This window comes from Adiantum capillus-veneris, chromosome 19 (assembly GCF_014529385.1).
Source record: "Adiantum capillus-veneris isolate H3 chromosome 19, ASM1452938v2, whole genome shotgun sequence".
Lineage (NCBI taxonomy): Eukaryota > Viridiplantae > Streptophyta > Polypodiopsida > Polypodiales > Pteridaceae > Adiantum > Adiantum capillus-veneris.
Window position 1 is genome coordinate 25,761,803 of NC_140949.1, and position 72,089 is coordinate 25,833,891.

Sequence of the window (72,089 nt, forward strand, 5' to 3'; positions counted from 1 at the left end):
TTTAATGTGGGGAAGTGCCAAGGGAGAAAAAGCTAGAATATTGGTTAAGTTAGCAGACCGGCCACAGTAGGGATCCAAAGGAGGGAAAATAGGGATCCAAAGGGGGGGCCATCTGCAAAAGAGCCATGTGAAACAACGGGCTAAAAAGACCCTAAGGTTCAGCCCATTAAGACTTCCAAAATGCTAAGGTTCCAAAATTCAAAGGTTGTGTCCAAAGGTCAAGCTTAGGGAAAATTGGATGCTTAGTGTGTGCCCAAAAAGTCTTTCTACATCCCTACATGGGAGGGGGCGAGCCCCAAAGCTAGGGGATGAGAGAGAAAGCCACACACACACACACAGGCTCCCTTTACACAAAGGGAATGAGGGACACATGTCAGCTCCCTAGGCCAGATGCCCACAAGGTATGCCCAATTCCTATTGGAAGACCCTTGAAGTGGACCAATGAGAATTAGGCTAGAGTAAATCTAGTTTAATTAATTTAAAAACATTTAATAAAAGAAACCAATAAGAATTAAGTGTCCTAGAAGACTATTGGACAGTCTCCCAAGGGGTCCAATGAGCATTCAGGAGCCCCATGGCTTGCCTGATTCCTATTGGCCAGGAGGCAAAGGGGTCCAATGAGAGTTTAGTTTAATTATTTAATTATCTAAAGCTCTCACAAAAGGGGAAAGGGGGACACATGTCAGAAGGCTATCACTTATGCTGCTTAATCCCTATTGGCTTGACCTGGGGAGGTCCAATGAGGCAAAAGCCAGACTAACTTAGCAGCTAGGGCTCGCCCAAGAGAGAGAGGGGGCTGATTTTTGCTTGGCAATTGACACACACACTCTCACACTTGACCATGTGTGAAGGGAAAATACTCTATCTCCTCCCAAGCTTTAATGGAGAGCTCATCACCTACTCCAAGCTTGTGAGATAGAAGCCTACATCAACACTCTCTTGGCATGTGGATGCAAATCCAACCAAGAGCCAAGCTTCAATGCATGCTCATCTTCTCTACCAAGATAATTACTAAGCTAAGCTATGCTAATATGAGTGATTATGTGAGGAGATGTACTTATTTCTCGTAAGATACTTCTTTTTCCTCTCAATCTACTCTCATACCCTGCTAGCTCTCACCATCTTCGAAGGTGTGTGAGGTCTTGGGTCTGAGAACGGGGATAATTCAAGTTGTGTTTGATTAAGTGTTTTGCTTGGTGTATGAAGCTTCCATCTTCATTGCACTAGCTCGTCTTGAAGGAACACAAAGAATTGTATTGTACAATGTCTCTCTTGATGGGAGAAACCATAATACAAAGCCTTTTGGAGGGGGGACCGGCTCCATGCAAATCCGGTCCTCAACTGTTGTCAATAGCTTAATTGCTCTCTCTTTTGAAAGTATTGTCGATGCTATCTAACTAGGTGTTATGCTTTTTGTTGCTTTCTCCACCCAAGCACTCTTGTAATTCTCATTAGGAATCAACTCTAATGAAATGCTCACTATGTTCATGCTAATTTCCGCTACACATAAGATTTTAGGCCATTAAATGTTACAACACACATACGATATGTGCCGTCTTTCTTTTGCACTAATAGCACATGTGAGCAAAATGGAGATGAGCTAGGCCTAACCATGCCCTTCTCAACTAACTCATGCACTTGCCGCATAATATCCTCTTGTTGAGCTTGAGAAACTCTATAAGGAGGTTTATTAGGCGGTGAACTTCCTGGAAGAAGTTCAATTGCATGGTCATCATTGCCTCGTTTAGGAAGAAGTTCACAAGGGATGTCGTCAATAAAGACATCTTGAAACCCCTTGAGAAAATTGGATAGCTCTAATTCCTTGTGATTGTTTATATTTTCTTTTGCTAAAGCATTAGGTTCATTTTGAGAATCTTTAACAAAAATCATGTACACGGAAATAGAGCTCTTTATTGACTTATTGAAAGCTTGCGTATGTACAATGGGCATGGTGTTACCCATTTGCTTAGCATCTATGTACATATCCTTTTCCCTGAACCTAAAGTAGATTTTCCGTTCAGGGAATTTAACATTGGCAGCCATACGATCAAATCATGGTGCCCCTAGGATTACATCCTCATGCTTGAGAGGAGAGATAAAGAAGTCCTCTTTGTCCACATAGTTTTGGACATGGAGCCTCAATTTCTTGATTTAGGGAGTGACTGAAGCTTCTTGCCCCTTGAAAGCACCATCTGCGGGTAGCACATCTCCCATCTCATAAGCTTGGATGCCTAGTTTGGTGGCCAACTCTGTGGATATAAAATTGTGAGTAGAACCAGGGTCAAATAGAATAAAAGAATCATGTTCTCTTACCTTTCCCCAAGCATGGCATAGAGGAGATCCTTTGTGGTGAGCTTCCTCTTCTTGGATTTTGACCAAGGTAGCTCTAGGAGGCTCATGGCGGGTGTTCTTTTGGGGACAAGCGGTACGCATGCCCTTGCTCGCCGCACTTGAAACAACGGTTATCCTTGAGATAACGCTCAAGCTCTTCAGGAGAGAGTTTGTTTTTGCCTTTGTAAACTCCCTTCTCCTTAGATTTATTGGAATTGCCCTTAGGAGAATTTTGGACATTGTCCTTCCCCTTAGGCTCATTGGAACCCTTGTTTTCCGTGGGGTTAGAATTCTCTTAGCCCCTGTTTGGAAATTGATTTGAGAAGTCACCATAGTACTGTGTATAACCGCTGATATGGTGCAAGGCCTTTGGGAGTTGACATACTCCACCATTTCTTCAGTTAAGCCAGCATAAAATGGTTGTTTCTGCTCTCCAATATTCATCTTTTTGAAGACAGTGGCTTTGAGATGTAAATCCCAAAACTTGTCTACATATTTGTGAATGGATTTGTAGGGAGAGAGCTTCAAGCTTCACCATTTGGTGAGTACTTTGTCTTTGGTATTGGTGGCCAATAATGGAAGCTCTTAAAGCTTTCCATGTTCATGGAGCTTCACCGTTGGCCCGTAGGCTAGACCACCATTGCCTGGTGGACTTTTGAAAGTGCATAGCTACATGGTGTAGCTTAGAGGACTCCGTGACGCCCTCATCTCCAAACGCCGCATCGAATTGTTGGATAAAGGCCAAGAGTTTGTCCATAGCACCAAAGGCCATTGTAGGTAAGGAAAGATATGCTCTTTCCTCCCTCTTTGAACTTCTTGAGCTTGGACGACATCTTCCATGCGGCATAGGATTTCCTATGGCCTCTTCTTTTTGATGGTTCAAAAGTTGCGCCATCACTTTCTTCAGAAGATGGAGAAGAGGGTGACCTCTTTCTCGCCTTTTTATTGCCTTGATCTTCTTTGTCTGCACCATCACTTTTATAAGAGGAAGAGGATGAAGAAGATGATGAAGAGGGTGTCCTCTTTCTCTCCTTTTTCTTCTCTTGCTTTTTGTCATTCCTCTTTGAATTATGGTGTGGAAAAGTGTGCGATGGTCTTCTCCGTTTAGGAGGTGATTGAGCGTTTAGCCCGCCGTCTTCGTGGAGCCATCTTCGGTGCGGTGGTAGGAGACTCACTTCTTTCTCGTTCCTTCCGTGGGGTCTCTTGAGTTCTCCTTTGGGAAGGAGATGCGTCATCAAGAAGCAAATTTTTGAGCCCTTTGTATGGATCCTCTTCTTCTTCCTGAATCGGAGAGAGGCCTCTTTTGGGAGTCTCACAAAGAGGCTTCCTAGGTACTCTCTCATCATGGTGGGGAGCTTGGAGAATCCCATGAGCACGAAGCTGCCATTGCACTTCACTTTGGAGGGATGGATTGACCATGGCTTGTTGAAGCCTAGAAACAAGGTAGTTAACAAGGATAGGGGCATCATTAGTAGCTTGCTCATTAGCAAAATCAAAGCTATCAACATTAATTTCACTCTCTTTACTATTGTCAGCCATTCTAACAAGTTTTAGGTGTACTTTGGCACTTCAAGCCCTAGTTGCTACTCCTCTTTACCCATTTAAAAAAGCACTCAAGCTACTGTACCCATGGCTCAAATAACATTAATTGCAAGGAATAGAAGAGAGGGTTGTTATACACCAAAACAGCAACGGCTCCTGTCAAGCTTCTTATAGCTTAATAGTGATTAAGCTGTAGGCAAGCCTCGTAGGACTCCACTATTAAGACCATAGCTCTCGATGATGATGCCCCATTATCTGCACGAAGGCAGGCACACTGCAAGGCTGAAAAATCCCTATTCTACTTACTCAATTGCAATTAATAGTACCAGCCATTTATAGCTAGCTTGAGGACCTCCCTTCTTAAGCAAGAAAAGAGAAACCTTGTGCTCTGATGCCAATGTAACATTTAATGGCCTAGGAACTTGTGTGTAGCGGAAATTAGCATGAACATAGTGAACATTTCATTAGAATAGATTCCTAATGAGCATAACAAGAGTGCTTGGGTGGAGAGAGCAACAAAAAGCATAACACCTAGTTAGATAGCATGAACAATAATTCAAAAGAGAGAGAAATTAAGCTATTGACAATAGTTGAGGACCGGATTTACATGGAGCCGACGGACCCCCCTCCAAAAGGCTTTGTATTATGGTTTCTCCCATCAAGAGAGACATTTTACAATACAATTCTTTGTGTTCCTTCTATATTAGCTAGTGCAATGAAGATGGAAACTTCAAGCACTAATAAAAAAAATTATAAAACACAACATCAATTCCCTCACAATCTCAGACCCAAGACCTCACACACCTTCGAAGATGGTGAGAGCTAGCGGGGTATGAAAGTAGATTGAGAGGAAGAAGGAGTAGTCTTACGAGAAAGATGTACATCTCCTCACATAATCACTTATTAGCATAGCATAGCTTAGTAATTAGCATGGTAGAGGAGATAAGCATGCATTGAAGCTCGGCTCTTGGTTGGATTTGCATCACAAAGCCAAGAGTTGCTGATGTAGGCCTCCCTTCTCACAAGCTTGGAGTAGGTGATAAGATTTCCATTAAAGCTTGAGAAGGAGAGAGAGAGAGAGTCTTCTTGCTTCACACATGAGTTAGTGTGAGTGTGTATGCAATAATGCCTTTGAAAATTCAGCCCCGTCTCTCTCTCTTGGTCGACCCCTCTTGCTATTTGCTCATGCTACCACCCCATTGGACCTCTTCAGGCTTAGCCAATAGGATTTAAGGAGTATAAGTGATAGCCTTTTGACATGTGTCCCCCTTTCCCCTTTTGTGAGAGCTTTAGGTAATTAATTAATGCAACTAAACTCTCATTGGACCCCTTTGTCTCCTGGCCAATAGGAATCAGGCAAGCCATTGGGCTGTTGAATGCTCTTTGGAGCCCTTGGGAGACTGTCGAACAGTCTTGTAGAGAGCTTAATTCTTATTAATTATTTTATTAAGTGTTTTTAAATTAGTTAAACTAGATTTTCTCTACCCTAATTCTCATTGGTCCACCTCCATGGCCGTCCAATAGGATTTGAGTGCACCTTGTGGGCATCTGGGCTAGGGAGCTGACATGTGTCCCTCATTCCCTTTGTGTAAAGAAGACATGTGAGTGTGTGTGTGTGCGTGTTTCTCTCTCATCCCCCTCCTTTGTAGGATCCATGAAGACTTTTGTACACACACACACACAAAGCATCCAATTTCCCTAAGCTTAACCATTGGACACAACCTTTGATTTTTGGAACCTTAGCATTTTGGAAGTCTTAATGGGATGAACCTTAGGGTCTTTAAAGCCCATTGTTGCACCTTGGTCTTTTGCAGATGCCTCCCCCTTTGGATCCCTACTGTGGCCGGTCTGCCAGCTTAACCAATATTCTAGCTTTTTTTCCACTGGCACTTCCCCATATTAAATGATCAGCTTAACATGAGAAAATCATTTAGGAGAATTAGATATTGGTTATTATGAAAGATGTATTTACTTAAAATGGTTTAGCTTAGCTACTGTTTGACTTCAAAGATCCCTGTTGATTTCAACGTGGATGACCTCGACAACTCTATTACTTTTGTATAGAATCATTGGAATGATGCCTCATTCTTATTATATTGTACAAAACGAGTTTAATACTTAGTAATTTTTGTACAAATCATAGTCTAATTATCTAAAGACAGTTGTCTTTTGAATGTTATTTTCTTTTGTCTATATGATACAACAACACACACACACACACACACACACACACACACACACACACACACACACACTCTTTTAAGTGGAATATTTTGCTACCTTGCTTTTTATTTATTTTTACATTCAAGACTCCTTGCTAGACCTTACATTACAAGAATTCTTGGCATGCTGTTTCTTTTACTCAAGATATTCTTTTTCACCTTTGATCAAATGTCCCTATATGAACATCACTTTAGAAAATTTGGTGGGAAATTAGCCTAGGGGTATGTCAGATTGGAAATACATGAAACTAGATATTGGGACCTTGTGTCCTCATGATCAATGGTATAAGTGAGCCAAGAATCTCCTTTCACCATGCCAAAAGAACAATAGCTTACATACCTTCTTCCCATATATCTAAAAGGGAAAAGCTGCTAGTAGATCAATCTCTTCATTTTGTAGATCTTGCATTAGTTACTAAAATATGCACATAGATTTTATCTCCCAAATGGTCAATCGCTCATTGTTCATCCATACATCAACTTCCTCTATGGGTTCTTTTAGCATATCCATTTAAGTTTTGATCTAGAGGGACCAATTGAACACCCACATGATGCCATTGATTGCTAAAAAATCATCAGGAAGGGAATGGGGTCTAAGGGGGCCACTTTATTTTCGATGGGATTAAAAAGGAGATTATGGAAGGGGAAAATGGGTGGATGCCATGTGGACTGAAATGGTGGGTATGGCAGGGCCTAAAAGTAAGAGGTCAAACTTGTACTCTTCTAAAACTTTTTCTCTAAGTGGTTGGGTAAAAACCAATCCTTTCTCTCTCTAGTGACTGATAGTTTCTCCCCCCTTTCTCCTAAAAGGGGGTCCCTCCAAAAACATGTTGATCATTCCCTCCCTCTCTCTCTACTGTTCTATCTCTCACTTCTCTTCACTTCACCTTGCAAGTTGCTTCTCTTTCCTTCCTTTCACTTTTCCCTCCCAAAAGCTATGCAACAGAAGTTTGAACCTCCTTGCCCTCCTGAAGCTTACTGCATTCTCCTCAAGATTGTTGCATTATCCTCAAGTTGAAGTTATCCATTTCTCCATGAGCCTCACTAAACACCTCTACCTAAAGTTGAAGATCTGCAGCATATCTTTTGCTAAATCATCCCTCTTTATTTCCTCAATAGGTTTCTTGCTCCTTTTCCATTAAGCTCTCTAGAGAGGATCTACTTCCCTCTCAAGATTTGCAACATTATCTCCCCCATTAAGCCAACAAGCAGGTGGAGCAGTATGTTAGTAATTGTCTTTGTGTATCATCAAGAATCTTTCTCTTTATACAACTGAGAACATGGATGTGCAATGTCTAACCATAAGTGTTTGTTTCCAGGTTGTGCCACTATTCCCCATGGCATCATCAGGTACTCGATGACCTAGAAGTGTCATTGACTCCATTTCACGCAATAATGTACAAGACAACAATGGATGTTGGGTGACGATGGAGTTCAAACGAATGATGTGGGTGATAATGCAGCCCAACTCAAGAGGTGCACACAAGGTCTCAAGGAGACACATGGCTTCTCGAGCACACCATTGGAAGGGAAGAATCATGGAGTTCAAGAAAACACAAGGTATCAAGAGGCTTGCGAAGGTGCATCATTTGTATGTTGCTTCACAACTAAAGCTAGAGAAAGCAGTGGCTCCATTGAGGTTTCTTGCAAACTATAATTTTACTCCTCTGTCAAGTTTTTAGATTGTCTATTTAGTACTTTTGCTGTGTACGTTGTTTTTGATACTGGAAATTTTCCATTGCTTGTTCATGTTTGCTTATGTTTTTCCATCCAAGTTTGTAGAGTAGGTGTCAATAGAGTCCTTCACAAGAGCTTTTAAGGCCATCCACTGACCTTGGCGAGTTGCTCTATCCTCGATATCCATCCTCTGAGATTGCCTCACGAATGTTTTTTTTAATAATCATACGCCTAGGCCAAATGGGTATGGTAATCTTTATCAGGTTCATTCACCAACCTTGGAGAGTTTAGAATGGCCTAAGCAAGGCAGTGCCTTGATTGTAGCAACCAAAAGGAGAATTGAGGCAGATGTGCAAGCAACAATGAAGTACACCTATGGTTCCCACAAAGCCACGGTAACATGATTTATGTCTCTTAATGTGTGTGTTTACCTTTCGACTTCAGACTGTTCACAAGACACCAAAAATGTGGACTTGCAAAGAAAGAAGTGCAATCAGCGGATTCCTTGCAGTAGCTGGACGGGAGACTAAGGTGGTCAACCACCAGGGAGATAATATCAAGTGCTCTATAGTTCTTGAGAATGTGGTGTTTGGATACCTTATTGCAAAGCAAATCTTCTCAATGATCTTTTCCTACAAAAAAAGGAAGCTAACGATGGGAGTATGGGAGGCACTAGACTCTGATGTTGCTGCTAGAGAATTAGTTGACTTGCAAATATGCCTCCACGATGATAAAGTGCATGCCATTGCAATTAATAAGACTGGCACCTCAGTCACCTTTGTGAGTATCTTAATCTCAAATATACCTTTCCCAAGCAATATCTCTTTGTAATCAATGAAAAGGTTTTTTACTCCAAAAAAGAGAAGATCTTTCTATGTGAGAACATTCCGTTTCTGCGATGTATTTTTGTAAAAGCTTATAACTGACTCAAATTTCACTCCCAATCAATACATACAGTGTTTTGAATCTCGTCGCTGTGCACCCAATGAAAACGAACAGAAGTTGGTGCAAACGATGGCAAGTACACTTGTGGAAATCAAATCATGTGCCTCGTTTTATGAAAGCGTTTCAAAAAGCGCTTTCCATCGATAGAAACCACTAAACGCTATGGGTGGAGATGATCTCTCTAGCATCGATCTTACAAAGAAAAATCTTGAAGAGATGGATGAAGAAACTGAGGTAAACATTTCTTAACCCGGTCCATTGTCTATTGTTCCTTACAACAAGTTTTAAAGTCGTTTAAAATGCTTTGTAGATGGCATACCATGTTGATAAGTTTGCAATGCGTACTGGAGGTTCACACAACGTGCCCATGGGTAGGGATAGCTTGCTTTGGCAAAACCCAAGCTACCCGGGGCCATCGATTCTTTGAGTTTCTTACACGGAGTTCTGCAAGAATTCTTCTGCGGAGCTACTTAAGTGCAAAGCATTAAGTGCCATACTACTCACTGAAGATTCCCTCACCCTAAATGCTCACAAATGTATATTGGTGGATCAAGAGTGGCATTGTATGCCTTTATAGGCAAGCACACTGGATCATTCCTCTCCCATCGCGCCTTAAGCCTAGGTCAAGGGGTAACAAACTTAGAGGAAATTGTAAAATCCCTTGGCATCAAGTCAGCCATTCACCCATACCCACAAATGTAATTCGTAGAAAAACTAATCGACCATGATGTAATATCCAAATCAATACTGATTAAATTGTTTTTTTAATCGATTTTTGTCAACATTCTGTACTGGCTTTTTCAATGATTCATATTGTCCCAATAAATTTTATTTTCGCAACACGTGCACAAAACCTCGATCATGCAAGCACCCATCGCCCGGGGGGCACAATAAATTTCGTTTTCGCAACACGTGCACAAAACCTCGATCATGCAAGCACCCATCGGTCGGGCGGCATCTCTCGGTGATTCTTTTACAAAAGCGAATGATTGGGGGGGGGTACGGAGGCAACGGAACCATCACGGCACACAATGATGCTTGACGGGATCGGACAGTGCAAACAAAGGCCCTGTGTGCCACGACGCGCAGGGGGCAGTTCTGACAGGGCCTTTGTTGCATCGTATGACCTTGCTTGGCACCATTGTGCACCGTGGTCATTCCGCTACCTCTGTATGGCCCCCTTGTTGTGTCATTTCATAACAAAATAACTAAGAGGTGCCCCCCGATTGATGGGTGCTTGCATGGTCGATATGAGTTTAAATTTAACAACGTAAATAATTCAAATACTTAGAAAACACAATGTACAACAATTGCACGGAATGGTAGAAATTTGACTCTTTGATATTATATAAAAAGATTACAAATCTCATCAAGAGAGAGTACATGGGATAAACTAATTCTTATGAAGGCACCCTTCATTTTGCAAATTGATTGCAAGAGCTAAATCCGTATTTTTCAAGGTTACGCGCTTAGCATGCATTATACAGGAAACACCATCTTGAAACAACTGCACCAAAATGTCTTTGACGACATCCTATAGAGCCAGTAAAGCTGCGCGTTGTATGCGTGTAACAAAATCAGTGTATTCAATTATCATCTCTCTCACCACCCGAGAGAAGGCCACTTTGGGTATGATTGGCTCAGTGCTCTTTTGATACTTCTGGATCTCCCACAAATCAATTGTGCCTGGCTTCCATGTTTGTTTTTTATGTGCTATTGATGATGGCGGAGGAACCGCTTGCCTGGCCCATTGAGGAGGTCATTTTTATACTTTTTCCTCCTCTTCAACTGGGCTTGTTTTTCTTTGGGCGTCACCTTGTCTTTCTTCCTCTTTGCACATTGCTTGGCTCTTTGAGGAATTTTTGAAGGGCTTGAGCTCCCAGCGTTTGCTTGTTGGCGGCCTGAGCTTTATCCTCTGCCTCCTTCCTCTCTACCTCTACTCGTGCTTGTAAGTTTGCCAAATGAGCTCTCTTGACCTCAGTTCTCTACCAATCCTCTTGTTCCCTCTGTCTTCTTTGTTCTTCTTGCATTCTTTGTGCTTCCTTGTCAGATGACTATTTCTTTTCGATCTCTTTTATTTTCTTCCTTCTCTTGGCCTCTCGCACTTTAGAATTTGGGTTGCATGGTATTACTTTGATTACCCTTTGTTTGTATCATAGTCCAAATCTTCGCGGAGTGGTTTTAGTGGTTGCCTGAGCACTAGGTGCTGTGACAGCGGATGAGGGCTCCAGGTTTTGTAGCGGACCCCGGTATTCCTCTTTGGTTGCTCTTGTTTCTTATGTGGCCCTGTGTAGAGATGAAATTGGTGGGGGATATGGCAGAGGTGTGTGATTGGGATGATTTGGTGGTGCGAGATCACCAAAAATATGTCGCATGGTGGTTTGATAATCTAGATTCGATGGTTGGGAGGTTGTTGGGCATGTGGAGCGGGTTGTAGCTTTGGATTATCAACTTGTGGTTGAGGATGTGGATTTGAAATCGTAGATTTTGCATAGGGTGCTGACTGCATATTTTTAGTGGTGTGAGTGGTTGTGGTGGTATCAATGTGCGTAGTGGTATGCTCGTGTGAATCGTCTATGTGGTACAAGATATGAGTGCGTGCTCGTTTGTGCTCGAGAGGATATTCTAGAATGTGCAAACAAGAAATGAACTTCAAGTTGTGAGTTTTGACTTATATAGTACTTAAACTTTCCAAAAAAAACTTAAAAACTCAGTAATATCAACAAAAAAAAAAACTCCAAAATAAACGAAATTTGACCCACGGGACCACTGATTGAGGCGTCAACAAATCACTTGGCATTACAATGCATGTTTACAATAGAAGTGGTTAGTGTAAAAAATTATTAGTTTTCCACCCAACGCCTGGCATTCCGTTGCCTTGTCTCCAACCATTGTTGGAATCGATCTTTTGGGCTCGAAGCATGATATGATTGTGATCGCCTCATGCTAATCACTTTCTATATTTTGCATTTCAAACTTCTTTGCACTCTAATCTTCTTCTTCTCTCTCCCCGTTAAAACTCTGTAGAATCAATTGAACATCTCGTGTAGGGCATTGCTCTTTTTCCTCCACCTCCATGCCGTGTATTTTTAAAATACACTGTTTTTGCTTGATAGTGTGAGCGCTCCATTCCTTGGCTACTCCTTATGCCTAGTGAACCGTATGTGTCGAAAAAAAATGAGCTATGTACAAAAAGAATGTGCTTAAAAGACAATTAAACTTTAGCTCAAACACTGATGTTTTTTGGCTACAAAGGCAAAGTGTTCCAACCCACCATGTAATATGTTATGTGTGTCTTCCCCTAGGCACCCACCATTTGCACTGTGAAACTATTGACTAAAATTTTTAAGGTGGATAGCTCAACACAAGTTAGGTTTTCTTTTTCAAGAAGATGAAAATATCATCTATAGACTGCCACATATGAGCACGCTTAATTCCTAGTGCTGCTTTGTTACCTCTGTAGGTGGTAATGTCACACACCTTTTTCCACAATTGAAACTCATTGGGACTTTGGGAGTCAAAATAGTTTAAAAGAAAATGCCTAACTTTACTACCACCCATACATATTTTAATAAGACGATCCTATGTACTTCTAGATGCCTTCTTGTCCTTTGATAACTCAATTGCACCCCCATGTAGATCAACACTTGATAAAATAGATTCGATTTCTCTTATACACTCTTCTCTTCTTTCTGCAGGCTCCATATTTCAAGCATAATTAATATGGAGCATAAGCAACTTGTCAAGAATTTATAGACATGCATGAAGGATTCACACATGCCCATTTATCAGTGGAATCAGTAGAATAGGATCCCAATTTGGATCGTCCATGTCTTGATTAGGGGGTACACTCTAGTTAAAACTGCGGATATCTTGAAACCATTTTTGTAGTGCTTTACCTACCGTTTGTGTAGTGGGAACACCTTTCGCTGAGTTGACTACAACTTTGCCACCCTTATCCTTACCGCCCTTTGACTTGCTGGCCTTTGTACCCTTGCCCTCCGTTCCCAATGAGACTTTACTGTGGCAACAATAAATGCATGGAAAGAGGGTCATTGCACCTTGCTTGCACCCTAATATACACTTGAGATTTTTCAAGTCTCCTACCAAGTTTCACTCCACTAAGAACGTACCCAGACCTGAAACTGCAATCATTGTCCTTCTTGTTGTTTCCGAACGACATCAACAATTGGGGTGTGATTGAGATACCATTTCAGGAACTCATCTGTCTTGTGTGGGAAATATTCTTCTCTGACTGAACACCCAAATAGGCGGTTCCCTTCTCGTTGGCATTTAGCTCAACATCAACGCCCACAAAGGCTCTGTTCATAAATGTCAGTGTAACGCTTATCCTTTTGAGTTGTTGACCTTTGAAAATCTAGCACTTATCAAGCTTTATTACAAATATAACTTTGCCATCACACTCTTCTCGTGTCAATCTATAAAATCTAGTCATTGGCTCCTGGAGCTTCAACAAGTCAACATAGACATTGTTGAACTCGTTGTAACACAAGGATTTGCTATCTTCTAATGGCATGGTATCCTTCACATATTGAAATCCACCCAACAAGCTTGCAACATCATTATGGGCGCACCTCTTCACAACACTGACACTGTAAGGTGTTAGCATCAACCTAAACAAACCTTTTTCCCTATGACCTAGTGTGACAATTCTATGCAAAGCTTCATAGGCCTTGAAACTTATTCTTGCACTGTCACACTCCTCCATCATCTCCTGAGAAACATAATTCTCTTTAGCTCACTGAAATAATTTTGGTGCAAAACATTAGTAATGCTAACATTTGATGGATCATCCAATAGCTCCACCAACTCCTTTGGCTTGATGATATGCTGCAACAGAGTATGTCCAGTCGTTTGAGCATCAGAATTGATTCCCATCATCATCCGATCCAAGTTCTTGCATATTGAAATAATATTACAGAAACTTGCAAAAAATGTAAGAAATTTGAAGCTTGCATTTGTATATTTACCGAGTTTGACGGATACGTTTCTTTTGAGGTCCACCGCTTGAAGATAGCATAGACATCGCATGTCTCTTACGCTTATACAAATGTGGTAGCCCAATGGAATGGGTGTGAGATGATCAATCACCGACGTATATTACGTGCAATGTGTTGTAGTTGAACATAATTGTCTAGCCGACACTCTTGCTCCATTTTTTGATGCTCTACTTTTTAATTAAGATTTACCATCTCATCGTTTAGTTGCTTCGTCGTCTTGTTGGCTTCCTCTCTAACTTGCTGAATGTCTTTCATGTTCTTCTCTTGCAATGACAAATAGGCAGCAAAGAGATGTTTTCTTGCTTCCCTTTCATTGATAAAATTTGAATACAATCTCCAGTAGTAGCCAAACAATCCGTCTCTCCCATCTTCAATAAAATAAAGTAGCTCAGTGATGTTACGAAAGGGCGGTGATGCATTGGTCATTGGATTGCTAGGGTAAATATGGACATCTACCCATAAGTTGATTGAATTGCACCCAATGTTCCGTAGTAGCTGATTTGTAGCATTGGGATTAGATATGCCAAGTCGCACAATAGGATACTCATGCTCCAAATCAGCATTTAATCAATATCACTTTGTCTTGTTAGTATTGTCTTGAAGTGGTAGGGGATTGAATGAAATTTGTGTTAGCTAATGAAGCAAATTAGAGAGAGATGTGTAATGGTGATTGCTACAAGCAGGTGAAGCTCGCTATGAAGGGAAGAAGTAGAGAGTACCCAAAGATAGGAGAAAAGGATTATGTTGTGGAGGAAAGAAAGAGAGGAAAGTAGCTCAATCTCCTTTGAATTCAATTTGTTGATCATGAGTGTAGAGAGAGAAATGTTGCTGCACACAAAGGTAATGGAGTTTTCCATTGCTCCCACCTGGAGTTGGAGTGGAAGAATTATGAGAGAGAGAGAGAGAGAGAGAGAGAGAGAGAGAGAGAGAGAGAGAGAGAGAGAGAGAGAGAGAGAACAAAGGAAGAGAGTATGAGAGAGTATGAGAGAGAGAAGATTTGCAACCTTGGAGGATCTGCACTTTCTGTCAGAAGTAGGCAACAAAGAATGTCCCCTTAAGGACTGTAACAAGAGAGAGAGAGAGAGAGAGAGAGAGAGAGAGTTGGCTCGTGTTTTAGAGAGAGAATGTAATGAGAGAATGTGGAAATTTTCCTTTTCTAGAAGGGGGCAGAAAAGTGCCTCCGTTAATGAGATCTAAGTGAGAGAGAGTGTTTTCTATGTTAGATAGAAAAGAGAGGGGTGAAAAAAAGGCATTTTAAAATTCATTATCCACCTATCTTTTCAGTTACTAAATAGACTATTATCAATACAAGATATGAAAAGGGCTTTTTACAACAGCTCAGCATAGGCCTTTTGGCCTTCTCTTTTAGGCTTGGTCAAACATGGCTTAAGATTTACAAATTCCCTTAAACTGCCAAATAAAGAGGCCCTCCTATACCCCATTCACTTCCTAATGATAAGATAAATTTTTGGTTATGGATCATATACTTACACATAATGGGAGCCAAGTTGCACTTTGCAAATGACTCCATTCACACCGTTCTCTCACCCCAATCGTCAAGGTCGTGGAGAGGGGGGGCAACTAATATGCATGGTCAATCTGATGTCCATTCTCTTGTGCAAAATCTCACCCGCCAGCCGTGGATGGTAGCCAAGTCAACACTCAAAATGTGTAGGCTTGCAGACCGATACGCGCATCCCAGATTAGCATGCAAAATTGCACCTGTTGTGGACATCTCAGCAAGTGGAATGTAGGAGCCTGGATTCACGTAGGGGCTACCACATCACCACACAAAAATCAAAATCTGATGTCAGCTTTGTGACTATCACTATTTGCAGGTAGGTGTGCTAGCCCCCCTCCCCACGACCATTGACATCTGGGAATGGTTGTGCACAGACCATTCCCATAATCAGGGCTCCCAACCTCCACCACTCATTCATGATTAACATGAATGGTTAGTGCACGACCATTCCCTACACCTTCGTCCACAAATTCTAGAACACCTTCTTTATCTAAACACTGTATTGTCATCATAGTTCTAGAGACTTTAACATCTACCTTGGCAAAAAAATCCACAAAGACAGTGATTGGCAGAAAAATACTTGCTTGGATTCAAATACTTTTGGATTTCATAAACATCTTACATCTATAGCGTCCACTTTTTGCTCAAGCTTGGGAATGGCCACTCTCCACTTCTAACATCAGGCAGTGTAAGTTTGGAGACACTTCCCTATTCCTTGAAGGAGGTTGGTGGAATAAATAAGTGATCATAAGAAAGTATCCCATTCTTTGTAAGAGGCCCATGCACCCTCCCTTTGTAGAGCTCCTCCTCAATGGAACCATGCCAAAAACATCTAAAATATCAACAATACACTCTATCGTCTGCCATTCCTTTATGCTTTAGGGATACAAATCGGTTATTAGCATAGTATTACAACCACAATACAAGAGCCTAACACACACAAGATATAAGTTGAAAGAACAACCAATAAATTATTGCAAATAAATGAAACACTTTATGATTTTCTTTGATGAGGAAGATCGAAGCACTCGGGATAGAGGTGAAGCTCTTTGTACTTATAGACATGTTGCGCCAAGACTTCCTTGACTATTTTTCTACCTCAAAAAAGCTTGAAATCCTTGACTCTTCCTTCCCAACATGACGAAAAGTATCTTTTTTAAAGAATCTCTCCCTCTCCTACTCTGCTACATGATTATCCAGTTGCCCTTAGTGATTGATATTAGGACCCACCTATTGTGTTTGTCTAGTGTGCCATGTGTGGTGGTGATGGATCAAGTAGATGTACTAGGCCATTTTAATTGGGTGGATTCTATGGTTTGAAGAAGATGACACACAAAAGGAAGAGAAAGGAGGGAAGCAGAAAGAGGAGGGAATAGGTGGGAAGAGGAGGGAAAAGAGGGAAGTGAGAAGATTCAAAATTCCCTTTTTTTTTGGTGAAGGGACTTGGTTAAGTAAAAGCATCACATAATTGAGACGTACCTAAAATAAAAAAATAGTTTAGGAATACAAACAAAAATTTGAGATGAAGTTTTTGTAAAAAAATCCCTTCCCTCATTGACGTAGAGTACACCATCTAGATGCTAAATGGCAAAACAATATTGGAAACTAGATATCAACCTAAATGTAAACACCACAACCCCTCAAATTGCTTAGTAATACTTTAGCATAACAATTTTTCGATTTGTAGGTGTGCCTGGGCTTACTAATCTCCTGCAATAACAAGATGAAGCCTCACTTAGGCAACATAAAACAATAAAATAAAATTTAAATCTAGATATGGTTCTGCAATTGGAGAGACCCACTCACTAACTTAAAGAATGCTCCATTGGATCCATTTTTTGCATTCACAAAAATCATGTTCAAACACTGTGAATGGAGGAAACATTTTTTTCCATCTTCTACATAGCATTTTGAGACTTAATGGAAATGGGTTTTAGATGGTGGACCCTCTTACTGGCTATGTTGTGGAACACTTTGGAAGGTGAATAACTGCCCTAGGTGAGTGCTTTGAAACTCTCAGTATTTTTGGCTTGTTTTCTATCAATTTTGTATGCATTTGGAGACACCTTGACATTAGTTATGTTTTATCTACCCCCAAGCCTTGTGGAAATTTAAAACACTCAAAGAAAAACATTGGAAATTTCAAGAGGGGGATCTTGTGATGGAATCTACCACCTTGGATTTTGTGGAAAATGTGAAAGGCAAAAGAAGGGTGGCCTACAACGACCATGAAGATCTAGGATCAACACAACTATGAAAGGGCATTGACAGCGGTACTCAATCAATGGCCTTGGTACTTGCAAATTTTCTTTAGGATCTTGCGATGGTGGCTATGGCCTTACACGTCTAAATCACAAAGGAAAAGATGGGTTTTGATGTTCCCTAGTTTAATAGTGGTTTTTACAACAAGCTACAACAAGAGAGAGGCAAACGAGTGGTGTAGGGGGGCAATTGGATCTCCCAAAGCTTGATTTGGGCCCATGTGTTGGGAGTTCAAGTATTAGTGTTTCAACCCGTGTCTTAAGGTTCAAGGCATATTGCATCAAGGAAGGAACCAACATGATGTACACAAAACACTATAAATGTGCACACAAAACATTGTTGTTGGCATGATTATGGATAGTTTATGTTTCAAAGTTCATTATCTTCTAAAATCATAGATTTGATGTTTTCACATTTTACAAACATAGATTATTGGACATTGTGGTCTACATTTAACTTTCTACAAGGCAAATGGTGCTCAAGGGGGCATTTTGTTTGATGACAAGTTGGTGGTTTCAGATCTGACGTGTATCTAGTTTGAGGCCTCTGTTGGGGTGTCCATGCTAGTTTCTTCATCGTCTTAGTCCTCCTACATATGTCCACTATGAGTTGGAGAGAGGATGTTAAAGTTTATGCATCTCAGCTCAATGCCCAATGCAATCCCGTTGTTTATTTTGTCTTTTAGGTATTTATTTTACTTATTTGACATAGTAGTGTGTAGGGAAATTTATTGAACGGCATCATCAACTTTGACAAAAATGCCTTTCAGACAAATGATGGAGCATGGGCATTTTCTAAATGAGGCATAGATTGTGTGGGATCTCTACAACCTCTCACATATAGACACTAGAATCAATATATCAATGTAGCCACATATTATCCAAGAAAATAGACTAAAGCAAAAGCCACACAAAATAATGATGCTTGGACAATGGCTTTGTTCTTGTACGATGATGTATTCATGAAGCATGGCCTACCAATGAAATAGTTAGTGAGAGGTGAACACATTTTCCAAATGAAGTGATTAAATACTTATTAATAACAAAATTGCACCTTATCACCCACAAGAAAACAACCAAATCTACACAAACCTACTTTAAGCAAAAGTTTCAAATCTACACAAACCTAGTGGTCCAAATTAGCCCTAGATCTCACAAAGGGTGTATCTTAACATGATGAACCAAGTTGTAACATCAAAACTATATGTTGTGAAGAAAGTTAGTGATACCAAATTTTAACTTTGACTCATGATAATGATGGGGGGTATATAACCTCACAAAGTTGTTTATCATCTTGTATAAAGTGTGAATACAAATTTTGACATCATTTGGACTTCAAAACTACAAGATACCATCAAGGTAGCCAATGTTTGAGACTGTGGACCTATTTTTAATATATTAATCAATTTTACAAACTCAAATCAAGTGGTATCATATCTAGGGGCACATGAGGGCATGTGTAAACAAGATATAAAGTCATAAGTATGTATCATGAAGGAATTTTTATAATCAAGATATTAATTCATAAGTATGTATCATGAAGGAATGTTTATAATCAAGGTTAAATATTTGGCTTGCAATTTTATGTTTCTAGGCATTGTCATAGATATCTGGACAAATTTTGTACAAAAAATGTTAAGTCCAAAATATTTAAGACTATCCAAAAAGAGTATCCAAAAAGAGTAAACTTCATCAGCAAGGAATTGGTGGACACAGGTAAAAACAGGCCTCATGCAAGCTGTTGTTGCTTTATCATTGTAGAAATCATGTTGTGGGCAGCAAAAATGACACTCTTCAGAAGAAGAATTGGAAAGAGAGAACGGCTGGGTTGAAGCCTTACCAACTTGAAGATGAAACCATTTAACAAGCCTCAACTTTTTGGATTGTTACAGAGCAATTGCGAGTAGATTCAACCACCATATTCCAAGGATACTTCAAGGATGCTCTAGACACAAGTGTGGAACTGCCAAATATGCTAGAAATGATTGATTTAGTGTTCCAAAGGATGGGTTTGCATACCTACTTCAAATATCCACCATGTGTACTTAACTTGACAAGGGCTCACGAGTTACTTTCCACCATAATGGAGGAAGGAACAATGCAACCAATAGTTAAAAAATCTAAGAAGGTTGAAATCCAAATTATTGAAGATGTCATAATCAATGCATTGAAGCTACCAGCTATTGGAGAATCCAAGAGGACAACATAAAAATATAGCACTTGTATATGCTTTCACTAAATCGAGAGTGGTTGCAACCTTTAGTGACTTGAAGAGGCTAGAGTTCGAGCTTCCACTATGGCTCTATCACCAACATCTTCACTTTGCCGAGAAAAATCAATTGAAGAGGCTAGAGTTAGACCTTCCACTTTGGCTCTATCACCAACATCTTCACTTTGGATGTGTTTTTGTGTGTTACGTGTTTTTTAGTTAATCAATGGGTTAAACTATGACAAAAAAGCATTCCCAAAATCATATTAATACAATGTACTGGTTCTACCGAGGATGTATGTGTCTATGAAAATTCCTTAATGCAAAGTTTAACGGTTACTTGAGTCTTAAAATTGAAATGTCGATTATTAAAGATAGTCATGACTCTGTGGGGGGATGAAGAGAATTTAGAAAGAGAGAGATGATGTGCTAATTGTGAAAAAGTAAAATCATGACTACTGTCATCAATTAAGAGAATTATGATATCTTCATCCTTGACTATGCCCTTCACTTTAAGTAAAGTGTATGCTAATATAGAAATATCTGAAGAAGGGTTTTCCATTGGCATCATATTTGGGATCATAGCCCTCACCATAATTTGCATCAAAATCATTATCGTTGGGGAAATCATCTTCAATGAGGTTAACTAGCGGCACCATCGGGGAGTTGTTGTTGAAGAGTCTTTGGTTGGGGTTATGTGTTGTTCTAAGAGATATTGTTTGGGTACTTATCTGCATAGTGACCAAACTAAAAACATTTAAATTATTTCTCCTTTTTATTACCATTGGGAAGTTGAGCATGCCATTGATTTGTTGGATGATTTTGGTTGCCCTGTTTTACTGCATGTTGTTGTTGTTGTTTCCATGGGGCTGAGAAGGTATGAAATAATTGTCAAGACTACATCTCTTGAAGAAAGTTTGGCTTTGATTCCTATTCATGTCAAAGTTAGGAGAGAAGGGAACTTTCTTCTTATGGATAATGTTAATAGTCTACTCATTGTGGGATTAATAGCTTTAGACAATGATTCTAGATTGAGTCTAGATCAAACATATCTACCTCAACACCAATCTGAATTGCTAACCCTAATATGTACTTATGACTTAGTTTTATGTGGCTAACATTTTCAATGGATTGCAATTGAATGAGATAATTCTAGACACGATTAGTATAGACCTCTAGATCTTTATTTCTACCTTGAAAAATTAAATCCCATTGATGGTATGCTTTAGCTTTGTATTGTGTGGGTACAACTTGGGGTAGAAATAGCTTTTTTAATGCATGTCAAGTACATGGTCATCTACCATGCTATTCTGGGTGGCATTCCACCATAGTACAACGCTATTGGTGAGATGATTCGATGCACATTTAACCATTTCATATTCTAACTTACTAAATCAAAATAGTGCTAGCATCTTTAGAGCCGTCAAAATCTTTGATTAGTAAAGAAATCGGAAAAATAAAGAGGCACTTTCTTAAAATTTTGTAGAGTTTGTCAATGAATTCTATTGTATAATTTTTCGATGAATTTTGGGAGTTTAAGGTTTTAATTGATGTAGAAGCTGTATATAAGTTTTATCATTGAATTGCAAAGGTTTTGGAGATAACTCCTCACAGTGAAAACTCCTCATGGTCGACTGACTCGGCACAAAATACTTGTAACCCCAAGGTTGAGGGTTTGAGGCTCATGGGATGCTAGATGAGTTTTCATGAGGAAGACCTCAAGTGAAAGGGTTTTAAACTTGGTGGGAAAACCCAAAAGAGGTTAGATTGGGAGGTCAAAAGAGTTTGGGAATGGACAGCCAAGTAAATTTTGAAACTGGGTGGCCACAAGTTGTTGAGATTGGGCGGTCAAAAATTAAATAAAACCTTAACGAGCTCAGGTGTGAATGGAAAGGCTAAAAGATGTGTAGCAACATGAGCAAGTCGAGAAATAGACAATGCATTAGATGATGGCAACCTGCAAAGTTGTTATCTACTCGTTCAATAGTGTTCAATAGTGTTCTGAACTGCTTGCAAGGCCTAGGTGTTCCTTTTGAGGCCACTAGAGAGATATTTCTAGGTTGGTGAAAAGTTGAGCTTCGGATATGTAAATGGTGCTTTCCACAATGCTATCGAGCTCCAAGCTAGAGGATTATCTCATCTCCTTTGCATGGAGGGTGGCTACTATCAAAAATTCCTCTAGTGCTTGTTCCAGAGATCGAATCCTAGGATTGACTTTGAAATAAAGAACACCTAAATAAGTAGTTTAAGCATCACAAATTTGAAGTCAACTTGCAAAGTGACTCTTTAAAGTCTTGAATAGTAAAAAAGTCCCCCTTGCTCTCTGAAAACCTTGTGGCACACTTCCAAGAGTTTGCTGGTTGCTTTTTCACACCAAACCTGAATATTTTTTCCTTTCTTTTTTCTACCAAAGACAATATCGTCTCTTCCGAAGCTTGTTTAAACTTCCTTTATTTCAAACTTGATCATTGATTAATCAAGTGTCTTCAAAATCTTTTTTCTCTCATTTCCTCTAGCGTTCGCCTTCTTCATAGATCCACAAAAATAAACAATGTTTGTGAATTCAATACTCACCATACCTTTTTATGGATATTGATAAGTGCAATTTGATGGAAAATCTGTTGATTATATGCCGCTTAAACTTGAATTTTCAAATCCAACATTGCTAACTAGATATTTATCTTCAACAAATAAAATATGTTGTTGTTGATTACCACAAACCATAAGCTTTGATACCATTGTTGTGAGATTTAGAAAACGGATGTGCTAGATATCTTCAAATTTTCCTCTCGCTCTCTCTCTCTCTCTCTCTCTCTCTCTCTCTCTCGTGCGTGTGCACACACACACACACACATTAAACCTCTCACTATCTCTCTCTTAACTAAGTACATACACAAGTAGACAAGGAAACACCACACACACACACACACACACACACACACACATTAAACCTCTCACTATCTCTCCCTTAACTAAGTACAGACACAAGTAGACAAGGAAACACCACACACAAACACACACACACACACACACAAGAATATATTTGATGGTGATAGCCTATAAGAGAGAAATATGTTGATACAATTACTACACACAACATAGAATAAGAGAAGAGAGAAGGAATCTTGCAAGAGAACGGCCTAAAGTGGTAGCCCCCAAATTGCACGACAACACCTCTTTTAGAGTTGGAAATTTAACTTCTTTATTGACTAAGTTGGTGTCAAAAACTAGAGGCCTCTCTTTACACTTGAGTTCATGGGTGGAATTCATCACTTATTACATGACCCTTCACAGGGTTGGTTCTCACTAACTTTGTACAACAGAGCCATAGGGATTTTTAGAAAAATAACTATAACACTTGTGAAAAAATAAATGACCAAGAAGTATTTTTGGTTTTATTGCGATGCCTTCTAAGGACTCAAATCCCATAGTTTCAATATACACACCACCAACTCACGATCAGTGAAAAATAAAGACATCACAATAATTGACCATTATATGACAAGTATCCTCATTGTATCATAACAAAAACCGAAGAGGAGATTGAAAAGCTCAATGAACGAGTCCATCTATGAGATTGAACACACATATTGGTTATCCTTGATTGTGGTAGTACCTAAGAAAAATGGAAAACGAAAGGTATGCATCAACCTCAAAAAAGTGAATGCATTAGCCACAACTATCCTCTTTCTATCACCGATTATCTTCTAAAAAGAGTGGCTGGAAAAGAAGCATATAACTTCTTAGATGGATTCTTAGGCTATAACCAACTAGCCATTGATTCAAAAGATCAACATAAAATAGATTTTGCTACGGAGTGGGGCATAGTTGCATATAGAATCATGGATTTTGGGCTACGTTCCAAAGACTTATGCCTTCAAGTAATTCCTAGAAGTTTACATGGATGATCTGTGAGTGCACTCATCCAAATGAGTGGACACTTTGAGCACCTCAAGAAAGTTTTTGAAAAATGTTGCCTATATAGGATTTGTTTAAATCTCAGAAAATGTGTATTCATGGGTAGTAGAAGACAAGAGAGGTACAAAAAGAATTGAGAGACTAAACCACTGAGAAACAAATTTGTGTCAAAAATCAACTAAAAGCCACAATTTTTAATGATGGTTAATTTGAATGATTGTATCAAAAGGACAAGATGACACATAGATACCCCATCTCCAAAAAAGAAATAAAATTGAGACAACAGACTAGAAAGAAATGAAAAGCTCAAAAGACTACCAAACTAGAGAAAAAAGAACCTACATGAGAAATACAAAGAGGAGAGCTTTATATCAAGAATTGAAATAGACCTTGAAAGAGATATGGACCACTAAAATGGAGCCTAAAAGCGACCAAGGTAGTGGGGCTAGGAGTGTTCCACCACACTATAAAAGGTATACACTACAAGACATAAGAATCATCATGGAACAACACATGTTATAGCCCAGGGAACATGGAAAATCTTATGAAGGACCAGAGCATGCCAAAAAGTTTGACCTAGTAGAGTGTGGGGAGGAACCAAAGCCTACATATATTGCTCAAGAAGAAGAATAAATTCTAATGAGAACCTTAATGAAATATAGAGATGTCTTTGTATGGTCGTACAAAGATCTCAAGGGGGTTGATCTTGACAGTTTTCAACATACAATATCCATAAGAGATTATGTTGATCCAAGCAAACAAAGACCCTATACATTAGCTAAAAAGATCAAGGAGGAGATTGAAAATCTCAAGGAAGCACAATTTATCTATGAAATTGAGCACACAGATTGGGTATCCTCAATTATAGTGGTACCAAAGTAAAAAAGGCAAAGTGTGAGGGATCCACCTCAAGTCACCAAATCCAAGTTCAAAAGGGCTAAAGTTTACGTGCTATACCTAGTGAGCATGTTTGTAACTTGAAAAGTGGGTTTTTGCAAATATTTTCAAGCCTAGATAATAATCACGATTATTATCTATTTGCCCAAAAAGGTTGCATTTTGCCAAAATTCTACCACATCTTACTTATACATGTTGAATATACCCCATATGCTAAGAAAAAGTGCTAGGACCGTCGGGGCATTTTTTCCCTCTCTAGGAGGTTTCCCCCCCCCGTGCATTATATATACATTCATCATTCTAGGGCTAACTTATCTTTCCATCTGTGCACTAAGCAATACACTCTCTATTGTTTGCCTTGAGATTCTTCATCTTCTCCAAGTTGTGTGTGTTTCTTTGCAACCTTAATTTCCAACAATTGGTATCAGAGCAAGTTGTGTCCTCCCGGGCATAGTCATCAACATCACCAATACCACCTACTTACTTTCTCCAATTTCGGTGAACTTTGGTCAGTGTTAATAGGTCAACAAATTTGGTTCATGTTGGCCTCCGTTTCCACTATAGGTAGTACTGTGTAGGCAATTTTGTCGTTTAGTGCAGAAATTTTTTTAATGCAATTTTCTATAGAACAGGTCGCTTAAAGTCTTATTTGGGTTAGGCTACATAGCACTTGTTGTTCCTACTTCATTTTTCCTCTTTCTAAGCAGTTTTCACATCAGGTGCAGTCACTCGCCATGGCTGACAACAACATAGACATTTTCAAAATGCTTGCTGAGGCTGCTGAGGATAAATTGGATGGGCCTAACAATCCAATGCAGGCTTACATGATGACACATGTTCTTGTGTCAAATGGATACATGCTCTGTTGAGGATGATGCAGCTTCTAACAGGTTTGTTGTTGCTAGAGTTGTTTTGCCTATTGCTGAGTAGTTTCATTGGGATGTTAGAGATGCGCAAGCACATGCATTGATTGCATCATATATGAAGCACGCTATTACTCCTCACATTCACTCAGAAAAATCAACAAAATAGGCTTGGGATATTCTTGTTGGTCTTTATGCAAGTCACAATGAGGCTAAAATTGCATTGTTACGTAAAGAGCTAGAGTCAAAGATTATGCAAGAGGAAAATGACATTGGCACTTTTCTTACTTGTATCAAGGATATAATGAGAAACTCATTTCTGCAGCCAAAATCATTTTTGACAGTTCACTTGTGCACAATGGTCTTGATGCGTTGCCAGGTTCTTACAAGACCTTTTCTAGTACTTGGAGACTTATGACCCAAGGAAACCCTCAAGCTATCAAATTTGATGCATTATGCACATTGTTGTTGCAAGAGTCACAAGTTCAAGAAAGAATAGGGCTAAACAACATGTAGTTGAATAGGCTTTTGTTGTTGCTCAAAGAAAAGTTGGTAATAATAACAATGTAGGCACTTCTCATGGTTCTTTGGTGATGAGTAGAAAATCTCATGTTTCTAATGCTTCTACCAGTAGCACCTGGCATGGGAATTTTGGTGAAAAGGGAAAAAAGAAGATACGTTGCCATTATTGCAAGGCTAATGATCACTTGATAAATCAGTGTCCTAAATTAAAGGCAAAAGAGGCGAAGAAGAAGAGGTTGGATCCACTACAAGTGTAGCCGTTGTAGAATCTTCTAGGAAAGGAGATTGTGATACTAATGTAGATATAGAGTAGGCATTTAGTACAGAGTGTACTTATGATCCTTCTATCCATGATGCATGTATGTCAATTGATGTAGATTCACATGTGTGGTACTTTGAAAGTGGTGATACAAAACACATTACCTCACATCATGATTTGTTTTTCTCCCTTGAGTCTGTCCCTCATGGGAATATGGTTACTTGTGCCAACAATGTCTCTTATTTGGTAAAGGGAGTTGGAAAGATTGTGCTAACTACTCCAAATGGTAGTTCTTTCACACTTATTGTTGTAATTTATATACCAAGGATAAAAAAGAACCTTTTGTCTGTATCTACAAGTCTTGGTCTTGTTGTCAAATTTGTGGATGACAAATGTACAGTTCATGATCTCAATTTTGGTGATGAAATAGTTGCATACGACATTTTGTGTTGTGGGCAGAAGTTTGCAAATGCAGTTGTGGATTTGAAGGCTGTTTCACATGAAACACTTTGGGATGTGCATTTTGGGCATCTGAATTTTTCCAGTTTGTTGCGTTTGAAAAAATTTGATATGGTTTCTTCTTTTTCGCCTCTTAAAGCACCTTCTAAGCATGTTTGTGAGGCTGTATTTTGGGTAAGATGCAACATTTGAAGTTTTCAAAGGATGGTTCAGTAAGGGCTACATACAGGTTGCAACTTGTGCATAATGATATTTGTGGTCCTATGCAAACTCCATCCTTAGGCAATTACCTATACTTTGTGACTTTCATTGATGATTACTATAGGAATGCATGGGTGTATCCGCTTAAAGCCAAGTACAAGTGTTCATGTGCTTCAAGAAATTTCTTGCTATGGATGAAAATGTCTCTAAAGGTACTATGGGCACCCTCTGTTCAGATCAAAGGGGGAGTATACATCTCATGAGTTTATTGCATTTCTTCTAATCACGGGATAAAAAATAAATGTTTAGTACCATATACACCTAGCAAAATGGTGTTTCTAAAAGAAAAAATAGGTCACTTCCGGAGATCGCATGATGTATGATCAAGAGTCAAGCTTTGTGACATTCGTTTTGGCTCAAGTATATCATGTGTGCTACTTATGTACTTAACAGGTATCCTACCAAAGCCTTGTAGTCTATGACTCCTTATGAAGAATGGCATGATAAAAATCCATCTATTGATCATATTTTTGGATGTTTAACTTATGCTTTGGTGCCACAAACATAGCAACAAATCAGATGATAAGACTATTAAATGTATTTTTGTTGGTTACAATTTGAAAGCAAAGGTACAAGGTATACCATCTGCAAACAAACGGTATCTTGGTTTCACGAGGTGTTGTGTTCGTGGAAGATTCAATTAAACCTTTGTTAACATGTATTAGAGACAATAATGTATGCTCACATGACATTTATGACGCTTTGTTGCCTCTTTTTAATGGTGGAAACTTGAATGTAAATTCCAATGAGGCAAATGTATACTCTATGGGGGTTTTTGAAAATGTTACGGATTAGTCTATTACTGATGTAGATTACATGATGTACTTGATGTGGAAAGGGTTAGAATGACGAGGCTAGAGGTATGCCAAAATGGATGGTGCATACTTTGCATGACAGTAAATTGGATGCACCTATGTCTAATTGTACTCGTTCAGGTTCTCGCCATGCATCTTATGCATCATATTGTTATGCTTTGGCTGTTTCTAGTTTATGTGATGAGGAGGAACCTCTTTCTTTCGCTGAAGCACATAATTCAAAAATTTGGACAACTGCTGTGCAATTAGAATATGATGCACTTATAGAAAATGACACATTGAATTTATGTGAATTTTCCTCTTGGCAAAAAGGCCATTGGTACAAAGTGAATTTACAAGTTCAAACGTAAGACAAATGGTGAGATTGATTGCTATAAGTCTTGACTTGTTGCAAAAGATTGGAAAGCTATTGTTCATTTTCTATGTACATTGGTAGCTCAATTTGGATGGATGTACATCAATTAGAAAATGTTAATGCTTTCTTGGATGGTGATATATTTGAGGAAGTTTATGTAACGCCGTCTCGGTTTTGTCAAGAAAGGACAAGAAGATAAAGTGTGCAAGTAAGAAATCTTTGTATGGGTTGAAGCAATCTCCTCGTGCTTGGTATGAGAAAGGTCACACTCATTTGATTAAACAAGGATTTTGTAAAGTCCAGTAGAAAGCACTCTGTATACCAAGTGTGAGGGTGATGTATTTCTTGTCATCGTTCTTTATGTTAACAATTTGTTGATTCCTGGACCGAATGAGACAACATTGTTGAATTCAAGGCTCTTTTGAATGGTACTTTCAAGATGAAAGACTTGGGGATTTTGCATCATTACTTGGGCATACAATTTAAGCAGTGTGATGGAGGTATTTCCTTGTATCAAACAAGCTACATAGAGACATTACTATGTGATCCTGTCGATGTCACTCTTTATGGATGCGTTATTTATATATGCAATATGAGGTAGGATATTCAATTTGTCGTCTCACAGGTTAGTAGATTTATGCATAGCCCAGGGTCTAAGAATTGGAAGGCTATTAAGAGGATCTTTTGTACTTGAGTGGCACTTTGATTCTTGGGTTGTTTTATCCCAAGGGGGGTCATTCTCACCATATTTACATGCTTTTTCGAGCTCAAATTGGGCTAGTTGTTATGATGCACAAGTGTCCACAAGTGATTCTTGTTTCATGCTCGATACTTCATGCATATCATGGTACCTATGTGGTCACTTCCAGTTGTGAGGTTGAGTACAGGGCAGTTGTCACACAGCTATGGTTGAGTGTGTATAAGGTGTTGGACAAGACACTTCCAACATCATCTACACTGACAATCAAAGCGCATTGATAGTTGTAAGGAACCCAATTTTTCATGCTCGCACAAAGCACATTGAGGTGCATTATCACTATGTCAAAGAGAGACTCTCAGTAGGAGAGATCAGCTTGGCTTATGTATCTAAACATGACAAGCTTGCATATCTATTCACAAAGGCATGCCTATGAGAAGTTTGAAGCTTTTCACAAAGCTTTGGGCTTGCTTCCCTTTGTGGATTGATCATGTCCTCAGGTCATGGCACTTCCCTATACACTATGTGCCAGCTCTTGTTCACCGCATCACTCCTAGGGGGGATTTGTTACCATGTATGTGGTAGTGATGTGTGTGAACATACTTAGGACCGCTGCGGCATTTTCCCCTCGCTTGGAGGTTTTTTCCCTCGTGCATTGTATATACGTCCATCATTCTTGGGCTAACTTATCTTTCCATTTGTGCACTAAGCAATACACTCTCTATTACGTGCCTTGAGCTTCTTCATCTTCTCCAAGCTATGTATAAAAATCCATTTTTACATCGTAGAAAACCTGAAGAATGAAGTGTACTCTCATCAAGGAGAGATTCATGAAATCGAGAGTACGCACCACTATTTGACCATCCATTTGGAATTTGCGCTTTCTTAGAAGAGTACAATGGACTATACCACCAATCCCAAAAAAAATAAATAGTTTTCTAGAGGCAAACCGCAAGTAGCTAGAGGGAATGACCGATATGTCAATGATCATGGAACAAATTTACACCGCAAGTGAAGAACAAGAAAAGAAGATCAAAGAGATAAACACTTCTATGTTGGACACAAGTGCTCATGCCCAGTGGTTACATATGCAATTAGATGTGGAAAATATTCAAATAGCACAATCCAGGTTGAGGCTTAAAGATCAAAATGAGCTTCTAGATAAGCTAAGGACCAACCCACCATCCTCACACTTTGAGGGTCTGACTTGACTTATCAAGCTCTAGAAAAGAGAAATAAAGACCCAGAGATGGAGCGAAAACTTGAATAGATGAAAAGAAGAGAGCTATCCTTGAGCTTCATGCACAAGGAAGAGGACTACCAAAAGAAAATAACACAGGTTCAATTTACCCCAGACTGTCTCCACCATTAGGGAAGCCCATTGAAGAGTATGCCATAAAGATTCTGACAGAAGCCATTGGAATATTCAAGAGGATCCCTGATTTGGCTTGCAACATGTTTATAAGGATTTCGAAAATGATTCTAACATGTTTGAAAACATTCCACCAAGGTGAACAAATAGATGCTCGTTGGATATTCTTCCTCGATGACAATCAAGGGCTCTGCTATGATCTGTCGGACCAGCCTACAGACGAAGTCCTTTATGGCTTATATGGTAGGTTGATGTTTCTACCCTCCTACTGTATGAAAATCTTTGAAGAAGCCTTCTATATGGGGTTTTTCACGTTCAAATTCAAAAATTTTGATCGTATGATAGCCGATTGTGCACATGTTTTGTGGGATATTCTACAATGGAACTAAAGAAAAAAAAAGATCTTCAACACTTCATTGATGGATAGAAGAAGATGCAGATAAGGTATCGAGAAGCTTTGGAAGCTCTACAAAAGTAGCACAACACGCGGAAGCGTGTCCACTACCTCGCCATTAAATAGATGTGTCACAGATGACCTAGCTAAGAGGGGGGAATGCTAGCACCAAGCTAGTAGAGCAACCAGTTTTTGAGCCCAAGGATCGTAGTTCTACTTTATTATACTCAATGCAAACCCCATTGAGTCAAAATCTTGTACCTTCTTTTATTCTTACAAAAATGTACAAGATTCTGGGGCTATGAGCTTCTAGATTGTATTACCCAAATGTGATATCATTAGTCCCATTCTACCCCAAGTTTGAGTCAGATTATCATTTCTAAACCTTGGTTAAGGTATAAAAGCCAATTTTTGTAAAAACCTTTTAAGTTTTAGGATAATGAAATTTACATCATTGTCTTTGAGCACTGTGTACTCTCCCTCTCTCTTCTAATGCTCATATCTCCTTCGCGGATTATCTGTTTGAAGTAACATTTGCTTTTATATGTTCGCAGGTGAAAGATCCATGTAACTATGTAAGTCTCTTGCAATGGTTCTGTGAATTTGTTGTCGCTAATCCTCTTGCCAATCATCTTCTCATAACTCAAGATTTAAGCATAAAAATTGTTACCATATACATGTGGTAGTGATGTGTGTGAACACACTAGGACGGACGGGGCATTTTTTCCCTCTTTAGGAGGTTTTTTCCCCCGTGCATTGTATATACACCCATCACTCTAGGGCTATCTATCTTTCCATTGCACACTAAGTAACACACTCTCTATTGTGTGCCTTGAGCTTCCTTCGTCTTCTCCAAGCTGTGTGTGTTTCTTTGCAACCCTAATTCCAACAATTGGTATCAGAGCAGGTCACGTCCTCCTGGGCTTAGTCGCTAGCTGCTCCAGCACACACCTGCTCACTTTCTCCGATTTCAGTGAGCTTTGGCAAGCATTCATCAGTCGACAAATATTTTGGGTAAGCTCGTAGAGCTTGGTCTGCTCAGAATTTTGATTTGGGCTCATTTCGGCCTCCATTTCCACTACAGGCAGTACTGCACAGGCTATTTCGTCATTTTGTGCAGAATTTTTGTCAGTGCCGTTTTCTGCATAACAGGTGCCTTACAGCCTTCTACGGTTTGTGCTATATAGCACAGGTTGTTCCCGCTCTGTTTCTCCTATTTTCGAGCAGTTTTCACATCAGGTGCAGCATTTACCATGGCTGACAACGACAACACAGATGTGTTCAAGATGTTTGCTGCTGAGGATAGGTTGGATGGGGACAACTACCCTATGTGGGCTTATATGATGCAACATGTTCTTGTGTCAAAGGGTGTCTGGAACATTGTGCGGGGCATTGATGTACGTCCTGGTTATGAGGATGTAGGGGATGTTGCAGGTCTTGCTGCAAGGATTGCAGCTGTTAGAGTTGTTTTGCCTACGACAGAACAAGCTCGTTGGGATGTTAAGGATGCGCAGGCTCATGCATTGATTGCGTTGTCTGTGAAGCGCACCATTGTTCCTCACATCCGTTCAGCAAAATCTGCAAAACAGGCTTGGGATATTCTAGCAGGTCTTTATGCAAGCCGCAATGAGGCTAAAATTGCTTTGCTGCTTAAAGATCTGGAGTCGAAGATTATGCATGAGGAAGATGATATGGACACTTTCCTTGCTAGTGTGAAGGATATCAATGAGCAACTTATTTCTGCAGGTGAAGTTATTTCAGACAGTTCCCTTGTGCAGACTGTTCTTGATGCCTTACCAGATTCTTACTAGACTTTTGCTAGTACTTGGAGACTTATGACCCAAGGAAATCCAGAAGTTGTCAAGTTTGATGCATTATGCACATTGCTGTTGCAAGAGTCACTTTCGAGAAAAAACAGGACTAGACAGCCTGCAATTGAATAGGCTTTTATTGCTTCTTAAAGAAAGGGTGGTAACAACAATGCAGCCACTTCCTATGGTTCTACTGCGAGTGGCAAAAATTCTGTTCCTAATACTCTGCTGGCATCAATTCGTTTAGAAATTTTGGTGATAAGGGCAAAAAGAAGATACGTTGCCATTATTGTAAAGCCCATGATCACTTGATCAAGTCGTGTCCTAAGTTGAAGGCCAAAGAGGCTAAGAAGAAAGAGGGTGGTTCCACTGCAAATGCTGGTTCCACTACAAATACAGCCATTGTTGAGTCTTCTGTGAAAGGAGACTGTGTTGCTGATGTTGATGCAGAATGGGCTTTTAGCGCAGAGTGTACTTACAATCCTGATGTCCATGATGCATGCTTGTCAGTTGCTCTGCAGATTCACATGTGTGGTATTTCGATAGTGGTGCTACAAAGCACATTACCTCACATCGTGAATTGTTTACCTCTCTCGAGTCTGTCCCTCATGGGAATTCAGTCACTTGTGCCAAAAACGCCTCTTATCCAGTTCAAGGAGTTGGAAAGATTGTGCTCACTGCTGCTAATGGCAGTTCCTTCACACTTGTTGATGCACTTTATGTAGGTGGGATCAAGAAGAATCTCTTGTCTGTATCCGCACTTGCTAGACTTGGACTTGTAGTCAAATTTGTGGATGACAGATGTATAGTTCATGATCTCAGTTTTGGTGATGAAATTGTTGCATCTGGGATTTTGTGTCATGGGATGTATAGGCTCACTTTGTATGACAAGTGTGGAAAATAATTTACAAATGCTGTTGCAAATTCAAGGGCTATTAAGATGCAAAAATTTGGCATGCACGTTTTGGTCATCTGAATTTTGCCAGTTTGCTGCGTTTACAGAAATCTGATATGGTTGCTTCTTTGCCACCTCTTGAAGCACCTGTCAAACATGTTTGTGAAGGCTGTATTTTGGGTAAGATGCAGCGTTCTAATTTTCCAAAGGATGGTTCAGTCCGGGCCACATGCAAGTTGCAGCTTGTGCATAGTGATGTTTGTGGGCCCATGCAAACTCCGTCCTTGGACAATTACCTGTACTTCGTGACTTTCATTGATGATTACTCCAGGCATGCATGGGTATTTCTGCTTAAAGCGAAGTCCGAAGTCTTTATGTGCTTCAAACAATTTCTGGCTATGGCTGAAAATGTCTCAAAATGTACTATGGGAACCCTCCATTCAGATCGAGGGGGGGAGTATATGTCTCATGAATTTAATGCATTTCTGGCTAGTCGTGGGATAAAACACCAATGTACAGTGCCTTATACACCTCAGCAAAATGGTGTTGCTGAGAGGAAAAACAAGTCATTGACGGAAATGGCACGATGTATGGTCAAAAGTCAAGCTTTGCCGCATTCTTTTTAGCTTGAGGCCATCATGTGTGCCACTTATGTACTTAAGAGGTGTCCTACGAAAGCTTTGCAGTCTATTACTCCATATGAAGCATGGCATGATAGAAAGCCTTCTATTGAGCACATGCGGGTTTTTGGCTGTTTGGCATATGCTTTGGTGCCACAAGTGCAGCGCAGAAAATTGGATGAGAAGGTTGTCAAATGTATTTTTTTTTGTTATAGTGGTGAAAGCAAAGGTTACATGTTGTATCATCCGCAAACAAAACGTATTCTGGTTTCTCGGGATGTAGTGTTTGTGGAAGATTATGTTCAGCCCTTGCTGTCATGTACTAGAGACAGTAATGTAAGCTCACATGACATTTATGACACTTTGTTGCCTCTTTTCAGTGGTGGAAATAGGAATGTAAGTTCCAATGAGGCAAATGTACAGCCTATGGGGGTTTTGAAAAATGTTATAGATCAGCCTATTACTGATGCAGATGTACATGATGTACTTGATGAAGAAAGGGCTGAAAATGAGCAAGCTAGAGGTATGCCAAAATGGCTGGTGCACACTTTGCGTGATAGTAAATTGGATGCACCTTTGTCTAGTCGTACTCGTTCAGGCTCTCGCCATGCATCTTATGCATCAGATTGTTATGCTTTGGCTGTGTCTAGCTTACATGATGTTGAGGAGCCTCTGTCTTTCGATGAAGCACAGAATTCAGAAAATTGGATGGCTGCCATGCAATCAGAATATGATGCACTCATAGAAAATGACACATGGACTTTATGTGATTTGCCTCCTGGCAAAAAGGCCATTGGTACAAAGTGGGTTTACAAGTTGAAACGCAAGCCGGATGGTGAGATTGATCGCCATAAGGCTCGACTTGTTGCAAAGGGTTATGCACAACAAAAAGGCATAGATTATGAAGAGACTTTTGCTCCCACTTGTCGTATGACTACTGTACGTTTTCTATGTGCATTGGCAGCTCATTTTGGTTGGGATGTACATCAATCCGACATTGTTACTGCTTTCTTGAATGGTGACATATTTGAGGAAGTTTATGTAACGCAGCCTCGCGGTTTTGTCATAAAAGGACAAGAGGACAAAGTGTGTAGATGTAAGAAGGCTTTGTATGGGTTGAAGCAATCTCCTCGTGCTTGGTATGAGAAAGATGACACTCATTTAATTAAACGAGGCTTTCGTAACAGTCCAACAGAAAGCACATTGTATGTAAAGCGTGAGGATGATGTATTTCTCATTGTGATTCTTTATGTTGATGATTTGCTGATCACTGAACCAAATGAGAGACATATTGATGAATTTAAGGCTGATTTGAATGCTACTTTCAAGATGAAAGATTTGGAGCTGTTGCATCATTATTTGGGCATACAGTTTAAGCAGTGTGATGGTGGTATTGCCTTGTGTCAGAAAAGTTACATAGAGACATTGCTATGTAAGTTTGGACTTGAGGATTGCAAACCTATTGCCACTCCCATGGAAACAGGTTTGAAGTTGAGTCTACATGATGCTGGCGATCCTGCTGATGTCACTCTTTACCAAACTGCTGTTGGCTGCCTCATTTATGTATGCAACACGAGGCCAGATATTCAGTTTGCAGTCTCACAGGTTAGCAGATTTATGCATAGCCCAGGGTCTAAGCATTGGCAAGCTATCAAGAGGATTTTCTGCTACCTTAGTGGCACTTTACATCTTGGCTTTTTTTATCCCAAGGGGGGATCATTGCCGCCAGATTACATGCTTTTTCGGACTCAGATTGGGCTGGTTGTTTTGACACGCGAGTGTCCACAAGTGGTTTTTGTTTCATGCTTGGCAGTTCATGTATATCATGGTTGAGCAAGAAGCAACCTACTGTGGCCACTTCGAGTTGTGAGGCTGAGTATAGGGTAGTCTTCACAGCTACGGTTGAGTGTGTATGGCTCAGACGCCTTATGGCTGATTTGGGTGTTGGACAGGACACTGCCAACACTATCTACACTGACAGTCAGAGCGCATTGGCAGTTGCGAGAAACCCAGTTTTTCATGCTCGCACAAAGAACATTGAGGTGCATGACCACTATGTCAGGGAGAGGCTCTCAGCAGGAGAGACCAGCTTGGCTTATGTGCCAACACAGGACAACCTTGCAGAAATTTTCACAAAGGCATTGTCTCGTGAGAAGCTTGAAGCTTTCCGCAAAGCTTTGGGCTTACTCCCCTTTGTGGACTGATCCTGTCCTCAGGGCATAACACTTCCCTTTACTCATTTGCCAGCTCTCGTTCACCGCATCACTCGAGGAGGGATTTGTTACCATATACATGTGGTAGTGATGTGTGTGAACACACTAGGACCGCCGGGGCATTTTTTCCCTCTTTAGGAGGTTTTTCCCCCCATGCATTGTATATACGCCCATCACTCTATGGCTATCTATCTTTCCATTGCACACTAAGTAACACACTCTCTATTGTGTGCCTTGAGCTTCCTTCGTCTTCTCCAAGCTGTTTGTGTTTCTCTGCAACCCTAATTCCAACAAAAAGGTTCATTTTAGCTACAGGAGGGTTAAATCATTTTTTTCCATTGTACCTAAAATAGCTATTCCTGCTAGTATGTTATGTGTTTTTTTCTACAATTTTTACGATCTAACATGGTAATAACTCTTCCTTTTCGTAGCATCGCTTTTACGATCCCAGGAGCACTGGCCGCTATGGATTAAAAAGAAGTAAAAATACTTTTAGCTTATAGTTCTATTGGGCACGTAGGTTATCTTCTAATTGTTTTTTCATGTGGAACCGGTATTGGGGCATCAAATCCAAGCTTCTAGGTGCATTTTCGATCGAAACCGACTAGGTCAAATCTATCTTGTTGATAATATTCATTATTTTTGCAAGTGGTTAGAGAGTGGATTCAAAAATTTAGTCATGCCTGTCTAGGTTATGTCTATTATAAGCTTTGTACAATCTAGAGTTTGGTAGTTAAGTGAACTGTCCTGATTTTCTTGCTAATGTGACGACTAGCTTTTGTTGTCTGACATACAATTGAGTGTTGCATTCGAGTAGTTTGGCATTGAGTGTGTTTTCCAAGAGATTTAAAACCTCTTGTAGCCTCCATAGTCGTTCAACTATGTCTCACATATTGACAATTATGTACTTGGTTCTTTCTATGTCTACAATAAGAAAGAGTGAGGTTTGGCAACCCACCCATATAATAATGAAGAAGCAGAAGATGAAGAAGCCAAAACGGATAAATCCCCAGCTACCCGCTCTATGTTGGAACTTTTGGAGGACAAAGAAAAAGGTGAAGAAGATGAAGAGAACTCTGAAATGAAGACTTAGAAGAAATCCTCCAGGGATAAAGCTCCCACAACAACCACTAAAGGTACACGATAGAGGAAGAAAAGAAGATAGCTACTAGAGGAAAATAGAAAGTGGGTGAACGAAGCAACAAGCACGCAAAGGTGCCATCATCTATCAAAGTTGAGGGGCCATCATAGCGAGATGCCCGGCTAGAAAGAGAAGAGGAAGCATTTGAGAGGGGAAGAGGGCTTTGAGAAGACTTTGAGGAGTTCTGGCAACCCTTTTTTAGGAAGCTTAGAACAAAAAACCCAATGTTTTGACAAGAACCTGATTCATTAGCAAGGTTTGAGTTCCTTTTTGTTCTAGAATAGAGAGAGGACGAATAGAGAGAGGACCCATGAAGCAAAGAAAAAACTAAAAGAATCACAATCTAATCCACATCTAGAGAATACCATTCCAAGCATACAACCGCAAGAGTTAGGTGTAACCACTACCACTACTGAGCTTGTAACGTAGCATAGGGTCCTATTACCCATTCTTGAAGTTCCTCTGGAGGAGTTTTTTCCAAAAAGTACACCTCCACACCAATCAATTGGATAGGAGGAAGTTAAAGAAAATAGGAACAAAGAGGACCAAAGCATAGAAGATCAAAATGTAGACAAGGAAAATGAGGATAAAGGAGAAGACAAGGGAGACCAAAAAGGTGAAAATTCAAAAAGATAGGAAGAAGCAAGCACCTCTCTAATAGCACCGATAAGTGACATTGAGAATTATGCTAGTTTTGCTCACCACATCATTGACAAGATGAAAGTTGAGGTGTATGCTAAGTAGGATCACATTAAAGATCTACAAGCAACCCTCGGGCAAACTCTAACATGATTAGATATCGCAAATTCTTTCAATGAGAATTCAACAACTCACACAAAAATCACAAGCAAAGATCAGATGCTTGCATGAAAAGAATGAAAGCCAACAAAAAGAGTTTTCTGAAGTGGCTAGAGTCATGGAGAGCCTCTCCATGGTCAGTGAAGAGTAGGAAAAGAGTTTAAAACAAATTGACATTGCATTTCTAAACCTAGTGCACATTCTCAATGGATACAAGTTCAGCTCAAGGTTGCAAACATTAAATGGGCCAATACATAGACGAGGAATAAAGCTCAATATCAACTTCTTAGTCAGCTGAGAACTAATCCAACAATACTCTCCTTGCAAGCAATAGACGAAGCCTATCAAGCTATGGAGAAGAAGAACAAAGATGTGGAAATAGAACTCAACCTAGGATATATCATAGGCGGGAAATCTCATTGAGTTTCATGCAAAAAGAAGAAGCTTATCACAAGCAAAAAGAGTGACACTTAAATGATTTTAAGAAGCAATAATAAGGCATCAAACATGGTTATTTTCCTTCCAAACTAGAGGGAACGTAAAAAGAAAGGCAATGTTAAGGTATTATGAAACCAAAAGGAAACAAGAAAGAAAATGCATGTATTAATTACCATCAAACTAAAACGAGAGCGCCACTCATTCAAATTCTGATTAAGGTAGATAATCCATCATGTTTTAAAACATTCCCCAATGAGGAGATCAATTTGTGAGACAAAGGGTATGTTGCCATAGAAAAAAAAAGTAACCAAGTCATGCAAATAAGTACTTAGAAAATTTTATTTGCAAGAGATTGTCCAAGCAAAAGAGGTGTATTAAGTTTACAGCCAAACCTACCAATGAGTAGGCCAAATAGATCATATAGCTAAGTCACTAGTAATAAATTAGAAGCCAAACATTAATTTAAACCACACCTTTCAATTTTATAAAAATCAGTGCTCGAACCACAACCAACAAGCATTATCTAGTTCCTTTTGAGTAAAGCAGTAAGATCATCAGCTACCCAATTCAAACCAAGTGATCAAAGCCACCCAGGCCATCAAACCATTTGTTGTTTATAACCTTCAAACCATAGCTGTAGGGATCTACTATAATAGAGCCAGTAGACCATTATAGTAAGCCAAAACAAGAAGGGAAGCTCCTTGCCAAAGAAAACAATAATCATCTAACACTAAGTAGACCCAACAAAACTCACCCTTCAGCTGGTTAGCAACCCCAAAAATCTCATTTACAGTCTACAACCTCAAGATTCTATATCCAGTAAAAATTTCATTTAGGAAATATAGTCCATTCATAAGCTCAAGTCACCACAATCAATAGAAACATTCAGATCACCACTCTTAAGTAGTCAATGCAAGCCAAGCACTAGTGAGAATTCCATCCCTTCTCAAATTCAAAAGTTAATCCATTCATAAAAAACAAGAGACAAGTCATCAACGTGTGATTCCCAAAGCTTATCCAAATAAATAAGTAGAATATCAAAAAAATTCGAAGTGTTGCCATAATCTACACTACAAATAGAGCGAGTATGTAAATTTAACAAGTAACAGCTCGTGAAGAAGCACCTTCGAAAAAAAAACTTAAAGAAGAGAAAAGTAAAGTCTTAGTTCCCAACAAACACTAGGTCAGTAACCTTAATATCTTATCAGTTAAACCAAATGCCCAAATTTCTCAATATCCACTAATCAGTAGCTCCAAAATCTACTTCCACTTACTCATTCATATTATCTTTATCATCAAGAATTTAGGACTAGCTAGAGAAGTATTATCTTGCTCAAATTATCTTGGCAATGCATTCCAACTTATTTTTAAGTAGATTTCAAGGTATGTAACCTTTACCGAGTCCAATCAAAGCCATGAGTATGAAAGATGATAAATCAAGATTTGCCATCTATCAATTGTAATCTCACCAAATCACCAGAATTGTATCACAAAAATATATCAGTTTAGAGATTTGGTAGTTTATATCAATCCCTATGAGAAAGAGTAGTTCTCCAAAATTTCCATGTGGCTATGAGAGGGACAAATGCGCAAAGTACAAAGTGTCATTGGAAGTCCAATAAGCAAGCAATACAACAAAGCAATCTTCCTTTCCCATTCACTCTCTTTATCTTTGGCAAGCAAAATATTCAATGAACAACAAGGCTAAGTGAGGGACAAGAGATCCCTCATCTTTATCTAAAGTCTAGGGTTTGGGTTGGCAACCACCTCCTCTTATTGAAAAACCATGAGCAAGTAAGCTACGATCCCTAGCTCAAGAAGCATAGAGCCACAGAAACTCCCAGAGTTGTAGAAATGGAGGTTGTGTGAGCATAGAGCAGCAGACCAAGGCGATCATGGGCTTGTATGGCCATGTATCAAAGAAGCATACTCCCAAGGACAAAACTTTAATGAAGGCAAACTCATGGAGTACTCACAATCGAAGGGTGTGTAAAGCATTATGTTGTTATATGTGTGTGTGTGGGTGTATTTTGTGGGGCCGCGAGGTTGGGGGGGGGGGGGGGGGGGGGGGGGGGGGGGTCTCTATGAAGGCAACATGGTATTGCATATATAGCACCAAGACTGACCTTAGGAATGGGCGCCACTCGGCAAGCAAGACAATGAGGGTAGTACACTTCCTTGATGTCAACGGTGTGGCGCGTTCTGGCCATAGAGACAAGGGAAAAGAATTTATATGACCGTGCAAACTAGAGTGGATCGTAGGTGCATGCCATATGGCCCAATTCATGCCAAGAGGAAGGAGAAGTGGGTGGAGAAGGAAAGAGTGAAGAAAGGCAATTAATGCCACATTCATCTCCAAGGTGCCCTAACACATCATTTGAAGGGAACATCCCATCAATAAAAGAATTATCAAGGGGACTATCCCACGAAGACAACAAGTGTCCATCAAGTCTGGCTTGTGCATCATGGTTGATAATGTTACGAGTGTACATAAGTTTATCAATTGGTTTAGATAGGTATGATGGTACATAAGCAAGAGGCAAGCCCTATTGGGCCATTTAGAGGAGACAAATGGGTGCTAAGCCCTTGGCAGAGTCTTTTCAAAAAGTTGAGTGAATCAAAGCTACCAAAGTGGAGCAAGACTTAGGAAACTCCGGGTTAGAGGCAGCATGAAGCTAAACCTCTAGCCAAAAGAGATCCATGCAAATCTCTTATGATCAAGTCTATCCTTAGTTAGAAAACCATAAAGGTATTTGGAACCAAAAGTCAAACCTATCTCCTCCATGTGAACAAAGTGCATTGATTCATCAACTTGAACAATATAGAATGGTTCTTGAAGCTATAGGGCTTCAAGATGGTTCATGTCCAAAGGGGTAACCCCAAGAGTCAAAGACGGGCAAAATATCTAGTCGGAGCTCTAAAGAGAGAGCATAGAAAAGCTCTAATAAAACAAGTATATAAGTGAGTTGAGTGAGTGTGTGTGTGTGTGTGTGTGTGTGTGTGTGTGAGAGAGAGAGAGACAGAGAGAGAGAGAGAGAGAGCACTCACTAACGAAGGATCTTGTTGAACAAAATCTTACTAAAACAAGCTCAGCTAGCTAAGATGACCATAATGCAATAAGGCCCCTCGGTGTCTGACTTTACAAGCATTCGGTCGTTGCCATGATCCACTTTCACATTGTGAGAATCCTTAGGTTGCAAGGCCGAAATGAAAATGGTTGACATTCAACCATTTTCTGCAGTATACATTGTTTCATCTTGAAACATCACCCACTTCTGCCACAACAAACCTTACCTGAAAGGGGTAAAAAAGCTGCTAATCACAAATTACATATACAAAACACCATGAGTGACTGAAGAAGGCGTCTTCCACATCAGCATTGTGTACGTTAGATTACAAAACCATACTGAGCTCCAAAAAGGTGCATGTAAGACACAAAAGCGGCATACGTATTCTTCATACATTCTTGCAAAAGGTGCATGTGAAGCCACACATGAGATTGAAAGCAATGCCCACAATCTGGTTCTCCAAAATGGCCACAACATCAACATCCTCTATCACCTCATACATCCAACTTGAGAAAAGAAAGCTACGTTAATTTCAAACCTAGTAGAAAAAAGTGCACGATAGGTGCTTCCAAAGAAACAAAGCTCACATTGTTCACCACCTTGATTCCTGCTTGAAAACTCAAAACTTAGAGAGTGAGATGTATGAGGACCTACTTCACTAACTGAATTTTGTTGCACCATTGAAAGACCATAGCAGAAAGATACAAAACAGTTCTTAAACTAAGTTCCTCACTTTCCTTGTATGGTCATCAATGAAGATTACATAAAACCTACAAATGAGCTAAACATCCTTAAGCAGAAAAAATGTTGTCGATTTGAATCAAATAGGCCAAAAAAACGATCTGGTAACCATTCACATGGCCATTGTACTTTAACGGGATTTCAATGTTTGTCAAACCCCCAGCAAAGTTAATGGCACTCACAAAACTCAACAACCTGCACTTGAAGATGCCACACGCCGATATACAGACTGGAAAGTGTCTCCACTGTTTCTTTCCACCTTTTGGCCCTCTTCAGTTGCACGTTTCAATAGAGTCACTACTGGGTCTAGCTCCTGCTCTTGAGAAGAAACCTCTTCAAAAAGAGGGTGAGCATCCAAACAAGCCTTCATCCACTCACCTAAATCTTGCACATCTGTTATAGTGTAAAGAATTCCGCCGACAGCCATGACGTGGGCATATTCGGCAAGCAGCGCAACACTGATGACCCGCCTTCGGTGGTTCCTCTCCTTGAAATGTGGGTCTGGGAAGAGAAAGAACATCTTCTGGAGCTGTCCCTTTTGGAAATAATTTTGCAGGTATTTCATTGCATTTGTTCGAATAATCGAAATGTTTTGATATTGACCAGGGTTTTCCTTGCGCAAAGCCATAATCCGATCCTTCACATACTCACTGACCTTGTCCCTAAGCTCCATTCCTACCATCAAAGTATCAGGGAACATGGGCGAGAGCTTCACAAGAAGACCACCGAAACCACAGCCAATATCAGCGAAGCTCACTTTTGGCTGCCCTCTCTGAACATTAGCCACTTCTGATGGGTTTTTAACAGAGACATTCTCCATAAAATCTGCTTCGTGATTTAAAGATGGGTCTTTTGAGACACACTCCTCCGAGCAACAATCCCTAGAGAACTCTTTGTCATTCACCTCCAAATCAGAGGTTGACTCTTTATGCATGAGGTCAATTTTCTCTGCAAACATCTGTCCATCAGCCAAACCACCTGAGGCAAGGGCCTCAGACCCTTCTTGGCCATGATTAGTGTGGCAAGGAGGGAGCTTACCGGATTCTGCCTCAAGAGGGGACTTGAAGAAGGCGGGAAAGTGAAGAGACCAGTCGATGTGAGCGGGGCTGATGGGCACCGGGAAGTGCGAGTCGCTTAAGGGATTGCTGTGCGCCCGCGCTCGATAGAATCGCTTTCGAGGTTGCTGGCTCTTCTTCTCTCCGGGGGCCATTCCCAGTAGGACTCAGGTCGCAATAAGAATTGCTAGCAGGCTAGACACATCCCTCTTGCTGGTCTAACATGTAAATTGAGAACATTTAAGTCTTCTCTTGTACATGACTGTTCTATGTAAGCAGTGACATGTATGATCCTGCCCAAAAGCATTCGCACCCTCCTCCGTCTGGCCATTAAAAAACCGGGTCCTGCGAAGGGACCCCTGGACCCCTCACTTTAACTCATTTTGTGTCTACTCTAAAGACACCAATGGCCCCTTGGTAAGCCAGGTAGCGCAGCTTAGGATGCAATCCCCACCGTCTCATCATGTGTTCAAGCCCTGTTTGGCGCGATTAGCCTACATTACCCCCCTTATGCGGCTTGCTACTAGTGCCCGTCTTTGTTATACACAACAATATGATTTCCGCCATCGCGTGGCTTCGATCATGCCAAAAAATTTGCGGGAGGTAGCGACAGATCTGCTCTATCCATTGAGCGCCTTTGCAGCAAAAATGGTGCATTGTGTTGCGTGCAGCCTGTTGCCCTGCTTAGGTGGCTCTAAGTTGTGCGTCCCCACCTGCCACTTCTATTGAATGGTGCTCAAGGAATTGCTTAAGGTTTTCCCTCGTGGGGAATGCTTTATAAAGCAGTTACTAGCTCTAGCAAGATTAAATCTCATGGATTCATAGCTAGCATCATTGGTGAGGCTATTTATGACGCTAGTTGGGTTTTCCAAATGATTATGGACAATACAAAAATTTGTAGGGCTACTGGGCGGCTTAAAGAGAATCAATATCCCAACCTTTATACCTTTAGGTGTAACACCCATAGCCTTACTTTGTTGTTACAATATTGGTATGAAAGTGATGATATAGAATGGTTCAAAGATATTGTAGACAATGGTAGTAAAACTGTAAAGTTTGTGCTGAAACAACAATGTGTGCTAGATATTATGGTCAATGCATGGAAACAAACCATTTTAAACTTGAAACTTTTGTATGTGCACAATTCTCTAAGTGGGAAGCTACTCATCTTTATAAAAGTGAGAGGAAAGGTAATTGATACACGATCTCACTTGTCTGATTGTCGGTTTTGAGAAGAAGCAGTTGATTGCCACCGTGCTTGTTGTCGATGATACTCGTTATATGACAAGTGGATTCATGAAAATCAAACATTGGAAAGGTTTGGATGGCATGGTGGACCGTTTAAGAGAGCTTACAAAATATGGAAGAGCTAGAGAAAACTATTTTCAAGCAACGATGCCCTCCATTCTCTAAAGCTAGGAGAAATATCTTGGCCAAGTATGTAAGTGCCGGGCGAGTTGGGGCTCATAGCCCATTCACATTGTTGCATGCTACTTAGAGTCTGAATATTGAGCTATGGATATAAATGAGTTAGTAGACGAGAAGGTCATAGATGATTCTAATGATGTGGTGAAGCAATTCTATGAGGACCCTAATCTAGAGTGGTAATTGAATTGACCAAATAAAAGCTAAAAGAGAGAAGTTTTTTTTTTTGTAATTGTTCAAAAACCACATTGGGCGATCATTGTGATGCATTGACTGGTCCATCACATCGATGTAGGTGCACTCTACATGGTTGATAATCTACGACACATTGATTGTGAGAGCTTCAAATGTCCCTTTGTTGATGTCATCATTCAAGCTGCCAAGCCATACAATCTTCACCATTTCTTTGTCTACCACCTTGGCTACCTCTCCATATCGCAATACACACATAATCACAAATGGCTTATATGTTACGGAGGCCCCACTTAAACAACAAGTTGAAAGGCTCACATTGGCATTCTAAAACAAAATAAAATAAAAAGGAAGTAAAAGAGATCTATAGCCATTTTTTTTTTAATAAAGTTAATGTTTTCATAGGAAAAGGTAGGTTTAATAGGCATATGATATAATAAAATTAAAAAATCGTTAATTCTTATATTTTATGAAAAAATAGTAAAATAAAAACATACAATAAAAATTTAAACAAAAAAATAGTTTTCTTATTAAAAAATAGATTTAATAAACATAGAAAGTAATAAAACAATTAAGTGAAATGAATTTTTTTAAAGTCCTAAAATGAAAGGACCATTTATCAATAGTGCACATCATGGTATTAAACTCCTATGAATATATTGTTCAATCCTTTGTTTATTAAAGACTTTTTCAAGCATGCCCAAAAAAGTGAATGGAGGAACATTTAAAAGGCCATGACTTCTTTTTATTCATAAGACTTTTAAGGCTCTAAGGGATACTTCTCTAACAATGAAAATTGAACGACCTTTACCCTTGGCATACTAAGGACTTGGCCAAAAATAAAATCAAAGTACCATAAAAGTTTGAGCCATTTAAAACTTATTCGAACAAAACATCGATATTTGATCCACTCAAGACTTAAATGTTGGTGCCACCTTCTATTCTATTTTTCAGCTGGAAAAATAATGAGCAACGAGTTGTGGCAGGTGTCGACAACTTGCTCTTCAAACGTGCACGCCCATGTGTGTGTGTGTGTGTCTGAGAGAGAGAGAGAGGGAGAGAGGGGGAGAGGTTGCATTTTTTGATGCACCACCGTATCTATCGCGGGTTTGATACACACATACACACACACAAAGCCGTCTTCATTATTTGTTGCAATGGCATGTGTGACATTGTGTGTGTGTGTGTGTGTGTGTGTGTGTGTGTGTGTGTGTGTGAGAGAGAGAGAGAGAGAGAGAGAGAGTCATCTATGGGCATTGGCCCTTGATAGCAGTGTTCGGGAAAACCCATTTTCCCAAATATACAAAATTTCTTTCCTTGAATTTTCCAAGAGGAAATTAGGTTATTTTTTTTATTTATAACACTATTTTTCTCTATTTTGGGGCACAATTTCTCCTTTTGTGCTTGGCCTCAAATGGCATTTTTGAAATTGAAAACGGTGCAATATTAAGTTAAGACACATCTTTCCCAAACAATGCTTGATAGGGGATACAATGATCAAGGCACTTGAGAGGAGGGGGGCTCACTCTAGTCACAGGTTAACTAGCACGTGTGTGTGTGTGTGTGTGTGTGTGTGTTAGAGAGAGAGAGAGAGAGAGAGAGAGAGAGATCATATATGTTTCAAGTGTGGGGAGCAATGACATGGCTATCTTTCTTGCCCCAAAAAGAAATTCACGGGATGAGACTCTTGAGCTTCCATGGTTGAAGCTCCAAAAGAGGATAGTCATTACAAAGGATCATCCCTTTCCTATGCTTGAGAAAAGGTGAGGGAGCATGATGCTTTTATCCTTTTTGACCCTGGCTCTACTCACAACCTCATATCAACAGAGCTGGCCATTAAGCTAGGCATACAAGCTCATGAGATGGGAGACACCATTAAGGCGGATGGAGCTTTCAAGGGACAAGAAGTTGCAGTTACACCCTTGATTGAGAAATTGAGGCTTCGTGTACAAAGCTACGTCGACAAAGAGGACTTTTTCATCTCCCCTCTCCAACATGAGGATGTTATCCTAGGGGCACCATGGTTCAACCGCATGGCTGCCAAAATGAGATTCCCTGAAAGGAGAATTTATTTCAACTACAGGGAAAAGAACATGTACATAGATGCTAATGAGTCCAGTCATACTATACCCCTTGCGAATATGCTTGATTTTGATAAGTCAATGAAAAGTTCAGTTTTTGTGTATATGATTTTTGTTAAAGAATCCATAAATGATCATAATGTTTTATCCCATGGAAATGGTAGGAATTAAGAGGAATTAGAGTTGTCTAATTTCTTAAATGGATTCCAAGATGTTTTTATCGGTGACATCCATAAAGAGTTACCTCCAAAACGAGGGGATGATGACCATAGAATAGAGCTTCTACCTGAGAGCTCACCACCTAATAAGCCTCCTTATCGAGTTTTCCAAGCTGAACAAGATCCTCTCCATTTTGTTCACCAGTCCTTTTAGTGCAAAAGAAAGACGACACATATTGTATGTGTGTTGACTATAGAGCACTAATTAGGATCAGTATCAAATACAAATTTCCCATGCCGGGGGTAGAAGGTCTGTTTGATAAGCTACAAGGCTCTACCTACTTCAGTAGGATTGACCTTAAAAGTAGCTACCATCAAATAAGGATATTCAATGAACATATTGTAAAGACCGCTTTTTGTACAACATTTGGACTTTATGAATATCTTGTCATGCCTTTTGGATTGACAAATGCTCTGGCCACATTCAACCGCTTAATGGAGAAATTTTTTAGGCCAAACTCCAAGTTCACTAGAGTATTCTTTGATGATATCATCATCTACTCCGATTCTCTCGAGGAGCATAAGCAACACCTCTAGGTAATCTTTCAAGCTTTGAGGTAGAATAAACTTTTCATTAATCAAAAGAAGAGTGAACTTTTCTTTCAAGAGATTCAATGCTTAGTCACATTATCTCTCAAAATGATATTCGCATGGGTCCAAAAACGTTAGGGGTAATAAAAGGATGGCCTAATCCAAGGAATCTACATGAGCTACGAAGATTTTAGACTTGCCTACTGCTTTACCATTATTGAGCCATAAGAAGTCCAAAAGGAGCTAGCCCTCGGCAACTCTGCTATGTTAGACCTACTCCACTACTCCCTATAGTTAACCACTTTGAGCCATGGTGTAGATACTTAAGAGCCGCTAAGAGGAGTGGCAACTAAGGTTTTGAATTTCCAAAGCATACACTAAGTACGTACACAAATTTTGTTAACATGGCTGACAATTACCAAGAGAGTAGAATGAACATTGATAGCTTTTATTTTTCACATGAAGGTGCTAATGGTGATGCTCCCATGTTTGTGAATTATCTCATAACTAGGTTGCAACAAGCTATGGGCAAGCCTGCTTTGCAAGCCAAAGTTACTCAACAACTTCGCGCTTATGGGATCCCCCTTCCTCTCCAAGAGGAGAGAGAGCTTAGGAGGCTTCTTGAAGAGACCCCCAAAAGAAGACTCTCTCCCATACAAGAGGAGGAATCTAAAGAGCAAGAAAGCAATGAAACCTTAAGTTCCTCTGAAGATGTGGCTCCACGAAGACGGCGGTCTAGACGATCACCAACTCCTCCCAAGAGGAAAAGATCAACACACAGTACTTCTACTTGTCATTCCGAAAGGGAAGAGAGGAAACAAAGGAAGAATAGGGCTAGAAAGAGGTCACCCTCTTCTCCTTCTTCTTTAACTTCCTCCTCTTCCGACGAAAGCTATGGTTATTCTCCTAGAGAATACAAGAGGGGAGGACATCGTAAATCCTACCCTGCATGGCGAAGGTTACCAAAAGCTAAAGAAGTTCAAAGAGGGAGAAAAGAGTATCTCTTTTCTCACCTATGATGGCACCTTTGGTGCTACCAACAAAGTTTTGGACTTCATCCAACAATTTTATGCGGCCTTTGGAGACTCAGGGCTTCACAGAGTCCTCCAAGCTTCACCATGTAGCTATGCACTTCCAAAAATCAGCTCATCAATGGTGGGCCGCCTTCGTGGCAACGACGAAGCCCCAAAGACATGGAAAACTCTAGGAGTTTCCATCATGAAGCAATTCTTGCAAGCGATGCAAAGGAAAAAGTGCTCACCGAATGGCGCAGCTTGAAGCTTCTCTCTCATGAGTCTATCCACAAGTATGTAGACAAGTTTTGGGATTTACATCTCAAGGCTACTATCTTTCAAAAGATAGACTTTTCCGAGCAAAAGAAACAATTTTGTGCGGGATTACCTGAAGAGATGGCCGAGTATGTCAACGTTCAACGGCCTAGTTCTATCACTGAAGTAATCCACCACACCATGGTTGCTTCGTGCATCAATTTCCAACAAGGGGCTAGACGGAATATCAAGCCCATGGAAAACAAAGATAAAAATGATGCAAAGGGAAAAACCAATGTTCAAATTCTTCCCAAGGCACTTCCAACAACAACAACAACAACAATCGGTCCAAGGAGAAGGGAGTTTACAAAGGCAAAAACAAACTCTCTCTTGAAGAGCTTGAAGCTTTTCGCAAGGACCATAAATGTTTCAAGGTTGGGGAGCAAGGACATGGCTATCGTTCTTGCCCCAAGAAGAATGCTCGCAATGAGACTCCTAGGGATTCCACCATCAAATCTCCAAAAGAGGATTCTCATTGCAAAGGATCATCACTTTCCTATGCTTGGGAAAAGGTAAGAGAGCATGATGCCTTCATCTTGTTTGACCCTGGCTCTACTCGCAACTTCATATCAATGGAGTTGGCCACTAAGTTGGGCTTTCAAACTTTTGAGATGGGAGATATTGTAATGGCTAACACAGCTTTCAAGGGACAACAAGCCTCCGTTACTCCCTTGATTGGGAAGTTGAGGCTTAATGTCCAAAGCTATGTCGACAAAGAAGAATTTTTCATCTCTCCTCTCCAACATGAGGATACTATCCTAGGGGTGCCATGGTTTGATCGCATGGCTGTCAATATGAAGTTCCCTGAAAGGAGAATCTACTTCACCTATAGGGGAAAGAACATGTATATAGATGCTAGTGAGCGTGGTCGCACTATTCCACTTGTAAATCCTCATGGTTTTGATAAATCAAAGAAGAGCTCAATTTTTGTGTACATGATTTTTGTCAAAGAGTCTCTAAAAGATCCTAATGTTTCATCAAATGTAAATGGTAGGAATCAAGGAGTTAGACTTGTCTAATTCTCTAAAAGGATTCCAAGATGTGTTCACTCGATGATATTCCTATGGACTTACCTCCTAAACGAGGGGATGATGACTATCGAATTGAGCTCCTTCCAGGAAGCTCACCACCTAACAAGACTCTTTCTCGAGTCTCTCAAGCTCTACAAGAGGAGATCATGAGGCAAGTACAGGAATTGGTAGACAAAGGAATGGTGAGGCCTAGCTCCTCTCCCTTTTGTTCTCCAGTCCTTTTAGTGCAAAAGAAAGATGGTACATACCGTATGTGTGTGGACTATTGAGCACTAAACCATATCACTATCAAAAACAGATTTCTCGTGCCTCGGGTAGAAGGTCTGTTTGATAAGCTACAAGGCTCTACCTACTTCAGTAGGATTGACCTTAAAAGTGGCTATCATCAAATAAGGATAGTGGATGACGATATCCTAAAGACCGCGTTTCATACAACGTTTGGTATTTATGGATATCTAGTCATGCCTTTTGGCTTTACTAATGCACCAGCCACGTTCAATCGTCTAATGGAGAAATTTTTAGACCCTACCGCAAATACACTGGAGTGTTCTTTGATGATATCATCATCTACTCCAAGTCTTTGGGAGAAACAGAAGCAACATCTCCAAGTGATTTTTCAAGCATTGAGGGAGAACAAGCTTTTTTCAACCAAAAGAAAAGCAATTTTTTCCTCCAAGAGATTCAATACCTAGGTCATATTATCTCTCAAGATGGTATCCGTATGGATCCATCAAAGTTAGAGGCAATAAAAGCATGGCCTAATCCAAGGAATCTACATGATCTAAGAAGATTTATTGGTATGTGCGCATACTATAGACGCTTCATAGCAAAATTCTCTCAAATAGCAGGACCACTACATGACTTAACTAAGAAGAACGTTAAGTATGTATGGACTGCTAAGGAGCAAAATGCTTTTGACAAGCTCAAGGAGAAGCTTACCTCTCAACCAGTCCTCATGCTTTCGAATCTCTCAAATCCATTTGAGGTCCAATGTGATGCTTGTGGTGATTGCCTTGGAGCAGTTTTGCTTCAAGAAGGGCATGCCATAGCATATGAGAGCCGAAGGCTCAATACCGATGAATGAGTCTTGGGCATTTATGAGAAAGAGCTTTTAGTTGTTCTACATGTCCTCAACACATGGAAGCACTACTTATTGGGGACTCCATTTATTCTATGAATTGACCACCAAAGTCTCAAGTATTTCATGACGCAAACCAAGATTTTCGACAAACAAATGAGGTGGGAAAATTTTCTTTCGCAATTTAATTTCCATATTGCTCACATTGCTGGTAAGCACAATCAAGTAGCTGATGCACTTTCACGATGACCAAAAGTTAATCCGGTGTCTATAGCTACTCACAATGGTCTATCCTCTATGATAGATGAGTATACTATTGACCATGACTTTAGAGACATAATGTCAGCCCTTGCTCTGGGGAAGAAAGAGGAACCATTCACTTTGCAGGATGGTTTTCTCCTCCACGGTAACAGGCTATGTGTTACCCATTCCCTTCATGAAAATTTTTTGTATGAATCCCATGCTCCTCAGGTATTCAACCTACTCTTCAAGGAGTAGAGACGTATTTCTATTGGCCTACCATGAAAGTGGACATACAAGAGTATGTTGCAAAATGTGTAGTATGCCAAAAGACTAAGTATGATAGAGGGAAGCAACTTGGATTACTCCAGCCATTGTCTATCCCAAATTCACCATGGGAGAGTATATCCATGGATTTGATCTTTGGATTGCCCAAGTCTATCCACGGGAATACGAGAATATGGATCATAGTCGACTAGTTTAGCAAGCAAACACACTTTATTCCTGTCAAAAAGACTATTAAGGCACACCAAATGGCAACTTTCTTCATATCACATATTTTCAAACACCAGGGATTACCAACATCCATCGTGTCAGATAGAGATCCTAGAATGACCAGTAAGGTATCTTTGAAAATCTAGGAACAAGGTTGAGTTTCTCTTTGTCCTATCACCCACAAACGGATGGCCAAAGTGAGATAGCCAATCTTACGATATTTGATCTATTAAAGACTTATGTTACAGAAGTAGATCAACGATCATAATGGGAAAAGTACTTACCTCTTATAGAGCATACCTACAATAATATTGTACATACGTCTACGGAAAAAGCACCTTTTGAGATCATTGAGGGAAGACCTAAAAGTCCCTTGCTACTCAAAGTACATGGGAAGATCTTCGCTTCTGAAGAGTATAGTCGTGACCTACAAGAATATTTTCAACAAATTAAGGAGGCTATCTCCATCTCTCAACAAAGGCAAAAAGCTGTTGCTGCTGACAAGAATAGAAGGGCCTTAACGTTCAAAGAAAATGATTGGGTCTTACTTAAGTTTTCTAAGGCTCAATTAAGGCAAACGACGGGAAAAAATCCTACGGGCCATCAAAAGTATTATGCTAAGCTAGCAAAAAGATACTATGGTCCTTTCCAAATCTTGAAACTTATCAATGAGACGGCTTACCAACTCAAGTTGCCCAACCATTGGCTCATACACAATTCTTTTCATGTGAGCCTACTCAAGCCCTACAAAGGAGAGTCACCAAGTGAACCAATCATTGAATACCCTCATAGAATTGAAGACCAAGAAGAGGTGCTACAACCCGAAGCTATCCTTCGGCATGAAGACAAGGTACTACGACATGGTAAGCTTATCCGCCGGTATATTATTAAGTTCAAAAATGATCTTTTTAAAGATGCTAGATGCATGCAAGGAATACAACTTAAGGATAATATGAACCTTATCAATGCTTACAATGCTACATTAGAGTAAGCAAATGTACAAATTTCTTTTAAATGACCCATGTTTTTGTCTTATAAGACTAGTTCTCATTTTAATTGTGCACAAATTTAAATAGTATGCATGCTTAGAATCATGTTTGTGATGACGAAGTCTCTCAAGCACCAAGTAGACTTTGTCACTCTACGACTAAAGAGCAGACATGCTTGCGGCAGCTATGTCTCCCAATCACCAAATGAATTTGTCAACCATCTTGGAAAGACGTCGTAGGGTAAAAAGGGATCCTCTACCCACTAAGTAAGATGGACTAATGACTAAGGCTTTATCTCTTCTACTTCATTGTCAAGGACGACTATGATTTCAAGAGAGAGGTTATGTCATAAAATCTAATATCTAACCAACCCAAATGATTTTATCATATTAAACTGATCATTTAATGTGGGAGAATAAACGGGAACAAGGGTTAAGATGTAGATATGTGCTTATAGATCTATCTCAACACGGGGCCAATGGTAAAGGGGCCCAAATGAGAGATGGTCTATCAAAGAGCAAGGCTAACCAATGGAGCATAAAGACCTTAGGGTTAGCTTCATTGAAGACCTCCAATAGTTAGTGTTAAAAGTCCTTTGACCTTAGGTAAGCTAGGGTTGTGCTTGAGGTGGGAACCCGGCCCAAGCTTAAGGTGCATGAGGTGCTTGTCTTGCTTGATGACTAAGGTGCTTGAGGTGCTTGTCGTGCTTGATGAATAAGGTGCTTGAGGTGCTTGCCGTGCTTGCCGACTAAGGTGCTTGAGGTGCTTGTGGGAACACCACCCAAGCTTGAGGTGCTTTGTCATGCTTGCTGACTAAGGTGCTTGCGATAAGGTGTGCCAAAAAGTCATTATTCAATCCCTACAAGGAGGGGGCGAGCCCTACAAGAGGGGGGATGAGAGAGAACACACACACACACACTCACACAAGACATGCTTGGTACAAAGAAAGCAAAAGGGACACTTGTCAAGTTCCTCCTCATGGTGTGCCTGAAGCCTATTGGTTGGCCACCCAAGGGGTCCAATGATACTTAGAAGATTTAATTAATTGATTTTACATTTATTAAGTCCTCTCTCTCAAAGGGAAAAGGGGGACACTTTTTCGAAGGCTACCCTTGAAACTTGATTTACCTCCTGCTTGTTATTGGCTAGGTATGGAGGTGTCCAATGAGCTTCAAGCATTAGCTACAAGGGGAGGTCAACCAAGGAAGCTAAGGGTATGTTTGGGGGGTATACTCTCCTACACACACACACATACACACACACACCCTCATTGTGTAAAGTGCAAAGTGCAAGAGCTCCCTCTCCTTCTCCAAGCAAGTAGAGAGGTTGAGAGCCTACACCAACACTCTTGGCTATGGAATGAAAATCCAACCAAGAGCCATGCTTCAATGCTTAAGCTTGCCATCTTCTCCATATTCATTACTATGCTCTTATGTATGCTAGCAAGAAGAGTGACGATAAGTGAGGAACTAGTTCTTTCTCCTATGAAATGTTTCTTCTTCCTCTTCCCTACCCTCATTCCCTTCTAGTTCTCTCCAGCTTCGAAGGTGTTTGAGGTCTTGGGACTGAGGCTTGGGATAGTTAATGCTTTCCTTAAAGTTTATGTTATGCTCATGATGCATGAAGCTTTCCATTTTCATTGCATCACCTAGGTCACAAGGAACACAAAGATTGTATTGTAACAAGTCTCTCTTGATGGGGAGAAACCATAATACAAATGCCTATTGGAGGGGGGACCGGCTCCACATAAATCCAGTTCTCAAATGTTATCATGTTCTCTAAATTCTCTCCCTTGCAAAAGTATTGTTCATGCCAAGTTAACTAAATGCTATGTTTATGTTGCTATCTTCCAATTATGTTCACCCGCTATGCTCACAAAGTAATTTCACAAAAGTACTCTCTTTAATTTCCGCTACTCTTAAGTTAATAGGCCAATTCCATTACATCAGCCCTTGCCTTAGGGAAGAAAGAAGAACCGTTCACCTTGCCGGATGGTTATCTTCTCCATGGATATGAATTACTAACTCCCTTCGTGAGAAAGTAATGTATGAATCCCATGCTCCTCCCTATGCGGGGCATAGAGGGATTCAACCTACTCTCCGAGGAGTAGAGACGTATTTCTATTGGCCTGCCATGAAAGTAGACATACAAGAGTTTGTTCCAAAATGCGTGGTATGCCAATAGACCAAGTATAGAGGGAAGAAACTTAGATTACTCCAGCCATTGCGAGTTTCTAATTCACCATGGGAGAGCATTTCCATGGATTTTATCTTTAGATTACCCAAGTCTATCCATGGGAATACGGGAATATGGACAATAGTCGACAGGTTTAGCAAACAAGCACACTTTATACCTATCAAAAAGACTATCAAGACACATCAAATGGCAACCCTCTTCATATCCCATATTTTCAAACACCATGGCTTGCCAACATCTATAGTGTCACATAGAGATCTTAGAATGACCAATAATTTTTGGAAAGGTCTCTTCGAAAATCTAAGGACAAGGTTAAATTTATCTTCAGCCTATCACCCACAAACAAATGGCCAAAGTGAAATAGCTAACCTTACAATTCTATATCTACTCAAGACCTATGTTAAGAAGTAGATCAACCCTCACAATGGGAGAAGTACCTATCCCTTGTAGAGTATGCATACAATAACATTATCCATACAACGGTAGGGAAGGCACCTTTCGAGATTATTGAGGAAATACCTAAAAGCCCCTTGCTACTTAAGGTATATATGAAGATCTTTGCTGTTGATGAGCATAGCTGAAACCTACAAAATTTTTTTTCAAAGATTAGGCTATATCCATCTCACAACAAAGGCAAAAAGATGTTGCTAACAAGCACAGAATGCCTTAACTTTTAAGGAAAACAATTGGGTCCTACTCAAGTTTCCCAAGGCTCAACTGAGGCAAACTATGGGCAAAAATTCTACGGGCCACCAAAAGTATGCTAAGCTAGCAAAAAGATACTATGGTCCTTTTCAAATCTTAAATCCAACCAACGAGATCGCCTATCAACTAAAGTTGCCCAATCAGTGGCTCATACACAATGCTTTTCATGTGAACTTACTTGAGCCTTACAAAGAAGAGCCACCAAGAGAACCAATAATTGAGAACCCGCCGAGATCGAAAATCAAGAAGAGGTGCTCCAACCCGAATCCATCCTTCGACACATGAAGACAATAATTGAGGACCCGTTCGAGATCAAAGATCAAGAAGAGGTGCTCTCGCCTGAATCCATCCTTTGACACATGAAGACAAGGTACTAAGACATGGTAATATTATTCGACGATATCTTATTAAATTCAAAAATTATCCTTTTGAAGATGCTAGATGGATGCAAGGAACACAGCTTAAGGATAGTATGAACCTTGTCAATGCTTACAGTGCTACACTAGAGTAAGTGAATGTAAATTCTTTTTAAATGAACAATGATTTTATCTTTGAGACTAGTTGTCTTTTATTGTTTACATATTTAAGTAGTATGCATGCTTAGAATCATGTTTGTGATGACGACATCTCCCTTGGGAGTATAATATGGACTAAAGAGCAGACATGCTTGCGGTAGCTAAGTCTCCCAAGCACCAAATGGACTAGTCCTTCATTCTGAAATGATGTCATAGGGTAAAAATGGATCTTGTACCCGCTAAGAAACATAAACTAATGACTAAGGCTTTATCTTCTCTACCTCATAGTCGAGGACGACTATGGTTTCAAGAGAGAGGCAATGTCATAAAATCTAATATCTACCTATCCCAAATGATTTTCTCATATTGAACTGGTTATTTAATGTGGAAAAATGAATGGGAACAAGAGTTAAAATATAAATATGTGCTTTTAGACTTATCTCAGCATGGGACCAAAGGGAGAGAAAGCTACATCTCGTTGAGGGTCCAAAAAGGAGATGGTCTACCAAAGACCAATGAGCAGATAATGCTTAAAAGACCTTAGGGTTAGCTTCATTAAATACCTCCAAAGGTTTGTGTTAAAAGTCCTTAGAACTGGGACCTTTAGGTACTTTAGACCTCAGGAAAGCTAGACATGTGCTTGAGGTGCTTGTCATGTTTAATGACTACGGTGCTTGAGGTGCTTGTCATGCTTGATGACTAAGGTGATTGAAATGCTTGTCATGCTTAATGACCAAGGTGCTTGATTTGTTCAAGTAAAAGATGAGCCCTAAAGGTAGGGGCATGAGGGAGAACACACACACACACACACACACACACACTCAATGCAAGCCCAAGACTCAAGAGGCATTAAGGCCACATGTTAGGCCCCTAGCAATATTTCCCTCATAATGTGCCTGAATCCTATTGGATGACCTATAGGAAGGTCCAATGATAATTTAGATTCAATTAAATAATTAAGATCCTTCCCTTAAAGGGGGAAAGGAGGACACTTATCCAAATGCTATAATTAAATAATTAAGATCTTTCTCTCAAAGGGAAAAAGGAGGACACTTGTCCAAATGCTATACCCCTTTCTTGTTATGACTAGAGCCATTCATTGGCTAGCCCCAAAGCTTGAGCCAATAGGCTTGTAGCAAGAGTAAAGTAGCAAAATCTCTCTCTCTCTCTCTCTCTCTCTCTCTCTCTCTCTCTCTCTCTCACACACACACACACACACACACACACACACACACACACTCCCCCATTGTGTGTTGTGCACACAATTCATCTTCTTATCCAAGGTTGAGAAGTGGAGAGCCTACACCAACACCTCTTGGCTATGGAATAAAAATGCAACCAAGAGTTATGCTCAAAGTAATGCTTAGCAATCTCTCTATCTTCATTATCACTATGCTAATCTATGCTTTAAGAGGGATTATATGTGAGGAGACTACTTCTTTCTCATAGAGATACATCTTCTTCTCTTCATCTTCCTCACTCCATGATAGCTCTCTCCACCTTTGAAGGTGTTTAATGTCTTGGGATTGAGGCCGGGGACTAGTTAATGTTTTTGCAAGTTAGTTACGGGCATAATATTGGTGCATGAATCTTACCATATTCATGGCATCAACAAGATCTCAAGGAACACAATCATGTATTATACCAAATCTCTCTTCAAGGAAGAATCTATAGTACAAAAGACTTTTGCAAGGGAGACCGGCTCCAAGTAAATCTGGTCCTCAATTGTTGTCAGTTTCTCTAATTCTCTCTCTCTTTTGCAAGTATTGTTCATGCCAAGCTAACTAGGTATAACATTTATTTTTCTACCTTCAATCAAGTACTCTCCTTATGTTCATTAAGAATCCTCTTAAGGAAATTCTCACTATTGCTACTTTAATTCCGCTACAATCCGTGCTATTAGCCATATTTTGTTACAGCTAGTGCCTCCAATTTCATGTGCCTATCCCCAGACGCCATTTTGTTTAAATTTAGCCTCTCACATGATTCATTGTAATACTACAAACTAGACATGCAGCCTATGTGTGTGTGTGTGTGTGTGTGTGTGTGTGTGTGTGTGTGTGCGTGTGTGTGTGTGTGTGTGTGAGAGAGAGAGAGAGAGAGAGAGAGAGAGAGAGAGAGAGAAGCCTATATTTGCCAAGTTAAATATGAGTGTACCTTTATTGGTTTTATGAGAGGGCCCTAAAATATTCGTATGTTTTTTTAGCACACTTTGTAAAGCTAGCCAAAAATAAGAAGAGGATAGAGAGAGAGAGAGAGAGAAGAAGAAGAAGAAGAAGAAGAAGAAGAAGAAGAAGAGAATTTTCAATGCGATATGGTCAATTGCAAGAGACCTTAACATCCATGTGAGGAGTCTTGGCAGACGCAAGTGTACATGCTAGCTAGGTTAGCAATCCAACCTATAGATTTTGAAATTTACCCATATATAGAGCATCTAGCTTCAAAAGTTTCTATAGCCATGCAACCACCCATAGTTCACAAACTCATAATGAATACTACCTCTAAGAAGCAAACAACACATTTCTTGCCTAATCAATTGTGCATATGTCCGCATAGTGTCTCTCCTGCTATGTAGTGTAACATTGGCATGTTGGGTCATGGCCGACACATTCACCCTAAGAGGGATCCCCAACCCCGAGCAAATACTTACGAGCGAACAGGAAACTGAGCGAATATATACAATAGAAAAGAGCATATCAATATTGCAATAGTTCAGATATTGAACATAGAGTAGTAAAATGAACCAGTCATATCTTAATTTTTTTCAAATAAAAGAACCATACACCCACATCTAATTCATTGGTACATACTCAAAAACTTGCTCAAAACCTTAGACATTCTCTCGCACAACAAGGCTCATCATAGGACCACAAAACACATAAAGTGCAAACCTTCACACCCAAAGGCACGGCTATAGGGGCCATCATAGGTTGACAAAAAACCACAATGACATACAAAAACTTTAGAGCACAAAACTTGATTTACTGTTGCGTGTTCGGTCGTACTCCATCGAGAGCTTGAAAGAGCTCTACCTTTGTCAAAGCCGCTTGGTGCATGAACTCATGGGCATGAGAGTCCAAACCCAGAACATGAAGAAACACATAGTATATATTCTTGCATGGCACATATGTTAGCCTCTTGGACTCTCTCTGTTGAAAATCTTCACAAGTGCACCTTGAAAAATCTGATAATGTCACAGAGTATGAAACTCCCTTTATCTTTGAGCCCTCTGTGCCAACATAGAAAACGTGTGTTTCATTGCACACAATAATAACTTCTTTAACACTAGGTTGGTAACCTAACAAGACATAAAAGTGTCCTTTGAGGGTTTTGAAAAAAACCTCCAAAACCATAGTAGATCCACTCATTTTGTAAAATTCTTTCATGAGGTTATAGTTCAAGGCCTACTACACATGGAAAAAATAAGAAACTTGTAAAATTTCTCATCTTTTGGTCACACCAAGCCTCCAAAGTTGATGGACCAGTACATTTTCATCAAAACAGTCATTTCTTACGTTTTGTTGCATAAAAATAAGATTAGGGATTTTTGTAGGACTTGAGATAAATTCCTTAGTTAACTTCAATGGGTTGGTGATCAGAACATATGATTGCTTCTCACTCACTATTTTTTGTTTTGCCAAAATAAATAGGTACAAAAAGTTGAATTTTTACCATTCTGCAAACCTATCATCAAAGCTTCTATAGCCACTCTCAATACAAATAATATATTCATGTTTTCTTAGTTCCCTATTGTCCTTTAGGTTCATAAGGAGCCATAGAGCATGTCAAAAGAATAATACATCTCTTACCAAGGGGAATCTTGGGGACAAAGATGAAGTGCTAAATACAGCAAACATGAAAAAACTGGGTTCAACATTATGAGTTGTAGAATCCCATAGAAACTATTCAATATCTATCCAAATTTGATCCTTATGACTAGATATGGTTACTACCTACAAAATGCATGTAGTTGTCACAAGAAACTAACAATATTGAAAAAGCTATACTTGATATACTAGAATGTTTCGTTTTCTTCTATAATTGAAAAAATCAGCCATCGTTGTCTACTATGCAAAATAGGGTATTAGGTGCCCCAAAACTCAAGGAATATTAGCTTTATGTTACAATATGCGACATAGAAAATCAAAATTGCATTTTGATATCATGAAAGCCACCAAAAAGATCATAGAAGAGCTAAAATTGGCTAAAAAACAGGATTTGACAATTTTTGTAATTTGGTCATAACTTACAACTTTAACATTTATTCCTCCCTAGAAGCATCAGTATATGTTGAGGACTACTAAAGATAGTTCTCTAGCATTATAGACCTCACAAACATGAATTCTAGAGTGGTATAGTTGCAAAAAGTTGAAAAAAGACAAAAACAGGACCCGTTTTTTCACACAGTTTAGGGTGTGAAATGTTGTGCAAGGACAATGTTAATGATGGAATTGATATTCCAAAAAAATATCAAGTTTTTTCAGCTCATGAGACAACTTTCTAGATAGATAGAACCTCAAAATCCATTTCAAAACTCTTGACATAATTCAAGGAAAATGGTCACTTAACAGGACATAAAAATGTCCCAGGACATAAAAGTGTCCCATTACCAACCTAGTGTTAATCAATTCTGCCACCAAGCATGTCCCCAAATCAATTCTCTTCTGAAATTCCTTTGTTAATTTGGATCGCCACTTGACAACCTTGCCATCCCTATATCTTGGTCGAAAGGCACTCGGAACTCTATTTGCATCTCGAATCCCCCCATTCAGAACTACACCTCTTGCTCCATGTTGCTGATGAAGCACAAATCCATTAGCTTGTAGTTGTTCTGCCTCATATGGCACAAGATTAGTGCCCTCAACAACACTCCAAACGCTTGGTGCAGGTCCGGGTGGTCCCACCACCATGTCATGAATTTTCCATGTGTGCAAATTACTAGCATTGCAAAACCAAATATAACCTTCTACTATCCCCCCAGGATTTGACCCAGATGAGGGATATTTTCTCCGACCCCAAAAACAAGGTGCTGCAACCCCTCTCTTAATGTCATTAGAGCCTTCATTAATGAATCTTCCACATCTCTCTGTTTGATCCTGCAAAATCCCAAAACATGTCATCTTACGTCCAGGTTCAGTTCTCCTAATCGCCCATACCGTCTTTGCAACTTTCACCTCTGGCCAATATTTTGTATCCCCTTGTACATTTGCATGTCTTTTTCCACTAATGTGTTCAGTAATTGTAACAAAATCAGGTATGTGGCTATCCTCCTCTAGCACAACACCACCATCCACAAAGATTGACCTCTTTTTCTTCACACTCTTCTCCCTGCTATATGACCTATTCATCTCTGGACTTTGCAAACCCATTTCTTTCATCGAAGAGTGAGCAAGATTGACCAATTTTGTAGCACCCGAAGATGTGGACGATCGATTAAAGAATCTCTGGGCAAGGTCCTGTATACCCGGACCATTGCATGTCTTTGCACCTTTAAGGTAAGCATTATACTTTACACTTTGTAGCACTGCCATTGCCATGTCTGCCCCTGCAGCTTCATACAAACTAATTTTTTCTTTGAAACCAAAGCATGCCCGCATGCTAGCATGTTTGCTCTCAGACAAGTTAGTGTTAGGGATAAAAATGCCAGACTCATCTTGCATAACAAATCGTCCTCCCCAATGTGAAACTCTGACATCCCACCAAGCCAACCATGTCTCTAGACATGAAACCTCTCCATCAATAGCATGCCCAGCTCTCCAATAGCGACGAAGTTCTCCCTTGCAGATTTCTGCTTGATTCTTTGACGATGCGATTCGCCAATTGCAGCATTTAATCTTGTGTTCTTCTTGGGAGGAAGGCTTAATGCACTTCACAGTATGACGGATCATGGATTGCTCCCAATGGAACACACATGATCGTTCCTTGGCAGGCATAGCCATACTGGGACCTCCAAAATAAACGGTTCTGACTGCTATCCAATCTGCATTTGCTTCATCAGCCATGAAACCTCTAAACTCGGGCTTATCATACCCTTGGATTTCAACCACCTTATTGATCATCCTCCAAAACTCTATTTGTGCAAACTTATTCTCCACAGTAAATTCACATGTTGCAATTGTCAGAAGTTCACAAACAAATGGATCATAAACATGTGCAGACATTGTTGGCCATCCATGCACACGATGCACATGATCAAAGTGCACCCACATGTGTTCCAAGTTTCCACCCGGGCGCATTCGATTAACTAGATCAACCCCACTTCCTGGACCAATGGTTGGCATCTTAAATACATGTGGCTTATTGTCCATCTCCAAGTTGGCCAGGAAAAAGAACATCGTGAATGTATGGATACCTACTCTTGCTCTTTAGATCAAGCACAACTTCCAAGCACTTATGTTTTTTGATCGTTTGGCACATTCCAAGCTTCTCTCAATCATTCGCTTGTTTGACAAAGGTGTGATTGTGTCAAGAAATTCAGCAAACTCACCGTCTTCAATACATTTGGTGTTCTCAGCATTCTCCATGACAAGCTTTTCCATTATAAAATCTTGAGCAATTGTACGCTCCAACTGCTTTGCAGTGGTAAATGGATCTGCAAAAGCACGAGTTTGTAGCACCGATGCAAATTTTTCTGCATTTGATCTGGACCTTCCTGCTCCACATGGATGGTGATGCTCACCTAAATGTAGCACGCATCAGGTCCATCTTTGCTTATCTCTTGGCATACAATAATAAATAACTGCAGGACATATGGCCGCACATTCAGGCATTTGAGAGCAATGATTGCATATCAAGGTGCCATAGTCAGGTGTAAGCATGCCTTGTGGGGAAGACTTTGAAAGGCGACCACGCCAATGAACCTCATTATATAATCTAGTCCTTAGATAATATGGACAATCAATGTTATGACAACACAAGTGACCCGAGCATCGACTGAACCTAACAATGCCTGGAAAAGTGTCACTACTGCATGTGACATATTCTGTCCACATGTGAGTATCATTTCTTTGCTCCATCCCTGTCATTCCACTGGCTGTACCAGAAGGTGGCAACTCAAACGCAACATAGCCATCATAATGCACAGGCAGCTCTTGAACTTGAATGATATTCTTTGCTTGTTTTAGTGCCAGATAAAGATTGCTCTGCAAAGGCATTGAACGTATGATTTCAAGCACGCTAGAAGAACCAAGCTTCTCAAACTCATCAGATTCCAGATCGACTATTGTTCATGCAGACTTCATTCTACTGCCATGTGCAGTTGTCTGATTTGAAGCAATGCGAACCTTGAAAAACTGACACTGGCCGTGATTTAGAAGGAAAACTTCATCACCATTAAAAGTTTCAATTACTTTCATCTTTACCTGGTCGCCACTTAAAGTTAAGGGATGCAAATTAAAGGCAGTAGTTAATTCGAAATGTTGTCTCACAGAGGCTACAGACAGGGCATATGTGCTACCTTCAAACATAAGAACAAGCTTTTGGCCACCTTGCGGTCCATAGATAGTGATATGCCTAGCCATTACATAAGAATATTTTAATGAAAGCTGGAGCAATAGGATTACTGCTGAAGAACTGTGGGCTAATTGAGTTACGATGCTGGGTAGTACAAACATTAACCAAAGTGGAGAAATTGGAAAAGACCTAAGTTAATTGATTTAACTGCAGTGTGTGATGGTGGAGACGTCGCAACCGTCGAGCATTCAAGAACCTCTCCTATCAATCATGCAAAATTTCATTTTTCCACGTCACGTTCGAGTTAGGCATTTTTTACTTCAAATTAACTCAGGACTCTTCTAATGATCAGTGTTCGGGAAAAGTGTGCCTCAGCTTAGCCTCGAGCCGGTTGCAAAATCAAAGTAGTTGGTTGAGGGGAGGGCAAGAAGGAGAAAATTCCGCTTAAAATACATGAAAAATAGTGTAATTTTGCAAAAATATTGGCTAGTATTGTAAAAATATTGGCTAATATTGTCTTGGAGGGATTTTTGTATTTTTTGTGAAAATGAATTTTCCCGAACACTGCTTATGATAGACAATCACTATGATGTCTGGGAAAAAAAACTTATGTTTAGTGCAATCCCACTTTCAAATTAATAGATTTACCTACAAAATTCTCGGAGTTTCGTGTAAAAACCAAAACGACGACCAATTGTTCTCGTCTGTAGGTTTGGCAAGTTTTTAAAGAAAAACTTTTTTGTCGAGACAGAGGTGCACGACACAGAGCCATTGATCGGGACGTGCAGGACACAGGATTCGTTTTTTCTCTGTTACAAGTAGCGCGTGCCGACGCGCGCTCGTTGCGGTAGTTTCCAGCTCGCAGTTTCTAGCGGCGTTGCTCAGAGGAAAACGAGCTGCCACACAGCTTTTTCGGCTTCCAGTAAGTCTCTTGCGCTGCCTAACACAGTTGTGTGCTTGCGGTGACTAACACAGAGATGGGTACCTTTACATTGTGTGCTTGCGCTGCCTAACACAGAGATAGGTAAGTTTTTATTAACAAGGCATGGGTAACGTTTTTATTAACATATGTTTTTAGTAATGGGTCAATGCATAAAGGCATTCCATAGTAATGAGAGCTCTAGCGCTCCAAATGAGCTAAACAATGCTGTTTTTTTTTTTTCCTATTTCGTAATGCATCCCAAAACTATGCTGAGAGTCCAAAGCGTTGGCTTGTTAGTAGAGCTGGTCTCAACGACGTTAACAGGAAATGAGGGAGAGAGAGCAAGTTTTCTCACCTCTCAAATGAGAGAGAGAGAGAGAGAGAGAGAGAGAGAGAGAGAGAGAGAGAGGTACGTTCAAGTGTTCGGAAAAAATGTGTGTCAGCTTAATTTCTTGCCATTATCAATTTCCGAAATTCATGTTGAGCGCAAGGGGAAAAGGAGAAATTCCAACAGAGCCTAAGAGACCAAGACCTTTCTCAAAACCACTTTGTGGGTGATCTCTCGTCCTTCAGATACCTTTCTAAATCAGAGAACTCACCTTGTGTACTAGTCAACATTGTTTTCTCAGCAAACCAGCTAAACGGCTCAATTCCAAAGGAGATTGAACGTTACCAGGAGTTCTTGAGGCTAAAACTGGACCATAACAAATTCAAAGGAAGTATCCCTTTTGGTATAAGCATGTTGAAGAAGCTCCAAACCCTATCTTTGAAAGGAAACTAATTGAGTGGATCTCTTCTTGAGTTCGTATCACAATGCACGAAGCTAGTAGTGTTCGATTTAAGCAATAATAAGTTGGGGGGTACTCTTGGCAATTATTGGCTCGAGGCTCTCTCAAGGCTAAGGTTGTTAGTCTTGAGCTTCAACAACCTTCATAGCCGGATAACTGCTTGTTTTATTCACCTTCTCAGCTTCTCTGCAATACTTAGAGATTTCCCATTCCAACCTTTGGAGCGTCATTCCTAATGACCTTCACTTGAAGTCTTTCATTGTCGAGGTAGAGGACGGGGTTAGTAAAAGAAGTGTCACCTCCTCTTTCTCCAGATATGATGAGAAGCTGAAAGTGAATGCGAAGGTCCAAATTCTCACATTCCAATACTTGGTATGGATCATCACTTCCATTGACCTCTTTGAAAAGAAGGTAGTGGGGCAAATTCCTCCTTCTATAAGCTCCTAGCTTATAGGCCTGGTGTTCTTGAATCTCTTCGACAACCAGCTGAGCATGCATATTTTCGAAACCATTGCTAGTCTGCGCATATTAGAGTCCCTAGACATTTCCCTAAACCACATGAGTGGCACCATTCCTTCAAAACGTTTTGAGTGCCTAACCTCCCTATCGACTTTGAATCTTTCCTACAACCCCCTCCTATTTGGCCTCAAGGCAAGCAATTGTCCACATTCACTACTGTGAGCTACATGGGCGCTGATGATCTTTGTTGTTGGCTTGCTTAACCAATTGCTACACATGGAATGGTGTTAAATGATGTATCATTGTGCATTTTTTTTTGTTTTTTTGCTAACACGACTTATTTTTAAATGTAGAGTTACTTATGGCATGTTTGCAAATTTAAGTTTAGTTTTGACTTGTGTAGGTCAATTCACGACAAGGGCAATCGATGGCAGGCAAAAACGGTACATCTAATCGAAGAGGGCGTCCTCCTGCCAGGTGTTTTAAACTTTTAAATATTTGCAATTAAATATTCTCATGAATTTTTTACATTTTTTAATAATGTTGGAATAAATAAATAGCCTTGGTTTCTAAAATCTGTTGGAGATATATCTCATGGGCTATGCATAATATTTGAAATAATGCTCTAAATTAAATTTTGTTTCATTTTGTTATTCCATAACAATACTTTATGTTTCATTATGTGCTTCCGTCAACAACTGATTTCTTTTTGAAGGTTACTAAAAATGTTGAATTGTTTATTTACGTTGGATCAGCCCTAGATCCCGTGGTCGTGCCCGGAGAGGGAGGAGTAGTGATCAAATCTCTTATGGTCACGTGGACAGTAGTGACCAAGTCTCTTCGGTTTCAGCTACTATCATGATAGAGGAGCTAGAAACACAAGAAGAGGAGATTCTATCTATGGACATGGGGCAGGGATCTTTACATGAGATAGATGAGACACTAGCCCCTGAGGAGAATGGGTTGCAGATAGTCCCATGGGAGATAAGGGACGAGGTTAGTGCAGCCGCAGAAATGGAGGATGAACAAAAAATCTTCATGCATAGGGGAGCAGATATGCTTGAGAGCATACGTGTATTTAGCTGATTTGATTGTCCCTCTATTCCCTTGTGCAGATTGATTCCATATGCAAGGGTGAGAGGGTTGAGAGACGATCTTAGTGGGTTGAAGTCTGCCTTTGCAAAAGAAGGCTATATGCCAGAAAAAGGAGCTTTCATTGTCTCTTTATTGACATGCAAAAGAGAGGAGAGCCTTGTGATAGGTATGTCAATACTTTCTATCTTTTTTCCATTGTTCACATTCTTGGATTTTGTTTAAAGTTTAACTTTTGTGTGTACTCAAGATGAGATCAAAGCAACATGGGGACCTCTATGGAATGAGATCAATGATGAATTCGAATGTGAATTGAAAAAGAAACCAAAGTTTCAAGATCTTGTCAATCACATGTTCTATGTTTGGGAAGGGAATCATCGTACTGTGGCATGGACAGAGACACTTAAAGAAAGGTTTTCCACTTCTAAGGAGAAGCATTGTCGTGTTTTGTGCACTATCATAGATCCTACCAAAGTGCATGAGATTGCGTTGCTAAGCAGTTTACAAAGAATGAACTTGTAAGTGTTTTGCTTGATCAACTTTGCAAGTATTTAAGGTATCGTATATTTGAATGCTTACATGATATGTCAATGCAGCATGAATACTCATGCTTTGGTTGCCACTCATCTTCGTGATGAGATTGTTAATACGACACACATTTGTGCGGCGGATCATGTGATGTACTTAAATGGTTTACCCGAAAAGGATCAAAATCTTATTGCCGCCGTACGGAAAAAGTATGCCAAAGGTTCAGAGCCTTGGTATCCTCTCACTCGAAGTTACCTTGGCATAATTGTCTATGATGTATGAATCAAATAAATTGCTTTCTTTTGTCATTGGTGTGAGTGATTATTAATATAGTCTTGCTTATTTTGGATTTTAGATTCAAATGACAAAAGAGAAAGAGTAGAGAATGTCAAATGTGAAGCATGGTTTGTCTGAAGAAGACTTCAAAAAGGAAGAGGAGAGAATTCACCAAGAGATCACACACAAATATCAAGATCGTATTGGGAAGGTACTTTATTTGTTTGCATCTACTCTTTATTTGTGGCAAATGGTACAATATGTAATTAGAGTAATTATCATTTTTATACTCATATTGCAGTTACTTAACATTGTGGATCCCAACCTTGGGACGGATTGGCTAGCAAGGGTTGTCTCTGAAATGGGGCAATGATAGTTGGGCTACATTGGAGAAATTCAACTTAATAGCACTGCAAGATGCTCCCGTTCAAAACAAGATTCATTGGATTTCTTTGCTTGAGGCGGACAAGATTACAAGGGGTGCTTATGGTCTTAAGAAAGGAGATCACGTCTTCCACATGTAAGATGATCCTTGATAATTAATCTTCAATTTGTTGTACTGTTTTTTTTTTCTCTCACTCTTTTTGGACTTGTAGGTGGCTTCGTAGAGAGGGTTTTTTGGCACGAGTCTTTGAAAGAGCATTTCAGATTGTGTCAGATCTTATGGATGTGCCTGGCGTTGTGCCTTTGCCACATGAATCTACCCTCACATTCTATTTTGAGGAGATAAAATTTGAAGCCAGGCCCTTTTTGTTTCCAATTGAAGTGTCTCTTGGAGCAAAGACGAAGGATGTGAAGAAGCAGGCATTGAAGAAGGTAGATACATTACGAATGGCAGCACAACGTTTGTCTTTCAGGTGAACAAATTATTAATTGCAATTTTATTAATTTGTTATGTTTATGTGATGAGCTTCATGTAACTTGTTAGCTGTTCATTGTAGATTCCTTATGTTTTTGGTATCCAAGAATGTGTTGCTTTCCATGCCTTTTTTGGCAAGACAGTGGACTCAGATGGCTACTCAAGACACATGCATGTATCCCTCTAGTATGTGCACCTTGAGTGCATGGGAGATTGAGAATTGTCCATGGTGGATAGATATGGAAAAAGGACATGTTCTTGGTCATGAAAGAGAGCTGCATGACACGATGTCGAGGGATGCTGTGATACAAAAGCCACTAGCAGATAGACGAGAGGCGAGCCATGCAGGTATGTTTCACTCTTTGGCATGCCAAACAACCATAAGTTAGTAGTATTTTGACTTAAAATGTTTTGTTTGAGATGCATGCAACTCGCAAAAGGAAAAGGAAACATTTGTGGATACGATCATAGAGGAGGATATGGGCTCAATGCCTGGTATGTCTTATAAAAGTTTGTTAATTCTTTCCAAAAATATGCTTCATAGATGACTAATTTTATCTTGTTGTGATACTCCAGTGTCTTCTGGCACCATCATGGCTAGGAAGACTATCTCATTTGTTTATCTTGTGGAGTCTCCATTACAAAACATATCCAGTTTTGTTGACACAGGGTGCATGGCCATAGTGGGGGACTACATTGCCATTGTTGCAGACTTCAGAGCGGGAGTCCAGAATCCCATATGGATCCCCATACATGAGCATCTTTCACGGGCACGTTCCGAGGCTACACTATATACTCGCGCGGGGAGAGCCGTTCCATGGGCTGCTGATTTCATTTTCTTGGATCTCCCCTTTGGTAGGTCTCTAGTAGGCTCATCTACTCTACCTCAGTGGGACATTTGCAGTGAGGATCATGTGCGTGCTGGAGTTCATTTGGCATTCTCGGCGCTAGCAGATTCAGGCTGGCTTCTAATCATGGTATCTACGGCGGGTGAGATCCTTTTGTTTATGATCATGTCATAAGATAGTAATAATCATTGTAAGTGTTTGTAATAATTAATGTTTTGAATAGGAGAGGCCATTAGGTGGGTGGAGAGGTTTTGTTGTGCTGCAGAGATGGTTGTTCATCGACGTATTGTAGTACTCCATCATGGAGCCTATGGTCATTTTGAGAGTTTTGGCGGTCCTATTGTGGTGACACACTTGCTTTGTATTAATACTCTAATGATTTATGTTGTTGCTTTCTCTAACCGTGCCTCTTTTGTTACAGTGTCTTTGCTCTGTGCTATTTATGGTTCATCGAGTAGGTATGTGTCCATCGTGCTTCGTAGCAGAGAGAACTGTTCTATTTTCTCGCCTTGGCATGCAGTCATCGGATTCTTTTATGATGCATCATGTTCCGAAGCTCTCTCAAGCTAGATCATCATTAGGCGAGCCATTGCGAGGTGGATTGCAGTGGAGCCATTGTTTTGTTGCATGCTTTGTGGAGCTCCTTTGTCGGAGTGGAGGTATTTGATTGGAGCTTGGATGTGGTACAACCCCTGCATTGGCGGCTTGTGTGGGATTAGGACGGACATGTGTTGCGCTCGACATTGATGAGCCATTGATTTCAGGATATGTGTTACCATTGCTCCATCATAGAAAGCGGAGCAAAGAGGACCCCTCCACCTCCTTAGATATTGATGATGAGGGTGATATGCCATCGCGTGTCAATCCCTTTGATGACTAGTGAGGCCCACGTCTTACTATGCCATTGACATTGCTTATGTTTTTTATCCTTTTGATGTCAACATTGGTATTTAATGTTTATAAATATTACTTCTATGTCTTGTTTAGTATTTTATCTTAACGATGCATTTTCTTGTTGATTGGAAGTTCCATGCCGGTCTACGCAGAGGAGATGGCTTGGAGCATGGAAGCCGACATGCGATACGATTCTGAAATCTGTGAGACACGTCGGAGACGGAATGTCTACATCGATGATGAGTGTGAGAATTGAGGGATTTGTAGCATATGGTTCTTGTCATGTTTTGATGGAAACTTTTGAGTCGATGTTCTAATGTTTTAAGTCATGGATGATAAGTATTCACTCTTTAAAACAATTTGGTTAGAATTTCAAATCCTCCTGTGAGGTGCCTTAAATGACTAATGGGTTTGTTTTAAAATATTGACCTATGTACAAAGGAAGCTCTGTCCAATTTTTCTCAAAAACTAGTATTATGTTTTTCTTTGTTTTCTTGTTAGGTCATATGCATTGACAATGCATTGGAGGCGGAAAGTCTACATTGACAATGGATGTGACTAATCATAAGAATTGAGAAATTTGTAGCATTGATGTTAGAATTGAAATTCATGTCTTGTTATTTTCATATGGTTCTCATTATGTTTTGATGGAAACTTTTGAGTTGAAGTTCCAAAGTTTTGAGTCGTGGATGAGAAGTATTCACTCTTTAAAACAATTTGGTGAGAATTTCAAATCCTCCTGTGAGGTGCCTTAAATGGCTAATGGGTTTTTTTTAGAAATATTGACCTATGTACAAAGGAATCTCTGTCCAATTTTTCTCAAAAACTAGTATTATGTTTTTCTTTGTTTTCTTGCTAGGTCATCTGAATTGACAATGCGTTGGAGGGGGAAAGTCTACCTCGACAATGAATGTGACTAATCATAAGAATTGAGAAATTTGTAGCATTGATGTTAGAATTGAAATTCATGTCTTGTTATTTTCATATGTTTCTCATCATGTTTTGACGAAAACTTTTGAGTTGATGTTCCAATGTTTTGAGTTGTGGATGAGAAGTATTCACTCTCTAAAACAATTTGGTTAGAATTTCAAATCCTCCTGTGAGGTGCCTTAAATTGCTAATGGGTTTGTTTTGAAATATTGACCTATGTATAAAGGAAGCTCTGTCCAATTTTTCTTCAAAAATTAGTATTATGTTTTTCTTTGTTTTCTTGTTAGGTCATATGCATTGACAACAACACCATCATAGATATCCGCTCGGGTTCTTGTATGCTCGCTCATGCTTGCTCGGGCTACGGTAGAACTCGCATCCTAAGTGCAAGCAAATAGCACTTGATGATTCAGATGACTTTGATGCCGCAAATGCAAGACCAGAACCACACCACAAAAGCACGGGAGAGTCGCTAGCATGACCAATTTGTTGACTGTGAGGATGGTGATAGGGGATGCTACTACCTCTAAAGAAATTGTTGCTCAATGAAACCACTATATCCAAAGGGCACTAGCTCTCCATTAGTCTTTCCTCGTATAGCAAAAGACAAGATAAAGATCTTTCTTTAAACATTGGTTGAAGGCACTCCTTAGGCGAGATTCTAAACTTGGTGAGATTCCCATCCAGGTCGGCCA

The 72,089-nt window shown here is 39.9% G+C and overlaps 4 protein-coding genes across 12 annotated transcripts; 3 read left to right on the forward strand and 1 right to left on the reverse strand.

Annotated features, from left to right (window-relative positions):
• Nucleotides 1-42,238: 42,238 nt before the first annotated feature.
• On the reverse strand, nt 42,239-43,605 carry LOC147433728 (tRNA (guanine-N-7) methyltransferase). Its single transcript, XM_086489785.1, has 2 exons — nt 43,306-43,605; nt 42,239-43,215 (listed from the first exon to the last, which is right to left on the reverse strand). The coding sequence occupies exons 1-2, from the start codon at nt 43,475-43,477 to the stop codon at nt 42,455-42,457; spliced, it is 933 nt and encodes a 310-aa protein (XP_086345911.1). The 5' UTR covers nt 43,478-43,605; the 3' UTR covers nt 42,239-42,454.
• Nucleotides 43,606-64,496: 20,891 nt separating this feature from the next.
• LOC147433729 (uncharacterized) lies at nt 64,497-68,302 on the forward strand. Of its 2 annotated transcripts, XM_086490362.1 has the most exons (9): nt 64,578-64,720; nt 66,371-66,444; nt 66,723-66,963; nt 67,083-67,101; nt 67,169-67,228; nt 67,310-67,577; nt 67,656-67,863; nt 67,943-68,074; nt 68,165-68,302. In XM_086490362.1, the coding sequence occupies exons 2-8, from the start codon at nt 66,395-66,397 to the stop codon at nt 67,967-67,969; spliced, it is 873 nt and encodes a 290-aa protein (XP_086346488.1). In that variant the 5' UTR covers nt 64,578-64,720; nt 66,371-66,394; the 3' UTR covers nt 67,970-68,074; nt 68,165-68,302. The 2 variants fall into 2 exon arrangements, with proteins under 2 accessions (XP_086346487.1, XP_086346488.1); XM_086490361.1 differs by lacking the exon at nt 66,723-66,963 and having other exon boundaries at nt 64,497-64,720; nt 67,083-67,228.
• LOC147433730 (uncharacterized) lies at nt 68,181-70,550 on the forward strand. Of its 8 annotated transcripts, none has more exons than XM_086490357.1 (8): nt 68,184-68,383; nt 68,460-68,720; nt 68,805-69,070; nt 69,143-69,217; nt 69,299-69,712; nt 69,794-69,915; nt 69,992-70,028; nt 70,127-70,550. In XM_086490357.1, coding segments are annotated over exons 1-8 (1,191 nt in total). In that variant the 5' UTR covers nt 68,184-68,381; the 3' UTR covers nt 70,141-70,550. The 8 variants fall into 8 exon arrangements, with proteins under 8 accessions (XP_086346486.1, XP_086346480.1, XP_086346483.1 ...); XM_086490358.1 differs by having other exon boundaries at nt 69,794-69,912; XM_086490360.1 differs by lacking the exon at nt 69,794-69,915 and having other exon boundaries at nt 68,181-68,383.
• On the forward strand, nt 70,238-71,009 carry LOC147433731 (uncharacterized; the record flags this gene model as incomplete). Its single annotated transcript, XM_086489533.1, has 2 exons — nt 70,238-70,449; nt 70,597-71,009. Coding segments are annotated over 2 exons (336 nt in total), but the record flags the coding sequence as incomplete, so codon positions are not given.
• Between the last annotated feature and the right edge of the window lie 1,080 nt (nt 71,010-72,089).

Coding starts and splice junctions, on each gene's coding strand:
- LOC147433728 (XM_086489785.1), bottom strand. CDS start 43,477: ATGGCCCCCGGAGAGAAGAAGAGCCAGCAACCTCGAAAGCGATTCTAT. Junction 43,216..43,305: donor CCCTCTTGAGGCAGAATCCG/GTAAGCTCCCTC, acceptor AGATGTTTGCAG/AGAAAATTGACCTCATGCAT.
- LOC147433730 (XM_086490352.1), top strand. Junction 69,071..69,142: donor ACGAGAGGCGAGCCATGCAG/GTATGTTTCACT, acceptor GTTTTGTTTGAG/ATGCATGCAACTCGCAAAAG. Junction 69,916..69,991: donor GTTTTGGCGGTCCTATTGTG/GTGACACACTTG, acceptor CTTTTGTTACAG/TGTCTTTGCTCTGTGCTATT.
- LOC147433729 (XM_086490362.1), top strand. CDS start 66,395: ATGGCAGGCAAAAACGGTACATCTAATCGAAGAGGGCGTCCTCCTGCC. Junction 67,578..67,655: donor AGTTTACAAAGAATGAACTT/GTAAGTGTTTTG, acceptor ATGTCAATGCAG/CATGAATACTCATGCTTTGG. Junction 67,864..67,942: donor TTGGCATAATTGTCTATGAT/GTATGAATCAAA, acceptor TTTGGATTTTAG/ATTCAAATGACAAAAGAGAA.